This window comes from Phyllobates terribilis, unplaced genomic scaffold (genome assembly GCF_046119375.1).
Source record: "Phyllobates terribilis strain yellow unplaced genomic scaffold, ASM4611937v1 Scaffold_462__1_contigs__length_1437853, whole genome shotgun sequence".
In the NCBI taxonomy this organism is placed as follows: domain Eukaryota; kingdom Metazoa; phylum Chordata; class Amphibia; order Anura; family Dendrobatidae; genus Phyllobates; species Phyllobates terribilis.
The window spans coordinates 726,050-798,138 of record NW_027363222.1 but is presented as its reverse complement, the minus strand read 5'-3'; the positions used below and the strand labels follow the sequence as shown (position 1 = coordinate 798,138).

General features: G+C 48.2%; 1 protein-coding gene across 1 annotated transcript; it reads right to left on the bottom strand.

The window, feature by feature from the left end:
- Positions 1-36,162: 36,162 nt before the first annotated feature.
- LOC141229231 (protein kinase C-like 1) lies at positions 36,163-64,000 on the bottom strand. The gene is made up of 3 exons (XM_073667427.1): positions 63,910-64,000; positions 36,386-36,639; positions 36,163-36,229 (listed from the first exon to the last, which is right to left on the bottom strand). Exons 1-3 carry the CDS (start codon positions 63,913-63,915, stop codon positions 36,163-36,165), a joined length of 327 nt encoding a protein of 108 aa, XP_073523528.1. The 5' UTR covers positions 63,916-64,000.
- Positions 64,001-72,089: the final 8,089 nt, after the last annotated feature.

Sequence of the window (72,089 nt, the reverse complement as noted above, 5' to 3'; positions counted from 1 at the left end):
GATCTTCTGTTCCAGCGTCCTGGATCTTCTGCTCCTGAGCTGCTGTGGTTCCTGCTCCTGAGCCTGCTGCTGATCCTGCAGAGAAGACTTTGGTAAGTCTGTTCTCCCCTCATCCACCCCAATCCCCCCTCTTTTTACCCCCCCTTACCTTTTTTTTCTGCGTCCTGCAGCGGTCTCCAGCTCTGGTCCGAGTCTCCAGCTCCACTCCCGGTCACCAGCGCCGGGCTCCTGGTCACCAGCGCCGGGCTCCCGGTCTCCTGCTCTGGGTCTTCTGTTCCAGTCCTGCTGACCCTTTGGTAAGCCCATCTCTGATCTCCCCTCATTCACCCCAATCCCCCTCTTCCCACTCCCCTGTCTTTTTACCCCTCTTCCCACTCCCCTGTCTTTTAACCCCCCTTCCCACCCCAGTGTCCCTGTTAATTCTTGGGCTCCTGGTCTCCTGCACCGGGCTCCTGGTCTCCTGCACCGGGCTCCTGGTCTGGGTCTTCTGTTCCAGTCCTGCTGACCCTTTGGTAAGTCCATCTCTGATCTCCCCTCATCCACCCCAATCCCCCTCTTCCCACTCTCCTGTCTTTTTACCCCTCTTCCCACTCCCCTGTCTTTTTACCCCCCTTCCCATCCCAATCCGCCTCACCCCAGTGTCCCTGTTAATTCTTTTGCTTCTGATCTCCAGCTCCAGTACCAGTCTCCTGCTCCGTGCTCCTGGTCTCCTGCTCCGGGCTCCCGTCTTCCTGCTCCGGGCTCCCGTCTTCCTGCTCCGGGCCCCCGGTCACCAGCGCCGGGCTCCCGGTCACCAGCGCCGGGCTCCTGCTACGGGCTCCCGGTCCTGAAAGAACAGAGAGGACTTTGGTAAGTAATCTGATCTCCCCTCATCCAACCCAATTACCCTCTTCCCACTCCCCACACATTTGTGCGCACATCCAGCAGCCGCCGAGTATTGATCGGTGGCATAGTTCACCAATCCACTCTCGTGCTCGCTGTTTGCACCACATACAGCATTTCCTTTTTCCACACACTCTAAATAAAGTACTGACACACACACACTCTCAAAGAATTGACACACACGCACCACATACATAACAAACAATGTCCTGCTCATCCCAAACTCATTATTCAGCGGAGGAGGATTGCGCTATTCTTGCCTCCGACACTGACAGTGAGGGTGAGGATCCCACATTTCTTTGTTTTTCCGACTCCTCGTCGTCTTCCTCCTTCTCTTCTTCCTCCTCTTCCTCAGGTTCTGCTGGCCCGCCCCGCCGTCGTCGCAGGAGAGATGTTCCTGCGCCCCCCACTACTGAGCCTATATGGACTTCGCCCCCCGAAAATTATGAGCAGCTGATTCCTGATTTCGTAGCGGAATCAGGAATCAAGTTTGACACCACCGGCCTCACAGAAATAGACTTTTTCAAAGTCTTTTTCTCTGAGGATTTTATAAACCTCATGGTGGGCCAAACTAATTTATACGCTCATCAATTTTTAGAACAAAACCCCTCTTCATCATTTTCTAACTGGTCTCGTGTAGACACAGTAGAAATGATGAAGTTTTGGGGCCTGGTCCTTTTTATGGGGATCTTGAAGAAGCCCGAGCTTCGGCAATACTGGAGTGTTGACGTTTTGTATAACACTCCAGTGTTCCGAATGGTCATGCCCCGGACACGTTTTCAGGCCATCTACAAGTTCTTGCATTACCAAGATAATGCAAGGTGTCCTGCACGCGATGACCCGAACTTTGATAGTCTTTTCAAAGTTCGGCCGGTCATTGAACACTTCAACAACAAGTTTGGTGAAGCGTACGTGCCCCAAAGGGACATTTGTGTGGATGAGTCCTTAATTTCTTTTAAGGGGCGGCTTGGATTCCGGCAGTACCTGCCCAGTAAGAGGGCAAGGTATGGGATCAAGCTGTATAAACTTTGTGAGAGTACCTCAGGATACACTCACAAGTTTAGAGTTTATGAAGGGAAGGACTCCCGGATTGAACCCCCTGAATGCCCCCCTGTTCTGGGAGTGAGTGGGAAAATTGTGTGGGATTTGGTGCACCCACTGCTTGATAAAGGTTATCACCTCTACGTGGATACCTTTTATACAAGTATCCCGCTCTTCCAGTCCCTCTCTGCGCGACGTACCGCAGCCTGCGGTACTGTCCACAAAATTCAGAAAGGCCTCCCAAAGACGCTAATTGGGCAGCTGCTCAAAAGGGGTGAGAGCAGAGCCCAATGTAGCGACCACCTGTTGATGGTCAAGTACAAGGACAAAAGGGATGTCCTTTTCTTGACCACCATACATGGTGATGGCAGCACACTCAGCACTGTACGAGGTTCCACTACACAGGTCGTCAAACCAGACTGTGTAGTGGGGTACAACAAGTACATGGGGGGAGTTGATCTCTCTGATCAAGTCCTCCAGCCATACAGTGCTTTGAGAAAGTCCAGAGTGTGGTACAAGAAGCTGGCCGTGCACATTGTACAGATGGCAATGCACAATGCTTTCCTTCTGTCACAATGTGCAGGCCAGACTTCTGCGTTGTACCTTCAGTTTCAGGAAACAGTTATCAAGGCCCTGATATTTGGCAGCGGTGACAGAGAGGGCCCCAGTACTTCTGGAATTGAAGGACCAAGAATTGTACCAGGCCAGCATTTCCCAGGGCAGATCCCTCACAGCGGAAAAAAAGGAAAGTCATAAAAGAGGTGCCGAGTGTGTTATAAAAGTGGAATACGCAAGGACACCATTTATCAATGTGACACCTGCCCTGACAAACCTGGCCTGTGTATGAAAGACTGCTTCAAAAGGTACCATACTTCGATGGACTATTGAATTAATTTCTGAAGTATGACAACCTGACGAACACTGCACCGCTGACGTAGTTTTCGTCAGGTTGTCATACATCAGTTGTGTAGTGTTCATCAGATTGTCCTACACAACTGATGTATAACACTACATTACAAAATTCAAAAATCAACTAACACTACCAAAAAGGGGGCACTTGTTAGGCATTTCACTGTTTAGGCACATCAAGGGCTCTGAGAACATGACATGACGCCCGCAGACCATTCCATCAAAGTCTGCGTTCAAAAGCGTCACTCCTTCCCTTCTGAGCCCTTACATGCGCCCAAACAGTAGTTTTTTCCAACACATGGGGTATATGAGTACTCAGGAGAAATTGCACAACAACTTATGGGGTGCAATTTCTCCTAGTACCCTTGTGAAAATATTTTTTTTTGCATTTTTGAGGAAAAAATGTTTTTTTTTTTTATTTTCACAAGTCAACATTATGATTTTCTGAGAGGCACCTGGGGGTTCAATGGGCTCACCACACATCTATATAAGTTCCCTGGGGGGTCTAGTTTCCAAAATGGGGTCACTTGTGGGGGAGCTCCAATGATTGGGCACACAGGGACTCTTCAAATGCAACATGGTATCCGCTAACAAATTGTCGGCTCAAATTGTTAGCGGATACCATGTTGCATTTGAAGAGTCCCTGTGTGCCCAAACATTGGAGCTCCCCCACAAGTGACCCCATTTTGGAAACTAGACCCCCCAAGGCACCTATCTAGATGCATAATGAGCACTTGGAACCCCCAGGTGCTTCACAAATTGATTCGTAAAATTGAATAAGTGAAATAAAAACACTTTTTCATTTTTATGGATCAATTTGTGAAGCACCTGGGGGTTCCAAGTGCTCATTATGCATCTCAATAGGTGCCTTGGGGGGTCTAGTTTCCAAAATGGGGTCACTTGTGGGGGAGCTCCAATATTTGGGCACACAGCGGCTCTCCAAATGCAACATGGTGTCGCTAACAATTTGAGCCAATTTTGCGTTAAATTTGTTAGCGGACACCATGTTGCATTTAGAGAGCCGCTGTGTGCCCAAATATTGGAGCTCCCCCACAAGTGACCCCATTTTGGAAACTAGACCACCCAAGGCACCTATCTAGATGCATAGTGAGCACTTGGAACCCCCAGGTGCTTCACAAATTGATTCATAAAAATGAAAAAGTGTTTTTTTTTTCACTTTTTCATTGTTACAAATCAATTTGTGAAGCACCTGGGGGTTCCAAGTGCTCACTATGCATCTAGATAGGTGCCTTGGGGGGTCTAGTTTCCAAAATGGGGTCACTTGTGGGGGAGCTCCAAAGTTTGGGCACACATGGGCTCTCCAAACACAACATGGCGTCCGCTAATTATTCAAGCAAATTTTACAATCAAAAAGTCAAATGGCGCTCCTTCCCTTCAGAGCCCTGCCGTGCGCCCAAACAGTGTTTTTTCCCCAAATATTGGGTATCTGCGTGCCCAGGGGAAATTGCACAAAAATTTTGGGGTCCATTTTTTCTTGTTACCCCTGTGAAAATAAAAAAAATTGGGTCTAAAGTAACATTTTTGTGAAAAAAGTTAAATGTTCATTTTTTTCTTCAACATTCAAAAAATTCCTGTGAAGCACCTGAAGGGTTAATAAAGTTCTTGAATGTGGTTTTGAGCACCTTGAGGGGTGCAGTTTTTAGAATGGTGTCACTTTTGGGTATTTTCTGTCATAAAGACCCCTCAAAGTGACTTCAAATGTGATGTGGTCCCTAAAAAAATGGTTTTGTAAATTTTGTTGGAAAAATGAGAAATCGCTGGTCAACTTTTAACCCTTATAGCTCCCTAACAAAAAAAAATTTTGGTTCCAAAATTGTGCTGATGTAAAGTAGACATGTGGGAAATGTTATTTATTAACTCTTTTGTGGGACATATCTCTCTGATTTCAGGGCTTAAAAATTCAAATTTTGAAAATTGCAAAATTTTCAAAATTTTTGCCAAATTTCCGTTTTTTTCACAAATAAACGCAAGTGATATCGAATAAATTTTTCCACAATCATGAAGTACAATATGTCACGAAAAAACAATCTCAGAATCAGGGGGATCCGTTGAAGCGTTCCAGAGTAATTACCTCATAAAGTGACAGTGGTCAGAATTGTAAAAATTGGCCCGGTCATTAACGTGCAAACCACCCGCGGGGCTTAAGGGGTTAAAGTATGCCGACTATAATTGCCTGTTCAGAAGTTATCAAAATCTAGATTGTAAAAATAAACTGTTTCATTCTTGTCATTCCACTTTCCATTACTTCCTGAAAAGAACCAGAAGGGTTAATGAACTATATGAAAGCAATTTTAAATACGTTGAGGGGTGCAGTGTTTAACTCCTTTACAACCCAAGGTGGTTTGCACGTTAATGATCAGGCCAATTTTTACAATTCTGACCACTGTCACTTTATGAGGTAATTACTCTGAAACGCTTCAACGGATCCCCCTGATTCTGAGATTGTTTTTTCGTGACATATTGTACTTCATGATTGTGGTAAAATTTCTTCGATATCACTTGCGTTTATTTGTGAAAAAAACGGAAATTTGGCGAAAATTTTGAAAATTTAGCAATTTTCAAAATTTTAAATTTTTATGCCCTTAAATCAGAGAGATATGTCACACAAAAGAGTTAATAAATAACATTTCCCACATGTCTACTTTACATCAGCACAATTTTGGAACCAAAATTTTTTTTCTTAGGGAGCTATAAGGGTTAAAGGTTGACCAGCGATTTCTCATTTTTCCAACAAAATTTACAAAACCATTTTTTTAGGGACCACATCACATTTGAAGTCACTTTGAGGGGTCTTTATGACAGAAAATACCCAAAAGTGACACCATTCTAAAAACTGCACCCCTCAAGGTGCTCAAAACCACATTCAAGAACTTTATTAACCCTTCAGGTGCTTCACAGGAATTTTTGGAATGTGGAAGAAAAAAATGAACATTTAACTTTTTTCACAAAAATGTTACTTTAGACCCAATTTTTTTTATTTTCGCAGGGGTAACAGGAAAAAATGAACCCCAAATTTTTTTGTGCAATTTCTCTTGAGCGCGCTGATACCCCATATGTGAGGGAAAACCACTGTTTGGGCGCACTGCAGGGTTCGGAAGGGAAGGAGCGCCATTAGACTTTTTGAATGTAAAATTTGTTTGAATAATTAGCAGACACCATGTTGCGTTTGGAGAGCTCCTGATGTGCCTAAACAGTGGAAACCCCCCACAAGTGAAACCATTTTGGAAACTAGACCCCTTAGGGAACTTATCTAGATGTGTGGTGAGCACCTTGCTCCCCTAGGTGCTTCACAGAAGTTTATAATATTGAGCCGTAAAAATAAAATTTTCACATTTTACCCACAAAAAATGTTTTTCATCCCCTAATTTTGCATTATCATAAGGGTAACAGGAGAAATTGCACCATTAAATTTGCTGTGCAATTTCTCCTGAGTACGCCGATACCCCATATGTGGGGGAAAACCACTATTTGGGTACACTGCAGGGTTTGGAAGGGAAGGAGCGCCATTTGACTTTTTGAATGTAAAATTTGCTTGAATAATTAGCGGACGCCATGCTGCATTTGGGGAGCCCCTGATGTGCCTAAACAGTGGAAACCCCCCACAAGTGACACCATTTTGGAAACTAGACCCCTTAGGGAACTTATCTAGATGTGTGGTGAGCACATTGGGAGACATAATAAACAAATCAGTAGCAGGTGAAGAATTGGTTTTATTTATTTTTTACGCCGTTCCTTGTGCAGTATAAGTGATGAGATTACTTTATTCTTCGGGTCGGTGCGATTACAGAGATACCAGATTCATATCGGGTTTTTATGATTGACAGCTGTAACACACTAAAAGACGCTTTTTTTGTAAAATCTAGTTTTTGCGTCGCCATATTTTGAGAGCTATCATTTTTCCATATTTCGGCCGACAGTCATGTGACAGCTTGTTTTTTGCGGGACGAGTTGACATTTTTATTCGTACCATTTTTGGGTACGTGACATTTTTTGATCGCTTTCTATTCCGTTTTTTGGGAGGTAAAATTAACAAAAACCAACAATTCAGGAATTGTTTTTTGAGGTTTTTTTTTAATGCCATTCTGCGTGTGGTAAAAGTGATAAGGCAGCATTATTCTTCGGGTCAGTACGTTTACAGCGATACTACACTTACTGTATATTTTTTTATGTTTTGGCGCTTTTACACAATAAAACAATTTTATAGAAAAAATATTTTTTTTTGCATTGCTTTATTCTGAGAGCTATAACTTTTTTATTTTTCGGTTTATGGAGCTCTATGGCGGCTTGTTTTTTGCGTAACAAGATGATGTTTTCAGCGGTAGCATTTTTATTTCCATTTTGCTTTTCGATCGCATTTTTTTCCACTTTTTGTTTGGCGATATGAGGAAAAAGCATAGTTTTTTGCTCCGTTTTTTATTTATTTTTATTACGGTGTGCACAGAAGGAGTTAATTAGTGTGACAGTTTTATAGCTCGGGTTGTTTTGGATGCGGCGATACCAAATATGTGTACTTTTTTTGTTTTTGCATATACGGATTTATTGGTTTAAGATTTTATTTATTTATTTTTATTTATTTTGATTTTTTTTAGTAGTTTGAAAACATTTTTTTTACTTTTTTTTTACATTTTTACTTAGTCCCTGTATGGGACATAAATTTTTATTTTTCTGATCACTGATCTCATATAATGTAATAGACATATATTACATTACATGAGATCTTTGCTGACTGTTTCACAGTCAGTGTCTCCTGCCAGGCTTCAGCTGCAGGCTGAGCCTCGCAGGACACCGTATATGGCAGATCTGGAGGCGGTCATGTGACCTCCAGCTGCTATAGCAACGCCAGGTCCTGGAAGGTATCAGGGGTCGTCGGAGAGGTAAGTAGACGACCCCCTCTCCTCCTGCTGTCTTCTATATGCCGCGATCACTATAGATCGCGGCATATAGAAGACTGCAAAGGGTTAACATCACTGATGTTCCCTGTCAGAGCTATCGCTCTGCACCGCACCCGCAGAGCTTGCAGGACCCTCGGGGTCCTGAGCGCTGCGGGACCACCCACCGTTTTTAAGCGTCCGCGCTGCACAGAGTCCAGGCAGCGCGGACGTTTATCTACAGTGGGCGGTCGGGAAGCGGTTAAATAAAAAAAATTTTTTTTTTCACAAAGTAGAATAGAGAGTTACCTTTTTATTATCATCTAGGACTGTGTTCATACTTTCTATCCCTAGCGTATCAATAGGTCCATCAAAGATAACCCATTTTCTTTCCGGGGTCTCAGATAATGCAAACTCTCGGGAAGTATTAGCGACTATCCCATCGGTCCACTGCAAATGAAGAGAGGCATCAATAAAATTACTCTTCCCATAAAATCAAATAACGGAATGCCTGGGATTATGATATTGATGATACACAAGTATTGACTACACGTGGCCCCTATTGAAGTGAACGTGCCGACACCGGGAGAGACCGCAAGTAAGTGATTTGCATATATGCAGTCACATGCCAACTAGAAGTGCCTGACCTCACTCAAAGCAAGTGTATTGAGTGAGGCCAGACACAGTCTAGTCAGAATGTGGCTGGAAGTATGCAAACTTATGCTAATTTCTGGCATAAATAATACAATTTGTTGCTTCCATGTCTGATGGGGAAAATAAAACAGTTTCCAATTTTTGTGCAAACAGGGAGTAAGTCATAATAAAATGATTGCCCGGCAATGTATGGCTGGGGTCTATGTCTCTGAAGGAACCCCTTCTACCATGTCCATAAGCCATAAAAGGGGAGATTTTCCCATTTTCAGAAAAGATATTAGTATTATAAACAATAATTCCAATCATAGACGAACCTCATGTGACACTGGATCAAACTGCCCGAACAGCTGCCCCATGGTGATGGCTTTAGGGTTCACTGTCCGGTAAATCACTTTTTCTTCTTCGCACCCTCGCTCACTCATAAGAGACAGCGTATCAGCGAGGACGTGGAGGACCTTCGTTTTTCCAGAGAACGGCTCTCCAACCCACATAAAACTGTACGGGATAAACAAAATGCAGCATGGTCCATTGTATAAAATGGAAACAGCGAAGAATAAATCCCCCGTCCCATGGACTTCTGTAGTTCCAGCTTACCCGTGTCTGACAATCATCATCTCATACGTCTGGATCATGTTCTCCAGGAAGACCTTCTCGGGCTGGATGTTGTGTCCAGCACAGCTCTCCTGTGCGCATTCCAGTAAATCCTGAGCAAAAGGAAGGTAAAATATTTCATCAGTCTGTTTACAGTGGATCCAATTAGAGGTGGGAGAATACATTTTCAGGACCCAGATCAGTATTCTGTGGCCGCTGGACGGGACCCCTGAGAGCCGCCTCTTAGCTGCCGGCATCCCCGGCTCCTCTTCTGATTATATGGCCTGGTGTACATCATGCTGCAACCATAACGTCATGCCAGGCCAGCTAATGTGAAGAAGAGCCGGGGGGCAGGAAGAAATAAGGTGGCTCTCAGGGGTCTCATTCAGTGCCCACCACTGACCTGATGTCACGCACAGTGTAGGAAAGACAAAGTGCGACACAAAGGGATGAGGGGAAGGGAGCCCAGACACTAGGGAAAGGGGGAAATGGAGACCTCCTAGGCTGATCTGCAATCACCCTGTCTCCCCTACCGACTCTATATTGGTTCCTCACCAATAGCCGCACAGGAACCTATCCCTGTATTTCCTTAGCACTTGGCTCTGGATAGGGAAGGGGGGGTGAGCACTAGTCGATCCCCACTGACAACTAAAGACAGCAAGGGTAGACAGACACAGGGGAAGTAGCTTAGCTTGAGTCGACTTCAGAGAGATGGCACACACATCCTCTTAGCACCAGAGAGGAAGTAAGAACTACACTTGCTCCAAGCCTTCACAAGGGGTCATGTGAATATCACTGGCACCTCTGTGTAGCAACCAGGAAGTATTTAAACACCCAGGCCTGATTGTCAATTAGAGCAGGAGGGAGGTAGCCGCTGGGTCCTACAGTGAGACCGCTAAGAAGATGTCTGTAATGCCAAACGAAGGGATCTCCTGCAACCAACTGCAGGGCGACTGTCTGTCACATCTGACGCACCCATGACACCTGCCCATTGGATCAGTCTCCTGCAAATCGATTCATTCATCTAAAAAAAAATGTCTCCATAACCTACAACTAAACTAGCGATAAATCACTCTCAGATGTTTTAACCATTTATTTTCTACATCAGATCATCTTGCATTGGAGGTATAGGTGAGCCCCCTTACCTCTGGTGCCCCTGTGCAGCTGCCCAGGTTGCACTAATGGGACCGGACGATGAGTGACAAGGTCATGTAACCCAATTCCAAAGCAGTGGCTCAGGATCGGGTGAATTCAATGGGATTGGTCTACCATCTACTGTGTATGGGGGCCTCATGACAGATTATGTTGGGGGACATAAAAATCGGGCGGTTGGAATTTAATCACCCGATCTTTACTTTCTGGCCCTGAAATTAGCAGCTGCCATAAGATTCTGGCAGCGACTCTGTCATAGAGAAAACAGGAGCGAGCATTCCTGAATATGGGGGAGCCGGGAAAGATAACTGTCATCCAAATGATAGCTGGCCAGCTATATAGGACCTATCACTTGCCATTAATATGCAATTTTATTACCTGGTGTAAATGCCGCTGTTCTCCTGAATCCGGTGTTGTTTTTCTTTTGCTCCTGCGCCTCTCCATTCCTGAGATATAGCCTCTTTATAGAAATCTAGTTCATAATTTTTAATAGCCAATTGGGCGTGGTCATCAAGTGCTCTCTGTGGGAGTCTTCAGGAAGGCCTTGCCCAGTTGGCTTAAAGGGCTAGAGGAGAGTGACAGATGTCAGGAACGGAGAGGAGCAGGAAGAAAAGAAAAACAATGCCGGAGTCAGGAGAACAGCGGCATTTCCATATTTATGGCGAGGGACAAGTCCTCTTTAAGTCTTGGAAAACCCCTTTAAGACACTATTATATTTTAATACCTTATAGTCGGCTTTCGGAAGTTGAATGCCAGGGAACAGGTCGCTGGTAATCCCATTGAACAGAGGAATATCAGGAGACAAAAATTTGGGTTCGTTTACATCCTTAATTGACCGCAAGAGCTAAATAGAATGAAAAAGGATTAAATGATAAAATAATTCATATACAATATGACATGAAACAATATTAAAAGTGAAGAACCCCATTACAAAGGAGCCGTCAGTTCTTGTGGTATGTCTGTATTAGTAAAGAATAGTATTCTCCAAAAAATAAGGATGAAACCTCTTTTCCTAAAACTCTACATTGTATCGTCCCTCTGTTATACCTCCTGGAAATGTATGTGTAAATGATATATAATGTATATATAATCTATATAGGGGACAACCCTATACACTCTGACTGTGCCCAAACAGTGGTGACATTGTCAGACTGTGTAGGGGACTCGTTATTGACAGATTTCAATTAATTCCTACATTTCCAGGAATGATAAAAGAGGAATGGAACGCTGCTGAGTTGCACTGAAATATGCTGCAGAATTGTTTTTCCATAGGGAATACATGTGGCCTCTGTGTTGCACTGTTAATTGCCGGCTGCAGAATGAGTTAAGTGAGATACTGTCAGTGAACTCGTTTTTGCTGGCTGACGGGGAGTTTGTAAATGTTTTATCTGTCTTTTTCTGAGCTCCTCTCAGTTTATTTATGACCACAGACCTTATCAAAATTGAATGTGCAGGGAATCAAAAAGCCGGTGAAAGCCAAGCGATGCAACATTTTTAATAAAACCCAATTGTTAAAATGATTTTTAGCCTAAAATACATGCGATTAAGTTAAAAATCAAAACTGTCCCATAAGATGAACAAGCTACGTGTTTAACAACTATAGTTTTGACACTTTTGCACAGATGAGATCTAACAAGCCAGGAACAGTAATGTGCAGAAATTATTTGCAAGTCTCTGTCTGCTACTATCGAATCATACATCTTTAATTTTTGTGATCCAAATGCTTCTCGGTAAGATGGTAATGCTATCCTATACGAGATGTAAAGCGACCAACAGTTCAGAACTTACAAGAATCTCTTCATTTTCATGGGGGAATTTCAGCTTCAGATTGCCAGCAGCGATCAGCACAGCCTTTACTGCACGCATCCCATAATCATAATGGAACTGGGACGAGAGCGGCTCCGAGCACAGCCGGTAAGTCATTACCATCTTCACCGAGAGAGGTTTAGCGTGCGGAAAACCGTAAGAATAAAGGCCGATCTCCGCAATCAGAGCATAGTTGGGGACCATCATTGCTACAGTCCGGAAAAGAACCTGAAATGCGCAAACCAGATGGGTCAGTCAACAAATGAAACTAAATTACTGTAAACCAGGCATAGAGCCGGGGAACCCATTATGTCCATTTACACTATCCTCCACCCCAGACCTAAAAGTGATGTGTCTATTCCACATCAGAAGAAATCAGTCAAAGTGTAGTTAAAGGGGTATTCCCATCTCCAAGATCCTGTCCCAATATGTAATAGGTGTAATAATAATAATGTGTGCAAATATCTCCAATTAGAAATGTAGTATAGTTCTTCTGATTAGCTATGTTGCTTACCCCCATGTGCAGGACATTGCAGTAGCTTAGGTATCCATGGTTACGACCACTCATAGTAACAGTTAGTTACTTGCTAGTGGTTGTAACCATGGATACCTAAACTACTGCTATGCCCTGCACATGGGTTAAGCGACATAGCTAATCAGAAGAACTATACTATATTTCCAATTGGAGGTATTTGCTATTAATATTATTATTACACCTATTACATATTGGGATAGAATCTTGGAGATGAGGATACTCCTTTAACACTTTCCAAATCTCTCTCCACACCTCTACTGTGTCCATTTTGGAAAATAGGAGAATGGGACATCAATATTAAGGAGCTTGCAGAAATGAGGGCATCAGGTGTTGTGATTATACATAGGAAATGTACAATCTCATATAGATTTCGGGGAGAATAATCCCTTTTATGAAATCTTATGTTTCTTTTGTAAACCTAGTATTTACTTGAAAGTTTGTGAACCCCTCAAAAATTTCTGTATTACTGCATAAATTTGACTTCAAGCTACATCAGTCTGTGAGGTCACAAAGGAACTCAAGGTAACGTCTAAGCAACTAAAGGCCTCTCCTCACATTAGCTAATGTAATTGTTCATGAGTCCACCATCAGAAGGACAATGAACAACAATGGCGAGCATGGCAGGATTGCAAGGAGAAAGGCAATGCGATTTAAAATGCCACTGCTAAAACTCACCTGGGCACATCAATAGGTAACTGGAATAATGCTTTGTGGAAGGATGAGGCCAAGATAGAGATTTTAAGTGAGAAGCTATATGTTTGCAGAAAGAAAATACTGCATTACAGCATAAGAACCTCCTATCATCTATGAAACACAAAGATGGGAATCGTAACATGCTTTGGGCCTGTTTTGCTGCACTTGGCCAAGGACGGCTGCCATCACTGATGGAACAATGAATTCTAAAATCTATCAGCAAATGCTAAAGGAAAATATCAGGATATCAGTTCATGTACTGAATCTCAAGAAAACGTGGGTCATGCAGCAAGACAATGGCCCAAAGACACAAGTCGTTCTACAAAAGAATGGTTGAATAAACAAAGTTTTGGAATGGCCGAGTCATAGTCCTGAGCTGAATCCTATAGAAATGTTGTGGAAGGGCCCGATGCAAGGCACTGGGACTCTTTACCAGCTCAGAACGTCCCGCGTAGCCAGGATTCATGGTAATGGCTACGAAGCAATTTGGGTTAAGCTTCAGTTCTGTTCCTTCGAAGATGAACATGTCCATCTTCATCTGGATGGCTCTCTGGATGCGGAGAATCTGTTGGGCCACCACGGACAACACCTCCAGCTCAATACGGTTAAACTCATCAAAACACGCCCATGCTCCCGATGAGGCCAGCCCTTGGAAAAACGAAAAAAAAGTATATACAGTACAGACCAAAAGTTTGGACACACCTCATTTAAAGATTTTCTGTATTTTCATGACTATGAAAATTGTACATTCACACTGAAGGCATCAAACTATGAATTAACACATGTGGAATTATATACTTAACAAAAAAGTGTGAAACAACTGAAAATATGTCTTATATTCTAGGTTCTTCAAAGTAGCCACCTTTTGCTTTGATGACTGCTTTGCACACTCTTGGCATTCTCTTGATGAGCTTCAAGAGGTAGTCACCGGAAATGGTCTTCCAACAATCTTGAAGGAGTTCCCAGAGATGCTTAGCACTTGTTGGCCCTTTTGCCTTCACTCTGCGGTCCAGCTCACCCCAAACCATCTCGATTGGGTTCAGGTCTGGTGACTGTGGAGGCCAGGTCATCTGGCGTAGCACCCCATCACACTCCCTCTTGGTCAAATAGCCCTTACACAGCATGGAGGTGTGTTTGGGGTCATTGTCCTTTTGAAAAATAAATGATGGTCCAACTAAACGCAAACCGGATGGAATAGCATGCCACTGCAAGATGCTGTGGTAGCCATGCTGGTTCAGTATGCCTTCAATTTTGAATAAATCCCAAACAGTGTCACCAGCAAAGCACCCCCACACCATCACACCTCCTCCTCCATGCTTCACGGTGGGAACCAGGCATGTAGAGTCCATCCGTTCACCTTTTCTGCGTCGCACAAAGACACGGTGGTTGGAACCAAAGATCTCAAATTTGGACTCATCATACCAAAGCACAGATTTCCACTGGTCTAATGTCCATTCCTTGTATTCTTTAGCCCAAACAAGTCTCTTCTGCTTGTTGCCTGTCCTTAGCTGTGGTTTCCTAGCAGCTATTTTACCATGAAGGCCTGCTGCACAAAGTCTCCTCTTAACAGTTGTTGAAGAGATGTGTCTGCTGCTAGAACTCTGTGTGGCATTGACCTGGTCTCTAATCTGAGCTGCTGTTAACCTGCGACTTTTAAGAACCAAGAATATAAGACATATTTTCAGTTGTTTCACACTTTTTTGTTAAGTATATAATTCCACATGTGTTAATTCATAGTTTGATGCCTTCAGTGCGAATGTACAATTTTCATAGTCATGAAAATACAGAAAAAAATTTAAATGAGAAGGTGTGTCCAAACTTTTGGTCTGTACTATATAATCAAAACATGTCAGCAGAACATCGGTTGGAGTCAGTTTATTATCTGCAATGGAGCAGCTTAACATTGTATGTACCTTTGACATTGCTATGTAGTCCAAACCATCAGAGCAGTTAAAGACCACACACTGCACGGCCAGCGCCTTGGCCAAATCTTTGGTGGTCTCAGTTTTTCCTGTGCCGGCCGGACCTTCTGGAGCTCCACCAAGATTTAGATAAAAAGCACCGATCTACCAATGAAACATGAAAGAACTGGTATGAAATATCAATAAACTTTCTAAGAAGTTTCATGCATCATACAAAAGTCAAAAAGATTTCTGAGCATAACCCATCACATCATACCAGAGTCCGCTAGCATCTGTCAGTGAGCGGAGTGATGACCAGGCGTGGGGAGTTGCCCAGGTACTCATAGGCGGACTTCACATTGCAGTTGATGATTCGCACTCTCACATTCTCATTCTCCCAGTAATAGCGGAGTTGGGCAAGCCACTGGAAGTCTGTTTCATGAGAAACTCCTGAGCAATGTAGGAAAAGATAGTCAACCTCTAAGACACTGCAGAATCACGAGGGAGAGTTTCTAAAGGGAAGGCAAATGCACATACATTATAGGACAAAACTCCTAGTCACCGAATTCTGCTTTTTCATTTAGTCCCATTGCCCACGGTGTATAACATCCGGACTCTCAGCCCCCAGTTTATAAAATCCGGCCTCTCGCCTCCCCCGGGGTATAACATCCGCCCCTCGCCCCTAGTTTAGTATAACATCCGTCCCCTCGCCACCCCCGCCAGTGTATAAAATACATCCCCTCAACCCCACTGTATAACATCCAGCCCTCGGACATGTATAACATCTAGCCCCTCGTACCCCTAGGGTATAACATCTGGCCCCTCGGCCTTGTATAACATTAAGACTCTCGCCCCCCACCAGTGTATAACATCAATCCCCACGCCCCCCGGTGTATAACATCCGCCCTCCCATGCTGTGTGCTGTTACTAACATATGACAGAACAGCTGGTGGTGCAGAGCTCTCTGATACCAGCGCGGTCTTGTAATAGGAGCCACCGGGGTAACAAGTCTGGATATTACATTTCTTCCCTCCTAAATCTTCCCCCATCACATGTGAGTGATATTATTAAGGAGTAGAAGGAACTGCAGCAACTCAGGAGACCCCGGAACATTACAGAGCGGGGTCACTGAGTGCTGAGGAGCAGAGGGCAGAACGCTTTCCTGACTCCATTGGTAACAACATCACCACAAAAACTGCGCCCCCGCCAGGAGCTTTATGGCCGAGCAGCTGCATGCAGCCTTACATCACCAAGCACGATGCCGAGCGTCGGATGGAGTGGTGTGAAGCCGCCACCACAGGACTCTGGAGGAGACCTGTTCTGTGCAGTGACGGATCACACTTCTCTATCTGGCATCTGATGGACGAGTCTGGATTTGGTGAATGCCAGGAGAACGTTACCCTATTAACTGCATTGTGCCCGCTGTACAGTTTGCTGGTGGAGGTATGGCTTTGTTTTTAGGGGTTGGTCTAGACCCCTTAGTTCCAGTGAAAAGATATCTTAATGCTTCAGCACAAGATGTTTTAAACAATTGTAGCTTCCAACCCTAAGGGAATAGAAGAGCAGAACTGTTTCACACACGTTCTCAACCTCAACCCCACTAAACACCTTTAGGATGATTAATTAGAACAAATACTGCACAATGGCAGCATAAATATGTCACCGCAACATAGGGAAGAACAATGTCAGTCACACATCAATTACATTGCCATATGTCTGCTCAGGCTTAGAATGGCTGACCATTCAGAGAATTACATAATACCTACAAAGAAACCGAACAAAAGGTCATTAAAGGAATTGACATAAAAACCCTTTATTAGTACATCCATGGTTATGGAAGGACACCGCACAGAGGAGGGCACACACACCATTGATAGAAAATATTACACACCGCACCTAGGCCATCCAAAACACTGACTATAAAGAATATCAATTGTGGCAATGAGTCATATACGGGGGACGCCGACACCTACAGATGCCAAAACATTCCTATATAGTGACCACCATCTCAATATGCAGAAATGACTACTGCCCCATAGACGTCATTGTAAGTACACCCCAAGATTGCTTTACTGTGACAAGATCAATTGTGTCCTATGAAAACTCAAAGAAAAGAGGGGGGAATATAACATAGATATGGAAAGAACATAGGAATGGGGTGAAATGTATGAAGGTGCTCTGCATATTGAGCTGTGATATCTGTAGAGGGACGGACTCCATATTAACATCCTGTATATGGATTTAGAATAGGGGGCCATAAAAGCCCCTGTAGGTGTAATGTGGAGGGGCACAATACCTTTCTCCATGTAGTGTATGATAAATAGAACATGGTATTGGAAAGTTTGGTGCCAGCCATGATGTTTGCACAAACCTGTTTGGATCATTTCCATGCCCACGTCACGAGCGTGCCCCTCTATGGTGACGAGAGCCCCCAATGTGCTGCGAGTCTGCTGGGACAATTTGCCTCCTCGCACAAGCTCCACAATATCATTTAGCTGGAGGTGCAGATTATCATAGGAGTTTTTCAGGCCCTACAAGAAGGATGTAACGGTGAAATCATCTGCAGAAACATTCATAGAACATACATATTGCAAGGGGGCTGAAATCTATACAGATTATAAGCTGCAGACTAGATTGAGAACTCCACAATATGCAGGCACTTTATAATGTACACAACAATTTTACAACATATCTTTATAGAAGTTGGAGATCTGGATTGAACCCAGAGCTCCAAATACCCAGATGTACCTCTATAAAACCCTGCCACAAACAGCATGGAAAACTCAATGCAGATGGATTCATTTTATGCTGGTATTATGGGAAATCCCATACAATGTCTTCCCTTATTGGTAGATATGACGAGAGTAGAGATGAGCGAATGGATTTGCAGGACTCTGGTCCAACAGTCGGGTCAGTATTCCACGGCCGCAGGACCGGAGCTCCATGAACCGGCATCTCCGGCTCCTCTTTTGATGTCGATGTCATAGTTGTGGTGTGAGGCACAAATGACATCACGCCTGGCCGGCTAATCAAAAGAGGAGCCAGGGATGCCGGCATGTAAGAGGCGGTTAGCAAGGCTCCCATCCAACAGCCACAGACTACTAACCTGCTCTCTTAGACCAAGGTCCTGCAAATTTAGTTGCTCATCTCTAGACAAGATGCATGAATCAATGCAAAATCCCAACAATACTATGGAGCCTTTTGGGTACCTTCAAGATATTGAGCCACTGTACAACTGCAACCCCCAGGAGAAGACCCCTGGGCAAGAACAGTACATGGGCTCTTTGCAGTCTAATAACGTACTGTGAAAGAAGCTGCTTGCATCTTTTGATGTGAATGTGGGTCCCCTTACCTCTGTTGCACCAATGGTATATCCGCCCCTGGAAACTCCTATAAGCTGCGTCCCTGGGTATGACAATCTATTAGCAGGAGAACACATGAAGTCTGTCTATGAATGTATATATATGTATTTCTCCCAGAAAATTATTACAATTACACGTTTTGTTGTTCACATGTTTATTTAATTTGTGTGTATTGGAACAACACAATAAGAAGATATTGGTCAACAATTTTGGTTCTCAAGTCCTCAGACAGTTCTCTTTTCCTCTTTCTGTTCTCCCTACTTAGTGTGGCACGTAACAACGCAAAGATTGAGTCAACTTTTCCCCTTTGTATCGGGTTTCAGGTGTGACTTTCATATTGCCCACACCTTTTACTTGTCACAGGTGAGTTTGAACGAGCATCACATGCTTGAAACAAAATTGTTTACCCACAATTTTGGAAAGATGCCAACAATTTTGTCCGGCCCATTTTTGGGGTTTTGTGTGAAATTATATCCAATTTGCCTTTCTTTCTCTGTTTTTTTTTGTGTTGTTCCAATACACACAAAGGAAATAAACATGTGTATAACAAAAAATACACATGCAATTGCAATAATTTTATGGAAAAATACTTCAAGGGTGCCAACACTTCCGGCCATGACTTTATAGTGAAGCAACCTTGATCAGTAAAGGAGCTTATGCCGTACCTCTGGGCCACTGCCGATAGCTTCATGCCCTTCACTGGTCCAGAACATCTGAGACACACAGAGCACGACCTGTCCCGGCCATTCCCTCACCCAGTCTTTTCTTGCAGTCTCAGGGTATGCCTTTTAAAAAACAGTTAAATTACGTTGACAGAAGCATTTAAGAGAGGGACAACCTTACTAGTATTATCTAGCAAATTCATTTCTACCGATTGCAGGTAGAAGATCTGCTACCTGGCTCTATTGCAAGAGATACATCATCCACAAATCATTCACTGCTGCCAAATAATCTTATACAAATATAAAAGTACTAGATTAGTTCCAATTAATGCTTTTGGTCTGTAGGTAGATCCGTACCATTCGTGACCGAGCAATAACATCATGCACGCTCCTTAACATGACATCTTCCCCTTGGATGAGCCACTTCTCCACGGCCCCCCGAGCCTCGGAGGTGGAGATGGTCTGGATGAGCTCTACGCGTTCCCCCTCGGTGCTGTACATGGCTTTGATGTCCAGGTTAGGAAGGAACTCCAGCTTTGCGATGCCTTCAAAGCCCTTCTTTAGATGTGGTTGGACCCGCAGAGGATCTTTAGTCTCAGAGAGAATTTCTAGCATTTCGTCGTTGGACAGGAAGAAAAAGCTAAAGCGAAAATGCACAATATGATAAAAATGTCATTAAAGTATTGGGTCAGGCGCCATTTGTATTAGTGTCTATGTGAGAAAATAGAAAAGCAAAGCTTTCAAGTAAAGATTCAGTCCCCATACACATTGGATTAAAATAGTTTAAACCTGACGATTGCAGCAGGACCGGCCTACCCACTGATGTGTATGGGGGTCTCCTGACTCTCCCCCGATAGAGGATGTCAGGGCCAGAAGGATCGGGCAGATGGGATTTCAATACCCGGTCTTTTGGTTCTCCGGGGAGATAACCCGCTGCCGGAGGTGTCCAGTACCGACTTTCTCCTCTCTCCCCATTAAAAACACATGACTGTTCAGCAGAATATGTGGGAGTCAGGAGAAATAGCCAAATTACCATTCAGACGACGGGTATCTCATATCTCATGCGTATGGCTAGCTTAAAGGGGCTATCCAGCTTTGGGAACTTTTTTATTTAACTGAAATGGGTATTCCCATCTCCAGGATTCTACCCCAATATGTAGTAGGTGTAATAATAATAATATTAGCAAAAACCTCCAATTAGAAGTGTAGTATAGTTCTTCTGATTTGCTTTGTCGCTTACCCCATGTGCAGGGCATTGCAGTAGCTTAGGTTATGACCACTAGCAAATAACTGTCACTATATGAGTGGTCGTAACCATGGATACCGAAGCTGGGGAAAGCGACATAGCGAATCAGAAGAACTATACTACATTTCTAATTGGAGGTATTTGCTAATATTATTATTATTACTACGCCTACTACATATTGGGATAGGATCTTGGAGATGGGAATACCTATTTAATTGCGAGTATTTGCGACAATTCAGTTTCATTAAAAATGTTGCACCGTTAGGCTTTTTGTTTCCTGTACATTCAGCTTTGATGTGATCTGTGGTCATAAATCGGCTAAGAGGAGCTGAAAAAAGACAGATTAAAAATAAGTCCAATAGCCAGCGCAACACAGAGCCAATAGAAGGCAAACAGTGCAAAATTATTAATGAAATCCAATTACAAAAATGATTTCAATGGTTTAAATAAGAAAAAAAAATTTCTTTAAGGAGTATATAGAATCATTGCAACAAGTGAAAGGACTATACCGTGGGAAAAAAGCCTCTTCTTCTCCAGATAGGCATTCAGACCTTTCATGATTTTATCCAGAAGCACATTGCTGTCCTGAAGTTTTTCCAGAAGTCCGGTCAGAGAAGTGGCGCTTAAAGACTAAAACAAAGTAGATAGCCCATAAGTAAGATTCCATTATATAGTTATAGAGACTGAAAAAAGGTCACATTCATTGACTATTGTGCCAATAGTTCATATTAAAAAAAAAGTTAGAACCTATTTGGATAGAAAATAGAAGATGCGGGAAGCTGGAGTCCAGGCAGTGCGGAGCCCCATAACCCGGGATCCTTGTGATGGAAGCATCAGGACACGGACTCTTGGAAAACATCAATCCTGGATGCAAGATGACCGTGCTTTCTTGTATCAGTCCACCATGAAGCATCCATTTACCTTCGGGTCTTTAACGCAATGTTTCATGATCTCTCTCCAGTTTCTGTCCACAGTCTGGAATAAGCGTCCTTCTTCAGGCATTTGCTGCATGATGTCCTCAGAAGAGAAGATGGGGTCTAGATAAAGCCACTGGGCCTGCACCTTCAGCCATTCGTCAATGGTTTCCTGGATCCTTATCAGTCGTTCCTCCCATTGCTTAAAGGAGGAGAGCAAAAAGTTAATTACACATAAAATGAAAATGAGAGAAAAAAATGCTATCATTTTAGAAGATAAATTATCAATGGATATGAATTCTGAATTGTTGGACATTTGTAGGGAAAGTTTGGTGAGACTCCTTGATACCATCCCCTTTACATGTAAGCTGGAGCCGCATGTAACTTTAGCCTCGGAGATCCTAATGAAACCTTAGCTTCTGCTAATAAGCAAGTGAATATTTTATACCTTGATTTCTTTCTCATAGGGCTTGATGAAAGGCGATCCCCTCATTGTCTGAGTCTTCACAATTTGGTCATCCAGAGTGGTTTGGAATTCATCCACTGCTGATAGAATAGAAACGCCAGATTCTCGATAGGGACTGGTATTAAAGGATATGGAGTCCCACATTTCTTCCATGGTATGCATCGCCTTCTCCAAAGAAAACTCCTAATAAGAAAACACAGAAACTTTTCACTAGTAGCAGATTCCTCTTTGTTCCGACAAGGATGGGGGAGAAGCATATATTCAAGGATGGGGGGGAGCACATACAAGGATGGGGGAGCAGCATATATACAAGGATGGGGGAGCAACATATATACAAGGATGGGGGAGCAACATATATACAAGGATGGGGGAGCAACATATATACAAGGATGGGGGAGCAGGATATATACAAGGATGGGGGAGCAGGATATATACAAGGATGGGGGGCAGCATATATACAAGGATGGGGGGCAGCATATATACAAGGATAGGGAGCAGCATATATACAAGGATAGGGAGCAGCATATATACAAGGATGGGGAAGCAGCATATATACAAGGATGGGGGAGCAGCATATATACAAGGATGGGGGAGCAGCATATATACAAGGATGGGGGAGCAGCATATATACAAGGATGGGGGAGCAACATATATACAAGGATGGGGGAGCAACATATATACAAGGATGGGGGAGCAACATATATACAAGGATGGGGGAGCAGGATATATACAAGGATGGGGGCAGCATATATAAAAGGATGGGGGGCAGCATATATACAAGGATGGGGGGCAACATATATACAAGGATGGGGGGCAGCATATATACAAGGATGGGGGAGCAGCATATATACAAGGATAGGGAGCAGCAGATATACAAGGATGGGGAAGCAGCATATATACAAGGATAGGGAGCAGCATATATACAAGGATGGGGGAGCAGCATATATACAAGGATGGGGGAGCAGCATATATACAAGGATGGGGAAGCAGGATATATACAAGGATGGGGAGCAGCATATATACAAGGATAGGGAAGCAGCATATATACAAGGATAGGGAAGCAGGATATATACAAGGATGGGGAAGCAGGATATATACAAGGATGTGGATGCAGGATATATACAAGGATGGGGGGCAGCATATATACAAGGATGAGGAAGCAGGATATATACAAGGATGGGGGAGCAGCATATATACAAGGATAGGGAAGCAGAATATATACAAGGATAGGCAAGCAGCATATATACAAGGATGGGGAAGCAGGATATATACAAGGATGGGGTAGCAGCATATACACAAGGATGAGGGAGCAGCATATATACAAGTGTAGCGCCCTAAGGGTTCGGCCGCTACAGGGGTATTGCACCTCTGCCAGAGGTGTGATATTCCACTCCCGGGTAAGGATGGAGTATGGACCAGGGCTCAGTTAGCAGCATGCATCACACACACCCCATTTCCGAGGGACAGCTCAACGGTGCTCCCATTAGTACAGTAATGCAGGCACGACAGACCATGTCCCTGGCTGGAGTGGAGGGGGGGGGGGGGACCCAGTGATGTAGGAGCAGGAGGGGACGGTTCCTGAGCATAGGTAGGAGCTCATTGGTTGCTGGTCACCTGAGCTCACACACTAGGGAAGGGTATATAAGGTGGGCACCATCTTAGTTCTGGGTGGTTGAGTTCAGTGAGAGAAGGAGTTCAGCCAGAGAGGGCTGACAGGAGGCTGTGGCTCAGTCTGGGCCCAGCTCCACGAGGCAGGCCTAGGGTGAAGGCCGGAGCCAGAAGGAAGGAACAGAAACAGAAAGGAACAGCAAAGAAAAGAGAAGTACCCAAAGTGTAGAAGGGCTCAAACAAGAAGGCAGAAGGGACCCTAAGAGCCCATGAGAATACCGGGTGAAGGGTCAGGCAGATTAAGGGTACCGGATCCCAAGTTGGTGGAGGAGAAACTACCCTCAGCCAAAGACTGGAGGTCGTGATCATTTATTGGTGCGACACCTCACCAAACCTGCTAGGAAGGCACCATATAGGACAGCGGGGAACGGGGCCCACGTTTACCCGCGCAGATCCGCGGTAGCTGGACAAAAGTTGGTCACTGGTGGGGCAGGCCAGAGAAAGGATGGAAGGGGGTTCTGTGCCATGTTCCTGAACTACCTGGGGGTTGACCGAGCCCCTCACCTGGTGGACGCAGCACGGCTCGGGCGGTCATTGCTGACAGAAGTGACTGGGAATATACGAACTGTGAGTGAAAGACCCTGGACTGCAACACGTTGTCTTTGTGCTTTTTGCTTCGCCAGCACTAACGGTACTGGGACTCCCTGCACCATCACCCGCACCATTCACTACACTGCCCTGGGGCTGCACTCTTCCCGTGGGGAGTTACACTACCTCAGCTGCATACACCATCAGCCTCAGCGGTCTGCCTTGCAGCGGTGGTTCCTAATAGCCGCAATCCACGGGTGGCGTAGTCGGACATTACCTAAAGCACATAGTAGACTACCAATGGTCTGACCACCCTGAGCCACGGGACCGGGTCGCCACCACTACTCCCAGCATTGCCCTGAAGCCCGGTTCCGAGTACCCCACGGCCCAGGGGGCGAGTCACAAGGATAGGGAGCAGCATATATACAAGTATGGGGGAGCAGCATATATACAAGGATTTGGGGGAGCACATACAAGGATGGGGGAGAAGCATATATACAAGGATGGGGAAGCAGGATATATACAAGGATGGGGGAGCAGTATATATACAAGGATGGGGGAGCAGCATATATACAAGGATTTGGGGGAGCAGCATATATACAAGGATTTGGGGGAGCACATACAAGGATGGGGGAGAAGCATATATACAAGGATGGGGAAGCAGGATATATACAAGGATGGGGGAGCAGTATATATACAAGGATGGGGGAGCAGCATATAAACAAGGATGGGGGGTAGCAGGATATATACAAGGATGGGGGGTAGCATACATACAAGAATGGGTGAGCAGTAGTGTTGAGCATTCCGATACTGAAATATCGGGTATCGGCCGATATTCGCGGTATCGGAATTCCGATACTTAATTCCGATACTTTTACAATATCGAATACCGGAATCGGAAGTTCCCATAATGCCTGCGCTCTGCAGTGTCTCTGAAGGATGACAAGCTGGATGGCAGCGCTCAGCTGCGATCCAGCCTGTCATCAGAATGCCATCCCAGCGTGAGAGAATTCTCCTGATTGTTTAAAAGCCGGCGGTTTTTAAACAATCACACAGCCCCATACTGCTTCCCCGCAGCCTCCCACCCCGATCCTCCGCTCCCCTCGCAATCTCCCATCCCAATCGTAAGTTAGGACAGGGCGGGGAGCGCAGCACCAAGGAGCGGGGAGCGAAGGACCCGGGCGGGGAAGCCGGCAGTGAAAAGACTTCACCGCCGGCTTTCCCGTTCTGTGCTGCGCTTTCCCGCCGGTTATTTCAAATCAACAGCTGAGGTATCAGGTGATGCCGATCAGCTGTTCATTTGAAGTAGCCGCGGTGCCCTCAGAGGGTTCATGTGAGTTCATGCTTGACTGCATTGTATGAACTCACATGAACTTTCCCACGGCCGCACAGGTCAGACTCACCTCCCAGACCATCAGCCCGTCATGATTAGTGTGTGTGCGGTGTCTGTGCGATGTCTGCGAGTGTGTGCGGTGTCTGCGGGTGTGTGCGCGGTGTCTGTGCGATGTCTGCGAGTGTGTGCGGTGTCTGTGCGATGTCTGTGGGTGTGTTCGGTGTTTGTGCTATGTCTGCGGGTGTGTTCGGTGTTTGTGCTATGTCTGCGGGTGTGTTCGGTGTTTGTGCTATGTCTGCGGGTGTGTGCGGGGTGTCTGTGCGATGTCTGCGAGTGTGTGCGGGGTGTCTGTGCGATGTCTGCGGGTGTGCGTGGTGTCTGTGCGATGTCTGCGGGTGTGTGCGCGGTGTCTGTGCGATGTCTGCGGGTGTGTGCGCGGTGTCTATGCGATGTCTGGGGGGTGTGCGTGCAGGCAGACATAGGCCGATGTGACACTACTACTCCCATCGGCCTATGTCTGTCCCCCGTCCACTCGTGCCAGCAGGATCAGCTCGATGGGAGCAGTAGTTCCCATCAGCCTGATCCTGCTATTTAAATTGCCCTACTGTGTCCCCAATAAAATTTAAATACATGTCATTGGTGGCCAGTGGTTACCTACAATAAATTAGTTTATACATTACCTGTCCCCGCCGATCGCCACCTAAAATAAAGTAAAAAATAAAAAATTACACCTATACTCACCTAGACACCTAATTCCCCGAAGCCATCGATCTCCTGTAATAAAATCTAAAATAATAAACCACAACCTTATCCTTACCCCTCCGTAGTAGTCCACGAGTGTCCCACGATGATCTCCAGTTTAGAGCAGCCACATAGAATGTGACCGCTCTGAACCGCTGCCGCCGCTAGAATGACGGGGCCGTAAAGCAGCCCCGTCATTGCATAAGTGGGTTCGCCGGAGTTGAGGCAGCGCTGCTCCAGTCAGCTCCTTTACGGCCCTGCTGTATCGTGAGAAATTCCCGCGGTACAGCAGTGCCGTAAAGGAGGTCTCCGGAGCTGCGCTGACTGAATGCACTCCCGTGACCTCAGTCAGTGGCTCCCGCTGCCGGGAGCGGACGTGTTCCCGGCAGCGTGAGCTTACAGCAGCCATGCACTGCTGTCACCGTCTCCAGATGTGACAGCTGTGCATGGGAGATCAGCGCAGGAACGTGGACAGGTAACTATTTTTTATAGTAAACTAAGAATTAAATAAAATGGTGTGTTTTATTTCAAATAAATTATTTTTTTCTGGGTGTAGTGTGTGTTTTTCTTTTTAACACTTTGTAGGTTAGTAATGGGGGTGTCTTATAGACGCCCATCATTACTAACCTGGGCTTCATGGCAGCTGGCTCTGACATGAACCCCACCACTATTACCCCCTGCCACCGCACCAGGGCAGCGTGGAAGAGCGAGGCTAAGTGCCAGAATTGGCGCATCCTATGGATGCGCCATTTCTGGGGTGGCTGACGGCTGGTGTTTCTAGCCTGGGAGGGGGCCAATATTCATGGCACCCTTCCTGGGCTATTAATATCAGCCCCCAGGAAATTCATGAAATAATTAAAAAAAAATTGATGTGGGGCTTCGCCCTATATTTGTGTCCAGCCAGGTACAGCAGGCAGGAACGGGCTGCCCCCAACCACCAGCTGCCTATTTGTACCTGGCCGGACACAACAATATAGGGAAGCCCTTTTTTTCTTAATTATTCCATGAATTTTATGAAATAATAAAAAAAAAAAATACGTGGGGCTTCTCCCTATTTTTGTGTCCAGCCAGGTACAACTAGGCAGCTGGGGGCTGGAATCTGCAGAGCAGGGAGGCCCAAGCTTTCTGCCCCCCCCCACCGCTGCAAATTGCAGTCCGCAGCCACCCCGGAAGATGGCACGTTCATAGAAGCGCCATCTTCTGGCGCTGTACCCAACTCATCCAGGGCCCTGGTGCGGTGGCTCACTGGATAATAAAGGGGTTAGGGCCAGCTTGACATTATCAGCTGGCCCTAAGCCCGAAATTCATGGGGTCACGCCAATATTAGACATGACCGCCATGAATTTCTAGTAAAGTATTTAAAAAAAAACCACAACACCCAGAATAAAGTCCTTTAATTGAAATAAACACACAATTCTTTATTGTTCTAAATTAAACCATACTTACCATCACGCCCATTCCAGCTGAAGCCAACGATCTCCTGCAATAAATGAAAAATAATAAACCAACCTCATCCTTACCTTTCCATGGTTCCCAGGACAGCTTCAGCTCTGCTACATCGAGATGACAGGCTGGACCTGCAGAATGCTGCCATCCAGCCTGTCATCCCGCGGACACTGAGAAGCGCAGGCATGCTTGCGCTCCTCAGTGTCAGGCTGTGACGGCATCCAGATGAGCCGAGTCTCTCACGGTCACCGCATGTGCAGGGGAATTCTCCCATGCTGTCAGTGACGTGCATGAGGTGAGCTGAGTTCATTGTCGGCTCATCTGGATGCCGTCACAGCCAGACACTGAGGAGCGCAAGCATGCCTGCGCTTCTCAGTGTCCGCGGGATGACAGGCTGGATGGCAGCTTTATGCTGTGATCCAGCCTGTCATCTCGATGTAGCAGAGCTCGAGCCGTCCTGGGAACCATGGGAAGGTAAGGATGATGTTGCTTTATTATTTTATTTTTATTGCAGGAGATCGTTGGCTTCAGCTGGAATGGGTGTGACGGTAAGTATGGTTTAATTTAGAACAATAAAGAATTGTGTGTTTATTTCAATTAAAGGACTTTATTCTGGGTGTTTGTGTTTTTTTTAACTTTGACTATGGAGTTAGTAATGGGGGTGTCTTATAGACGCCTCTCCATTACTAACCTGGGCTTGATGTCAGCTGGCATTATAAGCTGACATCAACCCCAGCCCTATTACCCCACTGCCACCGCTACAGGGCAGTGGGAAGAGCGAGGCTAAGTGCCAGAATTGGCGCATCCTATGGATGCGCCATTTCTGGGGCGGCTGACGGCTGGTGTTTCTAGCCTGGGAGGGGGCCAATATTCATGGCACCCTTCCTGGGCTATTAAAATCAGCCCCCAGCTGTCTGCCGAGCCTTTGCTAGCTATTAAAATAGGGGGGACCCCACGTCATTTTTTGGGGGGGGGTCCCCCATTTTAATAGCTAGTAAAGGCTAGGTATTCAGCTGGGGGCTGATATTAGTAGCCTGGGAAGCTCCGTGGGTATTACCCCCTTCCCAGGCTTCAAACATCTGCCCCAGCAGTCTGCTTAACCTTCGCTAGAGACTAAAATTAGGGGGAACCCCACGCCAATTTTTTTTAAATAAATCCTTTATTTTAACACTAAATGACAAGTACAGTAATCAACACTATCACTGTACTTCTTATATATGTGACTGACATGTTTCTATGTATCTAATCTATGTGTGATGCTCTATTCTTTCTATTCTAAATTGTCGGGTACAGATGCTGAATTGCAGGCCGGCTTTTTTAAAGAGACAGTGCATTAAAACACTAATTTTTTTAAATAAATCCTTTACACTAAATGACAAGTACAGTATGCAATACTGTCACTGTACTTCATATATATGTGACTGACATGTTTCTATCTATCTAATCTATGTGTGAAGCTCTATTCTTTCTGTTATAAATTGTCGGGTACCGTTGTATGCCGCTGCTGAATTGCCGGCTTTTCATATTTCACTGTGAGCACTGTTCCCATCGATTTGGGCAACCACCTCCCCCAAAACATTCTACAATATTGTTAATTGTTTTCCTTCATGTAGAATTAACCTACAAGGAAAGAAAGGGTTTATTTTCATTCCGATATTTGTGTCCCATTGACTTGCATTGGTTTCCGGTACCGGAATCGGCGATATCCGATACTTTTTGGGTATCGGTCCGATCCAATCCGATCCGATATTTCCTGATATCGGAAGGTATCGCTCAACACTAGTGAGCAGCATATCTACAAGGATGAGGGAGCAGCATATATACAAGGATGAGGGAGCAGCATATATACAAGGATGAGGGAGCAGCATATATACAAGGATGGGGGAGCAGCATATATACAAGGATGGGGGAGCAGCATATATACAAGGATAGGGGAGCAACATATATACAAGGATGGGGGAGCATATATACAAGGATGGGCAAACATATACCAGGATGGAAGGGGGAGCATATTTTTTCTATCTGCAGACTCATGCCCCTGCTCCTGTTTGTGGCTGCTTTCGGTTCCCCTCGCCTGCTCTATGTAGGAGTTGTTTTTCTAAACTAAAACCTCAGTATTCTGGTTAAATGACCGTGTTGGCACTATGGGATAAATAAGTGGGTTTTGGGTTGCAGTTTGGGCTCTCGGTCTGTAAAAGGTTCGCCATCACTGACCTAGGATATTTTGGAGATATTGTCACTGCAGTATTCAGGTGTCACCATCTAGAGGTCGAAATGCAAATTACTACATGGATTCTTAAATTAAGAAATAGGGAGTCACATAGCAAGAGTGATTTGTATCATACTATCAAAAAATACTGCATATTTTTGTAAAATCATCTCATATACAGTACTGTGCAAAAGTTTTAGGCAGGTGTGGAAAATATGCCGCAGAGTAAAAAGCTTTAAAAATAGAAGTGATAATAGTTTATTTTTAAGAACAGTTATTAGGCTATGTTCACATGCTGCGTTTTTTCAACCCTTTGCATAACTAATAATCTTTTTATTTATATAGCGCCAACATATTCTGCAGCTCTTTACAATTCAGACAATTTACAGACATTCTGGGCGCTGTCCCCATCAGGGCTCACAATCTACATTCCCTATCAGTATGTCTGATACAAATGGAAGCAAGGGGACCCTCTGGGTTCTGTTATAGGACGGAAAATAATACTCCAATATTTGCAGTGGGTTTTTCTGCTGCAATTACTGAACATGTGAACATACCCTTATGACGTTTCTTTATATTTTAGTGGTTAAAATATAATTCAGAACCTTAAATTGTTTGTTCCTCCATATTCTGAGACCTGCATCTTTCCGCTCATGGAGCGGAGTGAGGTCTTGGTTATTTTTCGCTGGGAGCTGATGCTTTTAACCCCTTCACCACCTTGGGTTTTTCCATTTTTGCGTTTTCGTTTTTTGCTCCCCTTCTTCCCAGAGCCATAACTTTTTTTTTTTCCTTCTTCATGTTTAACATATTGTCTGAATAATTTAATATTTCGATAGATCGGACTTTTTTTTAGTCATGACGATATCAATTTTTTTTTAAATTTTTCCATTTTTGAATGGGGACAAAGGAGGTGCAGTTTTTTATACATTTTTATTTTTTAAATGGAACCTATCATGTGAAAAAACGCTATCAACCTGCAGATGTGGGGTTACTCTGAACTTGCTCGGCGCCCGCACTTTTAGCCCCGCTGCCAGGAGGAAGCTTTATTCCTCCCGGCACTGGTGTAACCGCACCCCCCGGCATTGATTGACAGCAGCTCAGCAGTACGACCGGACGACAGTCAGTGCTGGAGGCGCCACTCTCTATGTACAGAGCAGTGACTGTACCCGCGCCACCGCACCTATGACTGGAAGCTGACCGCTGCCAGGAGGAATACACATAATTTCCTCCCGGCAGCGGGGCTCTAAATGCCAGGGCCAGACAGGTTCAGAACGCTATTAACCTGCAGATTAACCCTGTTTTTTCACGTGACAGGTTCCCATCTTTTTATTTCTACTTTTTTTGTACCACTAGGGGATCTCAACCTGCAATTGTTCAATTGCTTACACTAAACTTACCGGCTGCCATGGTAATGTGGCGCCCCTGCGGGTCCAGTTGCCACAGAGGTACTGCATCTCACCCAGAGGTGTGGTACTCCACACTCAGGTAAGGACGGAGTACTACCCGGGACCCACACACCCACATCCAATACTCTCCACTACAGTAGGGAAGGGCGAGATTGATCCTAAGGGAGAGCAGTCCCTGGTCCCTAGCTGGAGGGTGTAACCAGGTAGAGGAGGTGGGTGGAGGAAGACGTTCAGGGGAGCACAGACAGAAAGAGTATAAAAGACAAGGGGAACCATCTAGAAGCGGACAGTACAGAGAGGAGCTCAGTTGGGAGTGGGAGCTCAGGAGGAACTCCGCTCAGGAGAGCAAGTTAGGAGAGAGAGGAGTCGGACCTAGTAAGAGAGGCCCAGGAGGAGAGTGAGAGAAGACGGGAGCAGCGAGAGAAAGGCTCCAGAGACAGAAGGGATCCCAGCGGCACGGTGAGTGCAGGAAGCCACCCGTGCGCCCGAATTCATGCTGACGTGGAGGGATCAGGCCGCAGAGGGGTACCAGCCCCACACTAGTGGAGAACAACCAGGTTCAGCTAGCCAACCGGAGGCTGCAGCATTTGCAAGGTGTTGCAGCCAAAATTCTCAATTATATCGCTGAAAAGGTGGCCACATAGGGTACAGGAGATTGCAAGTCGCCCGACAAGGCCCGAGGCCACTGGCTTGGGACACTGATTGTGAGGCGCAGGGTAGGAGGGTGAGAACCAGCGCCGTGAGACGACCAGGAAAGGTACATAGAACGGGGTCCCGTCCAAGTGCTCCTGAGGTACCTTAGAGTTTGCTGGATCACTACCCTGGAGGGGACAGGGCGACGTGGGAAGTTGCTGTTAGAACCTTGCTCTTAGGTTTTTTCTATTGCTGGTCACATGGCCTTGTTGGCCTATTTGGTCCTGCTCCGCCCTTCTGGCTTTGCTGGACTTCATTGTATTACTACTCTTTAGCTAGCCGGTGCTCAGTATCTTACTCTGTTAGTTTGCTTGGTCTTCGGACCTCTGTGTTCTATATATATTGTTTGTTCGTCTGTCTGCTACTATTTCTGTTAGGAGGTGTCCATTTTGCTCCCAGTCCCTAGTACTTGTAGGGATTCCTTCCCCACATCTATAGGTCTCCGTACAGACTAGCTGAGGACTTTAGCAGGTCTGATTGCAGGATAAGGTTCCCTGTTACATCGTAGGGATCAAGCTGAGTTCTATCGTAGGGACAGATCTCCTCTCTTTCCTTAGCTCTGGTAGCAGAACATAACAGTTGCACACTGGTGACTGTAACCTGAGGAACTTAACAACTGTGAGTAAAACCTGAAGACTGCACCCCACTGTGTCCTTGAATAATTGCTGCGCCATCACCTGCATTACACCGCACCAACAACATCTACCTTCAAAATTCATCTTATTCTGCCCTGGGGCTTAGCTCTGCCTGTGGAGAGCTGAACCAACTCTACTGCGTCACCATCAGCTCCAGTGGATCTGCACCACAGCGGCGGCCCGATATAGCCGCATACCACAGGTGGCGTCACGAACATTATCTCTAAAAAAACTTTATTCCCCTTTTACTTATCCTTTAATTTGACTACCCGGGGCCACGGACCGGGTCACTGCCACCGTGACATCCCGAGCACCAACCGGCCCAGCTACCGAGTACCCCACAGCCCCAGGGGGCGCGTCAGTAACCCATCAGCTCCCTGCAATCGCCATTCAGTGATTGACAAAGGCATTTAGATGGATAAACCTCAGCGATCGGAGCGAGCTCTGGTTGCTGCAGTTACAGGCAGTTTTTGGCTGTGTAGCACAGCCGGCATCTGCTACATATGATGTGAGCTCTACTACTCAGTCGGTTTCATACAGGCCTTAGAGACCTGGGACAAAACTACATCATGGGTTTAAGGGAACCTGTCATGTAATATAACACTATTAACCTGCAGATATGGGGTAAATCTGCAAGTAATAGCATTGTGACACTGTGCGGTGCCTGCACTGAGAGCCCGCTGCCAGGAGGAAATTAACTTTATGTCACCCAGCAGCCTCTCTCTGTCAGTCACAGGGGCGGCGCCTGCGCGGCTTCAATCACCGCTCTGTGTATAGTGAGCGGCAGCTGTAGAAAACCCAATATCCAAATGGCATTTTATGGGAATCTGAAGTTCTGTATTCTCATCCATTAGTCAGAATGAAAACGACCACCAAACAGCGTCTCCTGCCCTGGAGGACCAAACACTAGATTTCCAGGTACAGCCCAGTGATTACAGAGAATCACTTGTAATACTTAATTTCTGTCTTGGGAGGCGCTGTAGGGAAATTCAGCACCTGCTGCCGGGTACTCGCTTACTGCAGAAGGGATCAGTTTGGTCTTTATCCGCAGCACATTGGGGTTTCACCTCTGACCCATATGGAGAAACCTTACATGAGACCGTACGACCCCATCAAGACTCAGGGGCGAAACCCACATTCACTACATGGACGACCGATGGAATAAAAACAAGAACAACGATGTAGGGGGTAAACGAAAGATTTTATTTATATATGGGGTTATTATATGTTATAGCATCATGTATATGTGTAAATTATTCTTCTATCAGAATAATCCTATTTATGGGCCGCGTTGATCCAGAGGAAGGCGAAAACCCCCTGTGAGGAATAAGCCAATTGTCCTCATATCAGGGGGGAAAATTCCTTCCTGACCCCAAATATGGCGATCAGAATAAATCCCAGGATCAAGGGCTGAGACCGAAATTAAATTAATTTCTAAAAAATGTATTAAACTATTTATCTTTTCCTTATTTAAGTTCAGAGCTACGGTATATATTATACATTATCTGAAAATCTGCCTATACTTTAAAATGTTTTTATGTATTTATAATAAGCCATTAATATGGGAATTACTTATATAACGGTCAGTTTATATCTATTTAAGGCCGTGTTGATCCAGAAGAAGGTGAAAAATTCCTTCCTGATCCCAAATATGACGATCGGGATGAATCCCAGGATCAACGGCTCATAGCTAATGTGTGATACGTAAGTGTACATTTTTTATTTAAATATTTAATTATTTTCAATTTTTGGAGTAATTTATTTTTATATTTATTTTAACTAATTTTTCTTAAACCAAAAAATAAATTTTTTCAGATATTTTTTCATTATAAATATAAGAACCTACTTATTTCTTCTATTTTACTAAACCTATCTATGGGCCGTGTTGATCTAGAGGAAGGCGAAAACCACAGGTGAGAAATGGGCCAATTATTCTCATGACGGGGGAAAAATTCCTTCCTGACCCCAAATATGGCGATCAGATTAAATCCCAGGATCAAAGGCTCGTACCTCCCTGTGTGTAATGGAAGTGAGATTTTTAAAAAATATATTTACATTTTTTAATTGTTATATATTTAGACTAAAAATGTTTTTGGTTTGTGTAAAATAAACTATTTTTGAATTTTATTTTTTTAAACTTATTTTTTTGCACTACTTATGTGTGAATCTACTTATTGATATATTACTAAACCTATTTAAGGCCGTGTAGATCCAGAGGAAGGCGAAAACCCCCTATGAGGAATGGGCCAATTATCCTCATATTAGGGGGGAAAATTCCTTCCTGACCCCAAATATGGCGATCAGATTAAATCCCAGGATCAAAAGCCGAAATCTCTATCTACGTCCTATGTGTCTATGTGTGTGTGCCTATACCTGTAGTGTAGTGTAGGGTCTACACCTATCATGTACTGTGGATGTGATGGATGATGGGTGCAGTACTTACCCGGCCTGCGCTGAGGTAAGTTCAGGGATAATGGCCAATATTATACTATTGTTCCTGAACTCACCAGATGGAAACTTAGCACAGGCCGCTCCTGGGGCGCAGAAGACCTTCGGGCTGGAGGGATCTCAGATGCCAGCCATGGATTGGAGGAGGCCAAGTCAAGGGCCTGGTGCAGCGACACGATGGCAGTGGTCCGACATGAAGGTGTTAATGAGAGACATGATGTTCTAGGGCAGCCGAGGTGACAAACAGCAGCAGAGATGTGAGGTACGGGTCAGGAGGCAAGAAGTTCTGGGCAGTTGGCACGGGTTCATCCTGCAAGACATAAGAGGAAGACATTTCAATAACTTCTAGCTCCTGGATCTTCTGTTATCTTAGAGGAATGGTCATTATAATGAACCATTCCCCTATGTAACATCAGATATAATGTACACATCTAATGATCGGTGTCCTGTGTGTACAGCGGTCACTCACCAGATGGTCGTGGATTCTTTCACAGCCCAGATATTCTCATCCACCTAAGAATGACAGAGACATAGTCATTGACAGAAACAGTGGGAGAAGACAAAGATGGTCATAATGGCCACAAGGTGAGAAGAACATTTGATGGGATTTATCCTCACAGAGGATGATCTTACCGGGCCCAGCTTGATGACCCATAATTGAATCCGGCCATGGGGTTAAAGGCTTTCTTATCCTCCGGCCACTGTAGCTGATGGTTGTCCAGAACTGGCCTGAATGGTACGAATGGCGGCTTTGCTCTCCTTTTCTCTAGATCCTCCCAGCCGATGTTGGTAAAGAATGGATGCTCTCTGATGTTCCCGCACACATCCAATCGTTTCTCAGGATTTTTGCACAGCAGCTTCTTGATAAGAGCTTTCAAGTCAGCATCAAGCCAAGATGGAATTTCAGGCTCTCCTCTGGTTATCGCTGTGTAAGCCATTTTGCTGAAAGAGCCGGTGTAAAATGGGGAGCGTCCTGTTGCCATCTTGGACACCACAATCCCCAGGCTCCACCAATCCACTGCTGTGCCATATCCTTTTTTGAGAAGCACCTCAGGGGCCATGAAGTGGAAAGTGCCCGTCACTCCTGAGATGTTTTTGGAGGAGGTGACCCCATCTTGGGCAAGCCCCAGGTCAACTACACGGATGTGGCCATCGGCATCCAACATGATGTTTACTGGCTTAATATCTCTGCAATGAAATAAGAAAACATAATAAGAAATCTACCCCATGATACAGGAGATGGAAAATGGGTCACTGCAAGATCAGATGGACTAGGCAGACAGGAGCCCAGGAAAGTTGGGGGCAATTTTTTGAGCATGTAGAGGGGACAGAGAGAAGGAGGAAAGTTGTGCTTACCGGTGGACGATGTTGTGTCCGTGGAGGAACTGGAGACCACATACAATCTCTGCTGTGTAGAATCTGATGGAGAGAACAGAGTGTAGTATCAATGTCATCACTGATACCTCCTTCCCTCCTGGGCTACATGACCTGCCAGTCCTCTCCCAGCTACATCTCCACCTCTGCTTTTATTTTCACCCCTCTGCTCTCTTTTTCGTATATCTTCCTCATACTCACCTTACGCTGTCGATGTTCAGGCAGCCGCACATGTCAATCAAAGCCTCGAGGCTGCCGCCGGACAGATACTCCGTGATGAAATACGCCAGCTTCCGAGACTGCTGTGCGGTATAGAGGTGACATAAGAATGGGCAGTCTCGGGCCGCGAGGAGTATCCGCCGCTCTCTCATAAGGATGTTTTCCTTCACCTTCTTTTTCTTGATCATTTTTACAGCCATAAAGATGTTTCGGCTGGGGACTGATGTCAGGACCACCTGAAGAAAGAAATAGGGAATGCTTAGAAAATGTGTATGGGAGGTGGAGAACAGCTGGTTTATCACTGCACAAGAAACGGGTGGGCTGAGTGGTGAGAGAGTCTGATGGTAATGTGGCGCCCCTGAGGGTTCTGTCGCCACAGGGGTACTGCATCTCTTTAATGAGGTGTGGTATCTCCTCTCCGAGGTAAGGATTAGTGTTGAGCCACCCCCGTAGTCTTCGAGTTCGGTTAGTCGAACACCCGTATGTTCGCCGAACTGTTCGCCGAACTGTTCGACAAACACCTTCGAAAACCATTAAAACCAATAGCAGGCAAAAAAAAACACATAGAAACACATAGAAAACACCTTCAACGGTGTCCAAAAGCTGACAAACTGCTCAGAAGACATAACTAACACATGGAAAAGTGACAAGTACATATAGTCATGCGAAAAGAAAAGAGGTGGAGGAGTAAAAGGAGGGGGAGACACAGATATAGGCATGTCATGCCCTTCTAAAACCAAAAAAGTGCGAAGCCGACACGGCCAGTCCGTTCCTGCCCGTGCCACCTCCGTGTCGCCGGGTTTGTGCCAGAGCCGAGGTGGACCCTGACGGCCAGACCCCCTCTCCCAATACTGGTGCCTGTCCGCTGGTGGGTCGAGCCCCCCCGCGGTGGGGGGGGAGGGGGGAGTAACATCTGCAGAAGAAAGACCATCTTCCAGCCAAACTAAGATGTCGACTTCTTTTCGTGGACAATGTGATAAGATCCCTTTCTTACGGACATGCCCATCGCTACAAATTCCAGATGAGGCACAAAAACAGCAGGTGCTTCAACGGATATCAAGTGCTCCTTCAAGTGGGCTCTCCTCCACCTCAACTTCAACATCACAAATACTCCAGTCCTCAGAGGTGTCACCCCAATCGCACTTGCTTCCTCACAGCTCCCAAGTCTCCAGCTGCCCGTCTGAGTATGGGGTAACACAGATGGTTGAGTCTGCACAGCTGTTTACTCATACTATAGCCTGGGAAACGGAGGTCTGCTCCAGAGCTTCGGTTAATCCAGACGAGGAAATGATCTGCACTGATGCCCAGAATCTTTATAAGTTGGATCCAGGACCTGATGAAGAAGGTTCTGAGCATAATGTAGACCCTCGTTCCCAAACTGTAACTCCTGTTGGTGGAGACAATGATGAAGACGATGATGAGACTCAAATATCTGATTGGAGCGACAACTTGACTTTTCGGTCAGGGCAGGAAGAGGTTGGCTCTGAGGACGACGGGTGTGAGAACACACAGGGTGATGATGACGAGGTTGGAGATCCCACTTCCTGTCAACCCACAGTCAGCTAGTCGATGAGGTCAGCAGAGGAGGTGGAGGAGGATGTGACTAGCCCAGGGGATGGGGATGACTCGGTACCCGGGCCTTTGCCTGGCTTTGGGGATGTCGCGGTGGTCAGCTCCCTGGCCCGTACCCTGGGGTCACTCTTTAAAAGGGTGGATAATTGTTAATTTTATAAGAGTTCGTGACGCCACCTGTGGTATCTGGTGAGAAGCACCAGCGCTGCAGCAGTCCACTGAGGCCCGTGATAAGGCAGCTCGATGGTATAGCTCCCCACAGGTGGAGCTAGGTCTCAGGGCAGCGTATGCAGGGGGAATGCAGCACAGGCAAGACCCAGCTGGGTCAGAGCAAGAACGGGAACGGACACGGTAGTCACTTCAGTACCTTTTACTGGTGGAAATTCAGGCACATCCCGGAGCACTGTAGGGTGAAGGGTGCATATCAGGATCCTCCCCAATGAGCGGGTGTAGGGCCTCCTGTTTCTTGCCTCTGCGTAGTAAGTTTCTGACCTGCCTGGAGCTAGGCCTAACTTTGTCTCTGTCCTGCGCTGGCTGACCTTGTGGTAGGGCCTTCTCTTGGAGTTCACGCTCCCAGTATGCGGGGCCTAAGCGTCTCCTGGCTCTGTTACGTATCAGCACCTTAGCGATCCTGGGACTTGTAGTTCTCCAGGGATTCCAGTTATGCCTTACTGGGTCATAGAGATCCCGGTAAGCTCGGATCCGGTGTCCGGTAAATGCTTCGGGGTGAGCTGGTTAAGCTCCTCTGCCCCTTATGTACTAACTCGCCACTCGCCTTCGGCCTACTCGGGCCCTCACTAGGCTATACACACTAACGGCAGCTTGCCGCGCTTCACCGATCTTATGGCGCCGGCACACCTTAAGCTCTAACTGGGCTCCCTGAATCTAGCGAGCAGGAGCCTCGTGCTCCACTGCTGAACTATTAACTGAGTTCTCTAGACTAGACTGAGCTCCACTGCAGACTGACCTCTCTTAGGCTTCTCTACTGCAGGAACTCTTCAGAAGAACTGAACTGCCTAGCTCCACCTTCCCTATTTATATCCCTAACGGGCTCCCTCTGGTGGTCTGAGGTGGAAGGTGGAGATGTGTGAATGTTTATGGGGGCCTCTTGTGGAGGGTTCCATCAATGCACTCTTCTAGGATCTGTTATACCAAGAGCAGCGGGGCATCACAGATGCTATTGATGATGAGGTTAGGTTGCGCCTTCCTGGACAGAGACGTAGTACTGGAAGCACGTCAACAACTGCATCCTCAACCACAACTCTGCCTCTGACCACAAGTCGTAGTGGCTCTTCAGGTCGCATGGGCTCTAAGCCTTGCATAGCCTGGGCATTTTTTCAGATCGATAAGGATGACCCAACTCGTGTTATCTGTAATATTTGTCACCAAAAGCTAAGTAGAGGCCAAAAAATCCATAGTTTGAGTACTTCATGCATGTACCGTCACATGGATATGAAGCATAAGTTACAGTGGGAAGCTCACTGTGCTACAATGCGGCCTAGCGGGCCGGGCCAACCACTGTCTGCCCCATCTTGTGCATCCGCAGCCTCTTCATCCTCTGTGACTGGGGGGACAGCAGTCACACATGTTTTTGGACGTAGACCTGCCACCTCTTTACCCGCAACAGCCAGTGTGATTGGCAGGTCGTCAGTTCATTGGGAAGTGGAAACACCTGCTGGTGTTGAGCGCTCTCCGACATCGAGAGTACCACCTTTGGATCAAGGCAACCTAACATGTCCGCCTGCATCTTCCTCACAGACCGGCAGTTTGCCGGGGACACCCTACTCAACCCCGTCTAAGCACAACAGCCAGCCCTCGGTTCCTCAGATGTGGAAAAGTAAAAGACCATTTCCTCCTAGCCATGACAAAGCTAAGAGGTTGAATTTCACCATCTGCAAGCTGTTGGCTACAGAAATGCTGCCTTTCCGCCTGGAGGACACAGAGGATTTTCAAGACCTTATGTCCGTCGCAGTGCCCCAGTACCAGATGCCCAGTCGGCACTACTTCTCAAAGAAAGGTGTGCCTGCTCTCCACCAGCATGTCGCACACAACATCACCGCTTCTTTGAGAAACTCTGTGTGTGACAGGGTGCATTTCACCACAGACACTTGGACAAGTAGGCATGGACAGGGGCATTACATGTCGCTGACTGGGCACTGGGTAACTATGGTGACAGCAGGACAAGGGGCTGCTGTCCAAGTCTTACCATCCCCACGAGTTGTGCGTCAATCCTCTTTATCTCGAAGTTCCTCCACTGCTTCTGCCTCCTCAACCTCCTCTCGGTCCTCCACCTGCACCCAAAGCCTGTCTGGAAATGCCACCTGCTTTCTAACTGCACAGAAAGAATCCTGCACACCTCCTTACTATGCTGGCAGCAGGGCTCAATGGCATCAGTGTTCACTTTGAAATGTCTGGGAAATGTGAGTCACACAGCTGAGGAGTTGTTGTCAGCTCTGGAGACCCAGTTTCATGAATGGTTGTCTCCACTGGACCTGAAACCAGGGAAGGCCGTGTGCGACAATGCTGCAAACCTGGGTGCGGCCCTTCGCCGGGGCAATGTCACACACGTGCCTTGTATGGCTCACATGTTGAACCTGGTTGTCCATCAATTTTTAGCCCACTATCCCGGACTAGATGGCCTTCTGCAGACGGCACGGTCGCTGTGTGCTCACTTCCGCCGTTCGCATCCCGCAGCTCAACGACTTACATCTCTACAGAAGTCGTTGGGCCTGCCAGTTCACCGGCTGAAATGCGATGTGCCGACACGGTGGAATTCAACTCTGCACATGTTGCAGCGACTGTGGCAGCACCGACAAGCCCTGGTGCAATACGTTCTGACGTATAGCCTGGGCCAACGAGATCCAGAGGTGGGGCAAATCACGCTGCAGGAGTGGTCTCAGATCAGGGACCTATGAAGTTGACGCGCCCCCTGGGCCGTGGGGTACCCGGAGCCGGGCCGGTAGACGCTGGGGGTTGTAGTCACTGTGGCGGTGACCCAGGGCGGTCAATCCAAGGGTAATTTGTATATATGGGTTTTATGATGTCCGACTACGCCACCTCTGGAGTGCGGCAAAAGGGGCCGCTGCTGCGGAACAGTCCTCTGAAGCTGGTGGTTTTGCAGCAATGGTATTATTACTCCCCACAGGAAGAGTGTAGCTTCAGGGCAGTGTGGGTGGATGATGGTAGTTGTAGGGCAGGGAGTCAGTAATGAACACAGAGTCCATGTGATGCAGTCCCAAGATCTTTACTCACAGTTGTTGCAGTCCAGATTACAGGTACCAGAGCAATCTCCCCCGTTGTGCTGTGCATACTCAGTGAGGGGCTCAGTCCACCCCCAGATAGCTCTGGGGTACTTAGCAGGACCCCCTTCTGTGTGTCCTTTCTCTGGCCTTCTCCCTGCACCTCACACCCAGTGACACTTCTATCCGGTATCCTCGGGCCTTGGCGGGCGACGTGTGTTCCGTCCCCTGGGTCCTATGTGGCTACCTTCTTAGTGAGACTGGTGTGGACTTTGGCCTGCAGTAAATGAAATGCTGCAGCCTCCGGTTTCTAGTTGAGCCTTGCTGTTTCTCCGCTAGTTGAGGGACCGGTTCCCCTTATCTGGCCTGACCCCTCTACCTCCTGGTAGCAGCGGGAGTACAGGTGGCCTTCTGCACGGCCCGTACCCCTAGGGTCCCTTCGGTTCCTGGAGCCTTCCTGCTCCCACTCCTCTCCTTCAGTCCTGGGCCTCCCAGGCTAGGCCCGCCTCCGGCGCAGAGCCTCTGCTCCTGTCACTTTTCCTCCTCTGACTGGCTTGCTCTTTCTAAGATGGCTTCCTATTTATACTCTCCCTGTCATGTGCTCCCCTAAGCTGCTCCCCTAAGCACCCACTATATAGGACCCTCCCGCCAGCTAGGGACCTGGGACTGTGCTCTCCCTTAGGAGTAATCTCACCCTACACCCACTGCGGGTATGTGTTGGATGCAGGTGTTAGGGTCCCGAGCCATACTCCTTCCTTACCTGAGGGTGAGATACCACACCTCTGGGTGAGATGCAGTAACTCTGTGGCGACTGAACCCTCAGGGGCGCCACACACCCTTCTGCACAGTTTTGAAATGGCTACGAAGATGTTTAGTGCTGACGACGATGCCATTATTAGCATGACTATTCCGGTTATTTACATGCTGGAGCACACATTAAACAGAATTCAGAGTCAGGTGGTGGGACAAGAGGAGGTGGAGGAAGTAGAGGATTGGTTTGCGGAAGGGATAACATCTCCAAGGTCCAGACGGTTGGCAGCACCAAGGCAGCAGGCATGGGAGGGTGGGGGAGAGGGATTAACCAGGGCGCATGGTAGCAGCCAAACTGTTGAGGAAGGTGCAGGAGCCGAGGAAGAAGTGGAGGACGAACTGGCGATGGGCATGGAAGACTCATCAGATGAGGGAGACCTTGATCACATTTCTGTTGTGCGAGGTTGGGGGGAGAGGGCAGAGGAAGGAAGCATGATTGTTACCTCGCTACCAACACAACAAGGACTTTGTCCTCCTGGATGCGCAAGACACATGAGTGCCTTCTTGCTGCACTACCTGCAACATGACCCTCGGATTGTCAGAATTCGAAGTAATCCCGACTACTGGGTTGCCACACTCTTAGATCCCCGGTACAAAAGTAAATTTGCCGAAATAATTCCTGCCATAAAAAGGGATTTACGCATGCAGGAGTATCTGCAGACTCTGTTGCAGAATCTTACATGCGCTTTTCCACAAAACACCAGTGGTGCACGTAGTGAATCTCACAGCTCTAACTTGCCAACCGTGGGACTGTCGAGTCTTCATCACTCAAACCGTAACAGTAACACAGTATCTACTGGTAACAGCAATTTTGTGGAATAGTTTCACCACTTTTTTAGACCATCCTTTGCAAGGCCACAGGAGACAAGAAGTCTGACACATAGTCAACGCCTAGAGAGGATGGTACAGGAGTATCTCCAAGTGAACATCGAAGCCATGACTGTCACTGGACTCTTGTTCATTTTGGGATTCCAATCTGGAAAAATGGCTGGAGCTCGCCACTCACGCCTTGGATATCTTGTCATGCCCTGCAGCCAGCGTTCTCTCTGAACGTGTGTTCAGCGCTGCTGGTGGTGTGCTGACAGATAAGCGCACACGGCTGTTCACTGAGAATGTAGACAGACTCACGTTCATAAAGATGAACAAATCATGGATTCGCAAGGACTTTTCTACCCCTGTGTCATCCTGGGGAGACTAAAAGCTTGAGGATTTCGTAAAATCACCTCACCAACCATTTTAAGCAACTGTGGGGCAATTGATGCCACTTAACCCTAGAACGCATGACCATAAAAATCTACACTTTCACATACCTGGGACCTTTCAGGCCCGTGTGCAAATAACATGGAATAACTCAAACTCAAATGACAAACAACTATATACATGAAGAATACCTAGAGTTTCAAAATTCTAACTGAAGTAATCTTGCAGAAAATAGAAAACAATTAACAGGGCGGGCCTGCGAGGCCCCAGGTATGCGTTCTAGCGTTAAGTGGTGTCTGTGCCACAATTTTGGGAAAAAATGGAGACTCTTTTTTGAGTCCCCTTGCTGTGTCTTACGTGACGTTGGCATCGTCAATTCCAGGTGGGTTGGGTCGCTCCCCCCCCCCCCTTTTAACTGTGAGAAACTACATACATTATGGCTTGGGGTAACACAGATGGTTGAGTGTGAAGAGCTGTTTACTCAGAGGTCTGCTCCAAAGCTTCTGTGTCTGCTAGTCAGCGTAGAATTTTTAACTGCATCTAGCCTAGGCAATACTTTGGGCGTAGTAGCCCAGCTGCGAAGCAAGCTGCACCGCCTGTGTATCTAATAAGAATTTTTAAATGCATCTAGCCTAGGCAGACTGTGGGGACCCCCAACCAAACCCAGACGCTCAGCCCCCCTACCGCCCCCCTTTCCTTGACGATACAATAATGTAACTCTTACAACTGGATGGGTGAGGATCGGTCACAGCTTTATTAACTCTTTATACTCATTCCATTAGAAAGGCATTTTATTTCTAAAATAATTCAGCTTGTTGCAGCATGCCCTGGGTCTCCACTCTGGCAAGTTGGCCAACAAATGTAACTCTCCAACATGTCCTTTCTATTTCCAGGCCACGGAGGATCCTGCGTACTCGTATGCAGGACTCTGACCCCCACCCATCACTCTTAACGCTTGTTCCACTCCGTCCTGGAGTCCTGACAGGAATATGTCTAGTCCAATATCCATTAAGTGAACACCGTCGGGCCGTATGAGGCCTGCTTTATCTCCTTCCAGTTGTCGGTGTCGTATCACTACACCGCCTCTGTCGCTTCTAAATTTTGCCATCCGAATATTTATTACCCGCCTTGTCCGTTCGATGGCCGTGATGTCTCGCGCACCTTGCCACACCGCTATCGGCACAATCTCTGACCATACTATAGCTAGTTTTGTGAAAAATTCTCTGAAGCGCTCAGTGTCTAGTTTCATTATTGCCATTAGTTATGCGCTCTTGTGATGACCTAGGTCGTTTCCCCTGGCCTGTATAACTAAGATGACCAGACCTCTTGCCTCTCTCCCTACCTTGATTACCTCCATTAGTACCTGTGGCCATAGCAGGCCTCTAATACCTCTGCAGTTGAAATATGTGTTATGAAACTCTAATTTCCTCCCGCCTGGGTGGACTTTCGCCCTTTTTTCTGCCCAATATATATACGAGTGGCCTATCACCCACACTGTTGACTTAGCGTCACCTGTAGAAGAAACAAACCACGTTAGGATAACAAGTCCGGTCTTATGTATCTCGCCAAACACGTGGACGCCATCTCCCTATCCTCTGAACTTCCGTTTCTGACAGTCCTGCTCTTGCTGCTTCCGTGGCCGCGGCTATGCGGAATGAGTGTGTCCCATAATCTTTGGGGTGATTCCCTGCGGATGTTATGCATTTATTAAATATAGCTTGGAACTGGTATCTTGATAATGGCATTCCATCAATGTGTGATAGGAAGAAATTACTTTGTGATCTGATGGTTATATATGTTTTTACTATTGTTACCCGACTCAGTGTACCGTTTGTGGGTTGTAGAAGTACCCAAGTGCCCCTGCCTGCTGGAACCGTTTTCGATTGGCGTATGCGTAGACGTATAGCATTATTGGCTATGACTACGTCCTGGTGTAATAAGCCTCCACTGGTGGTAATTTTGGATTGAGGGACTAATTCGCTTATACATAGCGCCCCGAAGAAGGCGATCGCAAATGCAGTAGACAGTAGTGTTGCTTCAAATTGTGAGTGTCATGTTAATGGTGTTAGGGATGTGATGTGAGAAATCAGTTTTACTGACACGGGATGGGACGTCTACACTCCTGACTTGGCTGACCCCTTTTCCACCCTTTTATGGATTGTCTGATGATGAATCTCTTTGTCACATCTCCTCAATTCAGTAGTTGGAAGTGAAATGCTACTCCGGTCAGACACCGCTGCGCTGACGCCCCTGAAAAGCCCCTCATCATTAGCTGGTGGAGAAATTCTATGGTGACTTGTAATCTGGCTTGTTCACATTGGTCAACCCGTCTGCCTGCTACTAGTCGTGTCGACTCTTCCCATGCCTTACCGTATGCTTGCCACGTCGACGGGGCAACTGACGCTCTGATTAATGGCATCAACTATTCGCCACTAGATCCCATAGGGAGGGTGGGCAACTGTTGCCCGATGGGTGGGCGCTGGGGAGGAGCTCTGTGAAAATCTGCCAATTGAATTGTGATAAAGCGTTAACAGCAGCTTTAGACCCCTCAGCATCGTGGCTAGCGCGGACCCATACATTGTGTTTTAGGCACAGGAATGCTAGCCGGCGTAGTTGGCCTAGCACTGGGAGAGACGATAATGCCATCTTATTAATGCAGTGCTCTAGGCTGGTGTTTTTTGTTATGAAGCGTATATTTTTGTTAGCCAGGCGCGCGCCCCATATTTCTATTGCTACCACTATTGGGAAGAAAAATTATTTTCCGGGCTAGATGCAGCTAAAAATTATTATTAATTTCAAAGCTGGTGGAGCTTGGTATAGATGGCCTAATACAATGATTACCACACACTACTGCTATGCCCAAAATTATTTTCCAGGCAAGATGCAGCTAAAAATTATTAGTAATTTGAAAGCTGGTGGAGCTTAGTATAGATGGCCTAATAGATTGAGTACCACACACTGCTACAGGCCCAAAAGGTTTTACTTGGGTAGGTGCAGTAAAAAATGAGTATTACATACACAGGTGGTGTAGCTTGCAACACAGATAGGCTACTCCACTGCCTAACACACTGCAATAGGCCCAAAGGATTTGTTTAGCTAGATATAGCCAAATGCTGTCAAAAACACTTTCACAGCACTGGCACAGACCTGCCTGGCAAAAAGTGATAGGAACTGATGTAATCTAACCCTCAAAAGGGCTGCAATTACAAACTAGTCCCTACTCCCTAAACCTTTCTGTCTATTTAAGAGAAAATTTGCTTGCAATTCAGTTACACAATATAGCGCTAACAGCAGCAGCAGTGAGAAAATGGTGGCGACGGGGAAAATGGCTGGGTCTTACAGGGCAAGGACATGTGACATACACAGCCAATGACACATGCCCTTGCTTGTGTGAAAAAAAGCAGTTCGCTCCGTGTGTGCGCTGCTGATAGATTGCACCTCCCCACTGTAAATGCGGGAAAGAGAAAAAAAAAATGGAGATCTTCATTATTCCTGCAGAGATCCATCCCCTGCCCCTCCCCCCACCCCGCTGTACACTCAAACTGTGTATTAACATTATCAGCATTACTGAGAAAAAATCCAGTTATGATTTGGGTGCACGAACAGTTATCGAACGTAACCTCGAACAGCCGGATTTTTTTCAAATCGTTCGGGTTCGTCGAACGGCTCGAACACCGCCCAAAACCACTCGAATTTGAGATTGGCGAACAGTTCGATTCGAACACCGCTCATCTCTAATGGTCACATGCCGACTAGACATGCGTGGCCTCATTCTATACAAATTACTTGAGTGAGGCTGGTCACGTTTAGTTGGAATGTGGCCAGAAATATGAAAATCTCATACTTGGACTCACATGACCTTTCAGGATTCTCCTGTACTGGAGGAAAGGTGAAAGTGTGCAGTGCATGCGCTGCGAGTATTCAGAAGTCTGCAGTCACCTAGAGTTCTTCCGACTTTATTCACAAACCTGGACAACCCTTTTAATTATACAATTAAGTACTGTAGCATGCCCAATCCTAACAGCGTGTAATATACTCAATGTCAGGATTCAGCTCTGCTAGCTGGGTCCAGCAGACACCACATGACCACTCGTATGTGATTTTCATACTTACGGTTATGTGACAACTAGCCTGTAGGCTGTAGTTTTTGACTGAAATTGAGAGAATTAGGAAGAGTAGGTAGTCACGTGACTGTCAAAAAGCAAATCGTAGATGAGCGGTCACATGACTACTATTCAAACTGCATGAGCGGTGTGTGTGGGGGGCGCCAAACTGAATTCCTGCTCCGGGTGCCGGAAAACAGATCTGCCTCTGTGCTAAGCTTGCAGATATGGTCAGAAGGTTCTGTAAGACATTGCTCTATAGATCAGATATTCTTCCAAAAACAAACCGCCTGGAAGCCTCCTTGTCAGATTTATGCTTAAGAACTAATTATATTTTACTTTAAATATTTCTAATAAAGAAAATAATCAATACAGTAATTATAATCCATAATATTCCAATATGTTATATTACTTGTGATACGTCTGATATAGTCTAGCTTTAGTAAATCATGTTTTGTTTCTGTAAAGGAAATCAAGGCTGAGCCTGCAGATATTGTTAGAAAGTTCTGTACCATGTTATTCTATGGATAAAATGTACTCACAGAAACCAGGTGTCTGGAGGTCTCCTGCAACAGACTTATCCTTGAGAACTAAGAATTGTAATGTTTAATCTGAACATGCATGGAAACTTTGTTACTGTGAGCCAGAACTTTGGTTTAGATACTGCACTCTCTGTAACAGAGTAGGTCCCTCTCTCATTCATAGGGGTCCTGTATACACAATTTATGTCTCATCTCCATCTCTGAACTGTAACTATTATTCAAAATACATTTTTCTCTCATTCTAATCACCTGTGAATATGGATGTTTTGCTTGGAATACAGATTTCCATGTCATTTCATTATATTGTCTGGGCGTGCGTGGAAACTCCATGTGACGCGCCCCCTGGGCCAGTGTTGTTTGGGGGATACCCGGAGCCGGATCAGATGGGGGTTGTAGTCTCCGAGTGACGGTGACCCGGTCCGTGCCCAGGGTGTCAAGCTCAGTGTGTGGCAGTCCTACAGATGTTGCTGGATGTTCTTTCGTGTCGACTACGCCACCCGTTGATTTGCGGTCAATACGGCCGCTGCTGCAGCAGGGTCCGCTGAGGCTGGTGGTGTGTGTGCAGCTTCTGGTGGTATAACCCCCAACGGGAGGGGTATAGCCTCAGGGGGTCAGTTGTAGAGGGTGGTGGTTGTGGTGGTGCAGTGAGGATGGTATTAAGACTCAGAGTCGGGCTGTGCAGTTCAGGGTGTTTACTTACTGCTGTTGTTCTGGTCACTCCGGCCTTGAGTGACCGCCCGAGCCGTGCTGCGTCCACCAGGTCCTGGACTCGGCCAACCCCCAGGTAATTCTGGAGCGTGATCCTGAGCTCCCTTTCTGACGTTCCTTTTCTCTGGCCTTCCCCACCAGGGATCCACCTATGTCCAGCTCCCTCGGGTCTCTTGGTGGGTACACCTCCTCTGGGTTCCCTGACCCTATACTTGGTCTGCCTTTCGGGTGGATATAGTGGGGGGTCGTGGCAGATCCTGCCCACAACCTCCGGTCTCTGGCTGAGGATTAGTGCCCTCCACCAGCTTGGGATCTGGTACCCTTGTGCCAACCCTTCACCCTGTTGCTTGTATTTGGGCTCTTGGGGTTCCCTCTTCTTCCCCTCTGGGTCCTTCTGACTCCTCTCTCTCTTCCTTCTTTCAGGACTGCTTGACCCTCTACAACAGACTGACTAGTAGCTGTCTGCCTGTCTGACCCTGATCTAAGATGGTTCCCACCTTATATACTCCCTCTATGTGTGAGCTCAGGTGACCAGCACCCAATGAGCTCCTAGCTTTACCCAGACTGCTCCCCCTATCTGCCCCTACACTACTGGGATGTTCCACCCCCCTCCCACTCCAGCCAGGGACAGACACTATCGTACCTGCACATAAACTGGTGGGAGTACCGTTGATCTGTCCCCCGGAAATGGGATGTATGTAGTGTATGCAGCCTACTGAGCTCAGTTCCACACTCCATCCTTACCCGAGAGTGGAATACCACACCTCTGGCTTGAGGTGCAATACCCCTGTAGCAGCCGAATCCTCAGGGTGCTACATTCCCCCCTGGTAAATCACAGCACGTCCTCGGGCTGTAAGAGAATAAACATCCAAAACATACAAATTTTTTTCCATAAAACATAAACATATAAAACAGTATATATATCAGCATAAACTTTTCATAAATAACATTCTTGTTCCTCCGGCCACGGTGCAACTTGTGACCGGGTAAAGTGCGACAGTCTCTTCAAGAAAAACAACAGTTTCCTATAAAACCGGTAGGGGGCGCCTTAGAAAGCGCAACTATATACAGGGGAAAGTATGGCCGCTCTCAGTCCTCGGCCAGGTATAAGGAAGGAATGACCGCTCTCAGTCCTCGGTCAGTTGGATTAAGGGAAATACGGGTAACAGTTTAAACTTGTCCCAACGGGGACATATTTAAAGCAGCAACAGTTCACTGTACCCCGGCGGGTAACTATTTACAGTCTCTTTACCGTACTTTAACGACAGCGTCCTCCTGCTCCTTCTTTATCTTCAGACCCGTCCGGGTCCTCTTGCTCCTCCTCACACCGTAGCTCCTCCTCCGTCAGCCGGTGTACATGGAGGGCGTAGGGTCCTTTGGCACACTTGTGCCGGGTGAACGTGACCTCGTCCCCTACGTACAGGTCACGACCTCTGTGTCCCTCCGGCAGATGGCTCTCTACGTCTCTGCGGGTTACAAAGACGTCGCCGGGGGTATGATGGTCTCTTATGAAGCCCCACCCATGCTGCAGGTTGAATTTAATCACAGTCCCGGTGGTACGGGGACCATGAGCTGCACGGGGGTTCCTCCTGGTCCGGCTCTTCTGCCCTGCGCTCTGTTCTTGCAGCCGCTGCTCTCGGATCCGCCTCTCTTTCCGTTCTCGCTCGAAGTCTGCCAACTGCTGGCGGCAGCACTCCACTCGCTCTGCTGCAGCTGCCCGCGTTTCTTGAGTGAACCCCATGAGGTCTCCTCCGGTGGGGTTCCACTCGAATTGTGCTTCTTCTAGCGGGAGCGGGGTTCTCCTGACGGGCTTCGGAGCCGGAATCAGAGGCTCGCACAGGGGCCTTGCTCTTCGGAGTTCCAGTTGGTAGTACTCCTGGGGCCATACAAAGGGCTGCCCATCCGGGCACGTGTGCTTGGCAAATAGATCTTCGCCCAGGTGCGGCACTCGAGATGTTGAGGGCGCGTTGATGGTAGCGGCGCCCGGGTTGACCAGGCCTTGCGACCAGGCTTGGGGCACCCTAAAGGTAAAGGGCACTGTAAGGACGGCGGCGCCCGGGGGTACTCGGCCCTGCGACCAGGCCGGTGGCTCCGCGGAGGTAGGGGGCGCTGTTGGAATTGCAGCGCCCGGAGGTACTAGACCTTGCGACCAGGCCGTTGGTATTTCCTGTTTGGTCGCGCTCAGGGTCGAGGCGTGTGACGTCACAGGGGTCGCGGCCGCGGCTTCTGCTTGAGGCCTAGTCCGGCACGGTGACGATGCAGCGACGGGCACGGCAGGGGGAATTTCGGGCTCTGCGACGGGGAGCTGGGACAGGTACACGGTTTCTCGGCTCGGGGTAGAGACGTCCCCTTTACCTGCCTCCGTCCGTTCAGCTCCCTCCTCGGCGCCGTCTCCGGCCTTCACTCCTCCTGCACCATCCTCAGAGGCGGTCTGTCTCCTCGTCTCGGGTGGCGTGCTCCGCTGACGGGTTCCGGTCTGCTGGGCCATCTCACGGCTCCACTCCGTCAGCGTGTCTTGCTGCACCTGGGCCATCCTCCGTGCGAGGCCCTCCAGCGCGGTCTGTGCACACTCCCGGTCTCGGGGGAGCTGTGCCAGGATCTCCACTAAGCCTAGTGGGGTTGTTGCTTGCAGCAGGCTCCTGACCACTGGGTCGGTGCTGCCTGTCTCTCCCTCCATCTCCGGGTACGCTTTCTCCGGAGTCCTCTCCAGACTTCTTGTCTCCGGGTGCGCTCTCTCCAGACTCCTCCAGGCTGCACCCATCTTCGTTCTTTTGTTCAGTCTCCGCCCACATTGAGGGTGGTCCCGGGGCAACTTTGTGATTGTCAGTTCCAGGGGCAGTTCTCTTACGCTGATGGACACTTCCAGCATCACAGTCTCTGTTGGTGGGCGCGGTTTCCGCTTTTGGCGCCATTCTTCGACCTGGCCCACGATGGGAGGTGGCCTCTTGCCACCCTCTGGCACGCCCATAATGGCGTCCGCTCTTCCAAGGCGGGAAATCTTTGGAAATGGCGGGAAAAAGCTGCAAATGGCGGACAACCGGCGGGAAACGACCTGTGATGGGGTCCGTTGGCGGGGACCCTCCGGAACCGGCGGGAGACTTCTTTTTAAGGTAACGGTGAACTTTTCTTCAGGCACGCAGTACCCGGTTGTTGCGGGCACGTTATCCTGCCGACTACGCCAAAGTTGACGCGCCCCCTGGGCCAGTATTGTTTGGGGGATACCCGGAGCCGGATCAGATGGGGGTTGTAGTCTCCGAGTGGCGGTGACCCGGTCCGTGCCCAGGGTGTCAAGCTCAGTGTGTGGCAGTCCTACAGATGTTGCTGGATGTTCTTTCGTGTCGACTACGCCACCCGTTGATTTGCGGTCAATACGGCCGCTGCTGCAGCAGGGTCCGCTGAGGCTGGTGGTGTGTGTGCAGCTTCTGGTGGTATAACCCCCAACGGGAGGGGTATAGCCTCAGGGGGTCAGTTGTAGAGGGTGGTGGTTGTGGTGGTGCAGTGAGGATGGTATTAAGACTCAGAGTCGGGCTGTGCAGTTCAGGGTGTTTACTTACTGCTGTTGTTCTGGTCACTCCGGCCTTGAGTGACCGCCCGAGCCGTGCTGCGTCCACCAGGTCCTGGACTCGGCCAACCCCCAGGTAATTCTGGAGCGTGATCCTGAGCTCCCTTTCTGACGTTCCTTTTCTCTGGCCTTCCCCACCAGGGATCCACCTATGTCCGGCTCCCTCGGGTCTCTTGGTGGGTACACCTCCTCTGGGTTCCCTGACCCTATACTTGGTCTGCCTTTCGGGTGGATATAGTGGGGGGTCGTGGCAGATCCTGCCCACAACCTCCGGTCTCTGGCTGAGGATTAGTGCCCTCCACCAGCTTGGGATCCGGTACCCTTGTGCCAACCCTTCACCCTGTTGCTTGTATTTGGGCTCTTGGGGTTCCCTCTTCTTCCCCTCTGGGTCCTTCTGACTCCTCTCTCTCTTCCTTCTTTCAGGACTGCTTGACCCTCTACAACAGACTGACTAGTAGCTGTCTGCCTGTCTGACCCTGATGTAAGATGGTTCCCACCTTATATACTCCCTCTATGTGTGAGCTCAGGTGACCAGCACCCAATGAGCTCCTAGCTTTACCCAGACTGCTCCCCCTATCTGCCCCTACACTACTGGGATGTTCCACCCCCCTCCCACTCCAGCCAGGGACAGACACTATCGTACCTGCACATAAACTGGTGGGAGTACCGTTGATCTGTCCCCCGGAAATGGGATGTATGTAGTGTATGCAGCCTACTGAGCTCAGTTCCACACTCCATCCTTACCCGGGAGTGGAATACCACACCTCTGGCTTGAGGTGCAATACCCCTGTAGCAGCCGAATCCTCAGGGTGCTACACATGCATGAGAGAAATTTACATTTATATACTTCACCCTTTTGCAAGAAGGCCGACCCACTGCTCATTCCTAGAGGTTTCTGTAGAAGTTTTTTTTATATCTTAGCCTTATCTATACCTTTTTTAATTGTAAGTTTATTCTAAATTAACCTCCATTTTATTCAATTACCTATGAAGAACTGGTTTGTCCAGAAGTCTGCACCGACTTCTGCTCTCAAGCTCATCCAGTGGCCAGTATCATTATGGTATGGCATCCATTGGCCAGTATCATTATGGTATGGCATCCAGTGGCCAGTATCATTATGGTATGGCATCTATTGGCCAGTATCATTATGGTATGGCATCCATTGGCCAGTATCTTTATGGTATGGCATCCAGTGGCCAGTATCATTACGGTATGGCATCCAGTGGCCAGTATCATTACGGTATGGCATCCAGTGGCCAGTTTCATTATGGCATGGCATCCAGTGACCAGTATCATTATGGCATGGCATCCAGTGGCCAGTATCATTATGGTATGGCATCCAGTGGCCATCATCATTATTATACACACTATAATCCTCCCAATTTGCATCAAGATAACAGAACAGTAGTGTTGCGCAGACGTGCTTGGATAAGGTGTCATCTGAGCATGCTCGGGTGCTAACAGATTATCTTTTGCGTGCTCTAATAATATGTTCACACCGCCGCGGCTGCACACAAACTGGCAAGCCCAGCATGTATTGCGGCGGTCTAACAGCCGTGAGACATGCAGCCGCGGTGACGCAAACATATTTTTCAAGCACGCCGAAGATACTCTTAGCACCCGAGAATACTCGGATAACGCCTTATCGGAGCACGTTAGCTTATCACTACAGAACAGATCTGAACAGTGCTCAGGATTCTCCTCACCTAGCACCCTGCCGAGAATAATAAATGCCTGTAGCCAATTTCCAAAAGTGCCTCCTACATTGCTCACCCTCCACCTCCCTATGCTTTTTCCCTGCTCCCACATTTCAGTGATGAAACACTCAAGAGGCAGTAAAGTAGATATAGCTGCAGTTTTCCTTTTCCAAATATTTTTAACTTCCATTTTTTAAATGAGGCCCTAATGGTCCTTGAAAGCATACACACACGCTCCCAAGTCAGACTTTGTTGCAGACGGACAAGCCTATTTTTGGTAACAGTCTCTGCTGCCACTGGCCAAGTCCCAACACATCCTTCCGCATCATCAACCCTAACAGACCATGCTGCTACAGGCCCCTCACACTGTTGTCCCAACTGCAACACCCGGTGGCCTAAAAGATGTACTCAGGTTACCGTACGTGAGGTGTGAAAGCGTGTAACTGGCATGTCTCACCGGAGGTCATCACCACAACCCACTAATGGTCCATCCTAACTGACTCTGGGCACTCTGAGGACCTGATGCAAAGTATCTTCTGGATTAACGACCTCTGATGAAGCCTGCAATAATGAAAAATAATAATAATAAAGTAAACTCTTCTGCATTGCACTGAATGACCAGCAGGTGGCAATGAAGTCACAACATTAACTAGCCCCCTATTGTAGAAAACCTAAACACCATCAGGTGGCGCTGAGGCTTCATGAGAACGCGCCACCCCCAAACTTAAAAGGCTTTTCCACTATTCAGACAACTTCTCAATCACTGTTTCCCCTCAGTAAAATAATAACTATTCTACTCTGTGCCATTCCAGCAGTGTCAGCACTGGCTCTCCCGGGGTCCGCAATCCCTGCGGCCAATCAGAGGTGTCAATGTGGCACCCCAGGGGTCTGGTTGCCACAGTAATAGAATTATTATGTCTGAGAGCAAGTGGGAGGTTTCTCTGGTCAGGAGCCCTAAGCATGCAACACTGCCCGCCCAGACCTGGGAGGGGAGGAATCTGCCCTTATAAACTGGGTCTGGGGCGGGATTAGGTGAGTCAGAGCTTGGAGAGGGAAAGATACAGCAAGAGCTCTGTAGGAGTAGGATTGAGTGCCAGAGGCTGGAAGCTAGATAGCTCACCTTGGCTGAAGACACTAAACTCGGACACGGAGTCCGAGGCTGTGGGGACATCCAGGTCCAGCAGCAGAATCCAACCGGCAGGGGATTCCAGGTCCTCTGGCCTTAGAAGCCCGGAGGCACGGTCACAAGCAAGGGACCAGCACCGCCGTCGTGGAGCGGAGGCTAACAGAAGGCCCCAAGTCACCGGCCATACGGGTGAGCACCACACGGTATACTCAGGGACGTGGGCTATTTCTACCCGCATAGAGCAAGGTAGCCAGGAAAGAGTGCAGATAGACGGGGAGGCCTACAATTCCACCTGGCCAGGGGGAGATCCTGCTTGCTCACAGACTGACCAGGCCTCTACTGCTAACCAGTACTCCCGGGAGGGTCTGCTCTATACCATCAGTAAAGACCCTGAACTGCACCACACGTCGCCGCACCAACACCTTAGTACTGGGACGTTCACACCATCACTCCCATCATCCACACTAGCTGCCCTGTGGCGTAGTCGGACATTTGTTATTACACTAAGACTGCCACTGGTTTGACCACCCTGAGCCACGGACCGGGTCGCCGCCACACTGAGACTACCACAACTAGCATCCCACCAGAGGCCCGGCTCCGGGTTCCCCATGCGGCCCAGGGGGCGAGTCAACTTTGGCGTAGTCGGCAGGATTTCGTGCCCGCAACCACCGGGTACTGCGTGCCTGAAAAAGACTTTTGTACTTACCTGTGGTGAAGTTTCCCGCCGACCGGAGTAGTTTCCCGCCATCGGACGCCATCTTGGGTCGTTTCCCGCCATCTTCTGCAGTCTTCCCGCCATCCGCAGCCACTTCCCGCCATCGGACGCCATCTTCGGGACGCCGCACGGGAAGAAGAGGGACGTGGACGCCGAAAGCGCGCGAGAGCCGAAGCTCCACCCCACGCACTGACGCTGCGCAACGTCCTGGAAGGGAGGAAGAGCGACGCTGACGTCATCGAAGTGCGACGCCAGGTCCTCTACCCCGACGATTGACTGCGGAGCCGCGGCCTACGGAAGAAGAGCATCGCAAGGTAGGCCACGGTCCACTAGGGGGGTAGAAGGATGTTGGATACCGAGGGGAGCTCCACCGCCACACCGGCCGCCAGCGCAACCGCTGCAGCGGTCATGCCATTCACCATGCCCTATATCCCGGGGGCAACATGGCTACCCCAGTACTCAGGGGAGTCACATACCCTAAGTGACTTTAGGGAAAGATTGGATAGCCTCTTCCAGGTATACCCCCTCACGGAAGAGCAAAAAGTAAGCATCCTGGAGGCCCAGTTAATCGGGGCAGCCCAAAGGGAGGTAAAGTCCTGGTCACCTGGGAAGAAGAGGACTGTCAGAGAAATACTAGCCCGGCTGAAAGACACATTTGATACCCGAACCTCAGCCAAAATAAAGCTCAGATTTTACGGGTGCAAACAACGGGCACATGAAAGTATAAGACTATGCTCTAAACCTACAAGAGGCCCTGAGAGCCATTAAGCAGGCAGACCCTGACAGCGTGGGAAATGAAGACAAGCTGTTGACCGAACAATTTATTGAGGGTCTACTGTGCAATGCCCACCGAACCCAGTTGCGGGCAATGGCCTTACAGGACCCTGACCTAGACTTTGTACAGTTCAAGGACAGAGCCATCCGGGTGCTCGGAGAACCGGCACCAGGTGGCGCTGTGACCCACAGGTGCCCTGCTATCACTTATCACCAGGACGCGGCGCCCTTGTCTGCAGGGCCTGTGGGAGCTGATGCGCAGGCTTTGAACAATAACCCGACTACAGACCTGCACCATCAGGTCCAAGAGCTGACTAAGAGCGTTGCCGCGCTAACCAGAACTGTGCAGTCTTTACAGGTCTCTTCTCCAGGAAAGATCCAGCTGGCATCTGGACCGGAGGACGTCCCGTGGCGCCGACTGAGGAGGACCCCATCGGCCAGAGGGAGACCCAGCGACAGGTACAACGAGGACGGACGACCCATCTGTCGCCACTGCAATCAACCCGGACATATGGCAATGTACGGTCATTTAAACGGGCACAACCTGGGGTAGAAGGCCAACCCCCAGGCCTAAGATCATCAGGCCCATCGAACTGGCGTGACAAGTACGTAGGGGGATGTCCGGTCTTGCCTGTGGTACTGGACGGCATTCCTATGAGTGCCCTACTGGACACCGGGTCACGGGTCACCACCATCTCGTACGTGCTCTTCAAGCAGTACTGGAATGACTCGGACATAACCGGCTACCCAGATGACGACCTGAGCATTATCGCCAGCAATGGTCAGCCCATGCCACAGATAGGATTTAAAGAAGTGAACATCAAGGTCGGTAAAGTTGAACTGCCGGCACAAGGACTGATCATTGTGGACATTGACCGTCGCTAGAGTCACCCAAAAATAACCCTAGGTACTAACGTAATTGAAAACTGTCTTGCAGAGGGGATTCTTATTTTGCAGCAGGTTGCCAAGAACGCCAGTTCCAGCCAGCAGCGTGTGCTCCAAAAAGAGATCCGGGCACTGATGAAGCAGCAACAAGTGGAACTATCTGGTGGTGAGATAGGTAGCGTGAGAATGTGTGACCCGTTCCCTATTGCCATGCCCCCAAAAAGTGAGATGATGATTTGGTGCCGGGCAGCTATTGGTCTAAGAGGTAGAGACTACCAAGCAATGGTAGAAACCGTCTACTCAGACAGTAGGCCCACCATTTTGACAGCACGGGGGGTGGTCGATGTACGTCATGGGAGGGTGCCCGTCCGCATCATAAATATCGGGGAGAGAGAAGTATACCTGCCCCGGTATGCCACGCTAGCCAAATTGTTCACCATAAACCAGAACTCTGTACAGGCCGTGGAACCCTTGCCTCCATCTCAACCAGAGGAAGGTAACGGCTCAAAGAAACCAATGGAGGACTGGTGTCAGCAACTGCATTTGGGTACTGACTCCACTCCCTCACACCAAAAACAGGGAGTCTACCGGGTGGTTCAGGAGTACGAGAGAGTGTTTAGCAAACACCCGCTAGACTTTGGGCGAGTAAAGGGGGTAGAACATCACATCCCCACGGCAGACCATCCTCCCATAAAGGAGAGTTACCGACCCGTACCCCCTGCACACTATCAGCACGCCAAGGGGATGTTAAAGGACATGAAGGAGGCTGGGGTAATTAGGGACAGCTGTAGCCCCTGGGCAGCTCCACTAGTCTTAGTGAAAAAGAAAGACAACACCATGAGAATGTGTGTAGACTACAGGAAGGTCAACCATATCACACACAAAGATGCGTACCCGTTACCAAGGATAGAAGAGTCCTTAGCTGCATTAAAATCTGCTAACTTCTTCTCTACTTTGGACCTCACTAGCGGGTACTGGCAGGTTCCTGTGGCAGAGGCGGACCGGGAGAAGACCGCATTCACCACCCCAATGGGTCTCAGCAAATTTAACTGTATGCCGTTCGGGCTCTGCAACGCACCAGGAACCTTCCAATGGTTGATGGAATGCTGTCTGGGACACCGGAACTTTGAGACGGTCCTATTAAACCTGGACGATGCCATCGTTTATTCCAAGACTTACGAGGACCACCTGAAACACCTGGTAGAAGTGTTTGATGCCCTGGCAAGCTACGGCCTAAAGGTGAAACCCTCCAAGTGTCACCTCCTGAAACCAAAGGTGCAATACCTGGGACACGTGGTGAGTGCTGACGGAGTGGCTCCCGACCCCGATAAGATCACCGTGATTAAAGACTGGCCAAGACCCTCCAGCATAAAGGAAGTGCGGCAGTTCCTCGGGTTGGTAGGCTACTACCGAAGATTCATTCCCGGTTTCACCAAAATGGCAGCCCCTATGCAGGACCTCCTGATAGGTCAATCTCGGAAAGCCAAAAACCAGAAGCCGCCCTTCAGGTGGGAAAAGCTGGAAGAGGAGTCCTTCTGCCAGCTGAAGATGGCCCTCACGGGGGATGAAATCCTGGCGTACCCTGATTACAACCAGCCCTTTATCCTCCACACGGACGCAAGCAACATCGGGCTAGGAGCCGTACTGTCCCAGATCCAGCAGGGGAAAGAACGGGTAATCGCTTACGCCAGCCGAAAGCTACGGCCCACGGAGAGGAACCCTGATAATTATAGCTGATTCAAGCTGGAGTTCCTGGCAGTGGTGTGGGCAGTGACCGAACGTTTCAAGCATTACCTTGCCTCTTCCAAGTTCACCGTGTACACGGATAACCCGTTGACACACCTGGACACTGCAAGGCTCGGTGCCCTGGAGCAGAGATGGATGGCCCGCCTGTCCAACTATGAATTCACCATCAAATACCGGGCGGGACGCTCAAATGCCAACGCGGATGCCCTGTCTAGAATGCCAAACTTACCGGATGTAGGGGAAGATCCAGAAGAAGTCGAGCTCCCTGCGTTCCACCGTCTTGGGATTACCCTGTATTCCCACCGTGTGAAGGGCAGGCGCTCTGTGACATTCAATCCCTTGCCCCACTACAGCTGGGCGGAAACGCAAGACAGTGATCCCGCAGTCCGTCTGGTGAAGGAAATGCTGACACAGGCCGATGCCCGTCTTGACCCAGACACTCCGGAGGAGACCAAGCAACTGTGGAAGGAGAAAAGTAAGCTGTTCCTCTACAGGGAGAAGCTGTGCCGAAGAATGGTTAATTCTCGAACACATGAGTTGACCTGGCAGGTAGTGGTCCCAAGACGAGACGCGGCTATGGTTCTGGAGGCATACCACAACGGAGCAGGACATTTTGGATGGAAGAAGCTGGAGTACTTGTTGCGTGAACGGTTCTACTGGGTAGGCATGAGAGGAGTCATCGAGAGGTGGTGCAGAGACTGTGGCCCGTGCAACCTAAGAAGAAAGGACCGTGCCAGCCAGAAGACTCCCCTGCAGCCCATCATCACCAGACAGCCACTGGAACTGGTAGCCCTGGACCATGTGAAACTGGCTCCAAGCAGATCTGGGTATGTCTACGCCCTCACAATCGTAGATCACTACTCCCGGTTCCTGGTGGTGGTTCCCGTCAAGGACTTAACGGCTCAAACAGCAGCTAGAGCCTTCCAGCAGCATTTCAGCCGTCCACACGGGTACCCGGAGCAAGTGTTGACAGACCAAGGACCAGCCTTGGAAGCAGAGGTCTTCCAGGAGTTCTGCAACCTGTATGGCTGCAAGGAGATAAGAACAACGCCCTATCACCCGCAGACCAACGGACTCTGCGAAAAGATGAACCAGGTGGTGATAGATCTGCTAAAAACATTGCCCCTGGAAGAACGCAGCCTGTGGCCTGAGAAACTGCCCGATCTGGTGGACCTGTACAACCACATCCCAGTAGGTTCCACCAACTGTACCCCGGCTTACCTAATGAGAGCAAGACCTGGTAAGCTACCTATTGACATGGATATGGGAGTCCTGACGCCTGAGGACACCTCGCCAGAGGCAGACTGGGATACAGAACGGCAGCAGCAGTATCGGAAAGTACAGGAGAGCGTCGAGCGAAGTCTCTGTCAATCAAGAGAAAGGCAGGAGAGGACTTATAACCAACATGCTCCCGCTGTTCCCCTGGTACCTGGAGAGCAGGTCTTGAAAAGAAAAAGGCGGCTCCATAAGTTGGACGACCAGTGGAAAAAGGACCCGAACACCGTACTGCCCTCAAGCCACAATAATCCAAAGGTGTACGTCATCAGCAAGGATGGAGGAGAGACCACAGCCACTGTCTCCAGAGACCACCTGAAAAAGTGCCCCGAGAAGTTGCAAAACACGGATGAAGATCAGGAAGACCCTCAACCCGTAGAGGAAAAGGAGGAAATGATCAGCACCGTACTCTGAGACTTTCCCCGGTCCTGGACACAAGTAAACAACGCTATCGTGGTGCCCGTCCTCACCTTTCTCCAGCCAGCCCCTCAAGTTCCTACAGAAGACCAGGTAGAGCTGGAAGAGCAGCCAGCCCAGGAGGCAGAAGAGTCCACACCAGCAGCGCAGGAGGATCAACCCTCTGCTAGTAGTGAGCCTGCCATGCCCCTAGTGAGCCAAAGAGTGCGCAGACAGCTGCCCAGCTTACCCATAACACATCCTACACCCTGTAGTGCAGGACCAGTTAGTGAGCTCCGTAGGTCCACTAGAGTCACTAGAGGTCAGATGCCCGCTCGCTGGAAAATATAAAGTAATGCACTGTAAATTTACCTGTTTCTTGAAAATGTTTATGGTTTTTGTTGTTGCCTGTTATTAATTATGTTTCTCAGTTACCCTGCAGATTTATTTGGACTAACAGGTTATGGACGCTGGATAACCGAAACAATCTTGTAGATAGTTGCACACTGTGGCCGCAGAAGAGAAAACCTGTCTGGCGTGGCCTCCTTGCGGCCCAAAGTAGCTAGCTTCAGCCTTGCAGCCACGCCCAAGGCCAACGCAAGGGGTTTGCTTTGGACAGGTCCCCTACTTCGCTTAAAGCTTCACCTTGGGTGACATGGACACCCTCTTGTTTCACAAACTTCACCTTGGGTGATATGGACACCCGGTTGCGGACACGCCGTGACCTTTAAAGAACTAAAGCTTCTTGTAAATATGTTATTGTATTATCGTTTATACCCTTGTATTTATGTTTCTTTAAAAATGTGTTTAGTCCCGGAGTACTAAAATTTACTAGAGGGGAATGTGGCACCCCAGGGGTCTGGTTGCCACAGTAATAGAAATATTATGTCTGAGAGCAAGTGGGAGGTTTCTCTGGTCAGGAGCCCTAAGCATGCAACACTGCCCGCCCAGACCTGGGAGGGGAGGAATCTGCCCTTATAAACTGGGTCTGGGGCGGGATTAGGTGAGTCAGAGCTTGGAGAGGGAAAGATACAGCAAGAGCTCTGTAGGAGCAGGAGTGAGTGCCAGAGGCTGGAAGCTAGATAGCTCGCCTTGGCTGAAGACACTAAGGGACCAGCACCGCCGTCGTGGAGCGGAGGCTAACAGAAGGCCCCAAGTCACCGGCCATACGGGTGAGCACCACACAGTATACTCAGGGACGTGGGCTACTTCTACCCGCATAGAGCAAGGTAGCCAGGAAAGAGTGCAGATAGACGGGGAGGCCTACAACTCCACCTGGCCAGGGGGAGATCCTGCTTGCTCACAGACTGACCAGGCCTCTACTGCTAACCAGTACTCCCGGGAAGGTCTGCTCTATACCATCAGTAAAGACCCTGAACTGCACCACACGTCTCTGTGTTTCATCGCCGCACCAGCACCATTAGTACTGGGACGCTCACACCATCACTCCCATCATCCACACTAGCTGCCCTGAGGCAATACTTCTCCCGTGGGGAGTTATCCCATACTTGGCTGCGCTTACAACATCAGCCTCAGCGGCCTGCAGCACAGCGGCGGTCCCCACTGACCGCAATCCACGGGTGGCGTAGTCGGACATTTGTTATTACACTAAGACTGCCACTGGTTTGACCACCCTGAGCCACGGACCGGGTCGCCGCCACACTGAGACTACCACCCCCAGCATCCCACCAGAGGCCCGGCTCCGGGTTCCCCATGCGGCCCAGGGGGCGAGTCATCTTCACTCTCTCGTACTTTGGAGGAATTGACCGCTGCAGCTGCTCTCCCACTTCCTCCAGATGTCAATGTTGTCTGTAGGAGAGGAAAGTGAAGCCAGCGCTGAATGTCACGCCAAAGATGGCTGCCCTCCTATTATATAAATCTCACTATAACTCCACCAGCCTATCACATTCCTAGTTCCACATCCAACCTCCATATCAAACCCTGTAATAAACCCTTCATTACCTGGTCTTGTCAGGACCTCAATAAACCCAGCCTTTTTGAGGCCTACTTCTGTACGGCCATTAATAATGCACTGGTGTAAATAATGTGTGTGAGGTAAATGGTGTGGAAAACCGGATTGTAATCAAGCAATGATTTCTTCAATTGGACTGCAATGTCCTGAACCATACGACTTGTACCAGTCATGTGACTTATGCTGCCCCAGGACTACAGCCATATTGGCCAAAGCTGTGATATCACAGAGGCACATACCAGCATGTGGAAGCATGGCGACATAGCGATGACATCACAATGGCAGGTGCCGGAATGTGGAATCTATGACATAGCGATGACATCATAATGGCAGGTGCCGGAATGTGGAATCTATGACAACGATGACATCACAATGGGAGGTGCCGGAATGTGGAATCTATGACAACGATGACATCACAATGGGAGGTGCCGGAATGTGGAATTTATGACATAGCGATGACATCACAATGGCAGGCGCCTATATACACAGAAGCGCAGGTGAGAGGAGACACACGGGAGCTCACAAACCACAAGGAAGGCAAGAAGAATCGATTGGAGAACAGGGACAGGAGAAGCCAAGAAGAACAGAATAACCCGCTTCTTAGCCTTCACTGAGCCATGACAAGACTGAGCGGATGGAAGCGGAGGAGGAGACCCAGGACCCCGTCACATCCACCTGACTGATGAGAAAGGGGAGAAATTATGTAGATTATGTAGCAACATTACAACTATTCTTGTTACCCATAGCAACCAGTCAGAGCTCAGCTTTTATTAAAGGGGTATTCCCATCTCCAAAATCCTCTCCCAATATGTAGTAGGTGTAATAATAATAATAATATTAGATATCCATGCTTACAACCACCAGTTATCTAGTTGCTAGTGGTCGTAACCATGGATACCTAAGGTCCTGCAATGCCTGCACATGAGGAAAGAGACAGCGAAGCAGAAAAACTATTCTACATTTCTAATTGGAGGTTTTTGCTAATATTATTATTACACCTACTACATATTGGGATAGGATCTTGGAGATGGGAATACCCTTTTAATCTCTGATTGCTATGGGTAACTAGGAGAGTTTGTTGCTCAGCTTTGATGAGGGATGACAGATTTTACTAGACTAAGTGGATATCATTGGTGCAACCAGTGCAGCTGCACAGGGGGCTAATAGGTTAGGGGGTCACTCACCTTCATTTTGTTAATTCTGTGTATTGCTGTAGCAGTGCTGTGCGCGTATATTGATGCCGTGGGGCAGGGGCGTACATAGAAATCATCGGGCCCATAGCAGAAGTTTGAGTTGAGGTCTCTCCCTTCAAAAGAAATGAATAAAACAATTATATTTGTCAGTGTCACAACTTTCCAGCCTTTACATAGTAATTTTCCTCCTGCTGAAGTCCTAGATTCCCCTCTCATTGCCACCATAACGTATGATGCCAACAAAAGTGCCCCCCAAAAACAGTATGATACCCCCCATGGTGAATTCCTCTACCTTAACCTCCACATGTACAGTAGGGTCATCAAACTGTGCCCCCCCCCCTCAACTCCCAAGGCAAAGTAAGGTGACCACAACACAGTAATCCCCCAACTTTGACCCCCACACAGCCCTCCATGCAGTGTACAGCCCTCCATGCAGTGTAATGGGCCTACATACAGTATAAAGGCCCCACACTGTACAATAGTCTGCACTAGCCCTCCAAACAGTATGATGGACACCACATAGGTCAGAGTAATATTCAGCTCACCCTTGAAGGATTCCCAGCGGGTTCCATATAACGAAGCACAGGATCCAGTCTCTGCCAGATGTAGAAGCAAGGTGCATCCAAATCCAGTACAAAAAAAGTCTTTATAAGAACGATTGAAACAATGGCATTGTTGTGACACCATTTAGGTGTAGTTGGGGGTTTGGAAGATGCACAAAAGAGGAGTCTAAGAACATGCAGAGTGTTCAAAACGCGTTCGGTGTTGCACATTTTCTACACCTTCCAAACCCCCAACTACAGCTAAATGGTGTCACAACAATCCATTTGTTTTTTTTACTGGAGCTGGATATTCACTTCAATCCAAGCATGATGGACCCCACACAAACCTTAACACTGTATAATTGCTTGCATACTGTATAATGGCCCCACACAACCCTTCAAATATTATAATGGCCCCCCATAGTATAACACGCCACCATAATCCTCCATACAATAAAATACTCACTATAGTGCTCCACAGAGCATAATTCACTTCCCCATGGTCCTCCTCACAGTAATATGCACCCGCCCATAGGGTAAAACGCAACCCCACCCCCCCATAGGGTGAAGCTCAACCCCCCCCCACCCCCCATAGGGTAAAATGCAGCCCACAGTTTTCCAGTATTATGGGCACCACGTACTCACTGATTTTATTTTTAAGAAAAATACAATACTCACCGCTCCTTGTTCCCCCACTGCTTCAGTCTCTGCAGCGCATATACTCACCTCAGCAGCTACACTATCTGACACAGCATGGAGTGCGATGAAGTGTCGTCATCGTGCCCGCTGTGTCAGATGCAGGAGGGAGGGAGCATTAAATGCTGCCGTTCAGTCAATACCATGGTTAATCACTAACAGGGGCATTTAAGTGTCCTGGTAGCTACTTCACTCATGTACCTCTTCCCATCGCCCCATAGAAGTGATTGCCGAAGATTTACCATGGCAGTCAGGGGCCTTAAAGAAGGATTCAATCACTGCCATCTTAGTACTCCTATAAAGCTCGGCTTCACAAGAGAATGTCAATTAAACTACATGTATATACTGCAATAATACAAAATATAGTATAAGGGGTTAAATGATCACAAGTCCACTAAGTTAACTTAAAAATAAAGTAAAAATTGAAAAAGTTTTGAAAAATATGAACGTTTAAATTATACTTCAACCATTATGTTAAAATACCCCCCAAAACATAAAATGAAATGCTCTTCTTCACAAAAAAACACAATCAAAAGCAATGACATTTAATGCAACCCAAAAAGGTATCAAAAACGGATCAATTCACTTGTATTGAGAGAGGCTGAACACATCCAGTCGGCACGTGATAGCGTGTATGCAAATTGCAATCTTGCGGCGCCAGTACTAGAGAAATTCTGTCCGCTCGCACACTGTGCACTTTAAGGAGCCACAAGTCTGACTGCAGATGGCGCCCCAAACCTGGGCAAACCTTTTAATATACCCCAAAATTGTATCAATAAAAGCTACGCAAAATCACACAGTCACAAAGGTCCATCAACAGAAAAAAAAATGTAAAAGGTCTCAGAATATGGTGACCCAAACCAATTTCTTTAGTGTTGTTACATAGTTGTTTAACCACCGTGGGAGATAAAACAACTTGAGTTTGGTATTGCGGTTATCTCAATGACCTGGAGAATTATATTATAATCTAAAAACAAATCCTTAAAAGACAATAGTGGAATTGCTTTTATCTCATTATTTCATCCCAACAAAGATTTTTTTTCTCTCCACATTTCAGACATATGATAAATATATAGTTGTATAGTTTGTTTTTATCTTAGTGGTGAAAACATTTTATTTTATTTCATTTTGCAACAAAGAAAATAACTCGTTTCCCACTATTTCCTGTGGCCAAATATTTTCCTATTGGTAAAGCAAAATGAGGATTTAGTTTGTGTGAGTGAAGCTCATGTTTTTATTGACAAAAGTTTAGAGAACAAAGAAGATTTTGATTATTTTTTAAAATCATTATTTGGGTATGTTATATGGTTATTAAAGGGGTAAATAATTGCTATGGAGCTAATATTATGGGTTCAATAATTTAACATTTTTATATGGCGAAATGATTAAATGCTACTTCCGCGTCTTAAATTTTTATACCTTTGAAATCGGATCGGGGCCCGCCTCTGCCCACCGGGACAGGCGATCGGGGCCCGCCTCTGCCCACCGGGACAGGCGATCGGGGCCCGCCTCTGCCCACCGGGACAGGCGATCGGGGCCCGCCTCTGCCCACCGGGACAGGCGATCGGGGCCCGCCTCTGCCCACCGGGACAGGCGATCGGGGCCCGCCTCTGCCCACCGGGACAGAACTACCCCGATGCCGTGAGCGGTAACTACGTCAGGTGGGAGCTTCTAGAACTACCCCTCATGAGCGGTTCTATTAGTACTCCTAGTTTGCTGTTCTTGAGCTACCCATTGTGGGCGGTTCTATTAGTTCTCCTAGTGTGCGCTGCTAGAACTACCCCTCGTGTGCAGTACTAGAACTACCCCTGGTGCCGGTGTGTGCTTCTAGAACTACCCCTGGTGGGCGGTTCTAGAACTACCCCTGGTGCCATGATCAGTTCTAGAACTTCTTCTAGTGCGCGGTTCTAATACTGCTCCTGGTGGACGCTTCTAAAACTACCTCTGGTGGGCAGTTCTAGTACTACCCATGGTGGGTGGTTCTGAAACTACTGGTGCTGATGGGCGCTTGTAGAACTACCCCTCGTGTGCGTTTGCATAACAACCTTTGGTGTGCAGTTCTAGAACTACCCCTGTTGACGGTGGAGGCTTCTAGAACTACCCCTGGTGGACGCTTCCAGTACTACCGATTGTGGGTGGTTCTATACGTACTCCTAGTGAGCAGTTCTAGAACTACCCCTGGTGCCGGTGGGCGCTTCTAGAACTACTCCTAGTTTGCAGTTCTAGAACTACCCCCTGGTGCCGGTGCGCGGTTGTAGAACTACCCCTGGCAGGCGCTCCTAGAACTACCCCCCGTGGCGCTTCTAGAACTACCCCTCGTGGGCGCTACTAGAACTACCCCTCGTGGGCGCTACTAGAACTACCCCTCGTGGGTGATACTAGAACTACCCCTCGTGGGTGATACTAGAACTACCCCTCGTGTGCAGTACTAGAACTACCCCTGGTGCCGGTGTGTGCTTCTAGAACTACCCCTGGTGGGCGGTTCTAGAACTACCCCTGGTGCCATGATCAGTTCTAGAACTTCTTCTAGTGTGCGGTTCTAATACTGCTCCTGGTGGACGCTTCTAGAACTACCCATGGTGGGCGGTTCTATTAGTACTCCTAGTATGCAGTTCTTGAACTACCCATTGTGGGCGCTTCTAATACTACCTCTGGTGGGCAGTTCTAGTACTACCCATGGTGGGTGGTTCTGAAACTACTGGTGCTGGTGGGCGCTTGTAGAACTACCCCTCGTGTGCACTTGTAGAACAACCCTTGGTGTGCAGTTCTAGCACTACTCCGATGGGCGGTTCTAGAACTACCCCTGTTGACTGTGGAGACTTCTAGAACTACACTTTGTGGGTGGTTCTAGAAGTACTCCTAGTGAGCAGTTCTAGAACTACTCCTGGTGGGTGCTTCTAGAACTACCCCTGGTGGGCGCTCCTAGAACTACCCCTGGTGCCGGTGCACGGTTGTAGAACTACCCCTGGCGGGAGCTCCTAGAACTACCCCTGGCGGGCGCTTCCAGAACTACCCCTGGCGGGCGCTTCTAGAAGTATCTGTGACACCCCAGGGGTCTGGTTGCCACAGTAATAGAGATATTATGTCTGAGAGCAAGTGGGAGGTTTCTCTGGTCAGGAGCCCTAAGCATGCAACATGGTCCGCCCAGACCTGGGAGGGGAGGAATCTTCCCTTATAAACTGGGTCTGGGGTGGGATTAGTGAGTGAAGACAGAGACAGAGCCTGCAGAACAAGCAGAGGAGTCAGAGCCTGGAGAGGGGAAGTAAGAACCAGGAGCTCTGTAGGAGCAGCAGCTGAAGGCCAGGGGCTGTGAGCAGAGATATAGCTCGCCCTGGCTGAAGTTACTAAAACCGGACACAGGAGTCCGAGGCTGTGGGGACTGATATATACCCAGCAGCAGAAACCAGCCGGCAGGGGATTCCAGGTCCTCTGGCCATAGAAGCCCGGAGGCTCAGTCACAAAGAAGGGACCAGCGCCGCCATCCAGGAGCGGAGGCTAACAGAAGGCCCCAAGTCACCAGCCATACGGGTGAGCACCACACGGTATACTCAGGGACGTGGGCTACTTGAAACCGCTGACAGCAAGGTAGCCAGGAAGAGTGCAGATAAACGGGGAGGCCTACAACTCCACCTGGCCAGGGGAACTCCTGCTTGCTCGCAGACTGACCAGGCCCCTTATACTAGCCAGTACTCCCGGGAGGGTCTGCCTTGTACCATCAGTAAAGACCCTGAACTGCACCTCACGTCTCTGTGATTCCTTGCCGCACCAGCACCATTAGCACTGGGACCCTCACACCATCACTCCCATCATCTCTCACATTAGCTGCCCTGAGGCAATACTTCTCCCGTGGGGAGTTATCCCATACTCGGCTGCGCAAACAACATCAGCCTCAGCGGTCGGCAGCGCAGCGGAGGTCCCCACTGACCGCAATCCACGGGTGGCGTAGTCGGACATTTGCTATACATTAAGACTGCCACTGGTTTGACCACCCTGGGCACGGACCGGGTCACAGCCACACGGACACTACAACCCCCAGCATTCTACAACAGGCCCGGTTCCGGGTTCCCATGCACAACCCAGGCCCAGGGGGCGCGTCAACTTTGGCGTAGTCGGCAGGATTTCGTGCCCGCAACCACTGGATACTGCGTGACTGAAAAAGAGACTTTTATACTTACCTGTGGTTAAGTTTCCCGCCGTCCGGAGTAGTTTCCCGCCATCCGGAGCCGATTCCCGCCATCAGACGCCATCTTGGACCGTTTCCCGCCGTCTTCTGCCTTCTTCCCGCCATCCGCAGCTGCTTCCCGCCTTCGGACGCCATCTTCGGGACGCCGCACGGGAAGAAGAGGGGCGTGGATGCCGAAGCTCCGCCCCACGCTCTGACGCTGCGCAAGGTCCTGGAAGGGAGGAAGAGCGACGCTGACGTCATCGGAGCGCGACGCCAGGTCCTCAACCCCGACGATTGACTGCGGAGCCGCGGCCTACGGAAGAAGAGCATCGCAAGGTAGGCCACGGTCCACTAGGGGGGAGGAGGATGCCGGATACCGAGGGGAGCTCCACTGCCACAGCCACCGCCAGCGCAACCGCTGCAGCAGTCATGCCATTCACCATGCCCTATATCCCGGGGGCAACCTGGCTACCCCAGTACTCAGGGGAGTCACATACTCTAAATGACTTTAGCGAAAGACTGGATAGCCTCTTCCAGGTGTACCCCCTCACAGAAGAGCAAAAAGTGAGCATCCTGGTGGCCCAATTAATCGAGCAGCCCAAAGGGAGGTAAAGTCCTGGCCACCTGGGAAGAAGAGGACTGTCAGAGAAATACTAGCCCGGCTGAAAGACACATTTGATACCCGCACTTCAGCCGAAATAAAGCTCAGATTTTACGGGTGTAAACAGCGGGCACATGAGAGTATAAGAGACTATGCTCTAAACCTACAAGAGGCCCTGAGAGCCATTAAGCAGGCAGACCCTGACAGCGTGGGAAATGAAGATAAGCTGTTGACTGAACAATTTATTGAGGGTCTACTGTGCAATGCCCACCGAACCCAGTTGCGGGCAATGGCCTTACAGGACCCTGACCTGGACTTTGCACAGTTCAAGGACAGAGCCATCCGGGTGCTCGGAGAACCGGCACCAGGTGGCGCTGTGACCCACAGGCGCCCTGCTATCACTTACCACCAGGAGACGGCGCCCTTGTCTGCAGGGCCTGTGGGAGCTGATGCGCAGGCTTTGAACAATAACCCGACTACAGACCTGCACCATCAGGTCCAAGAGCTGACTAAGAGCGTTGCCGCGCTAACCAGAACTGTGCAGTCTTTACAGGTCTCTTCTCCAGGAAAGATCCAGCTGGCATCCGGACTGGAGGACGTCCCGTGGCGCCGACTGAGGAGGACCCCACCGGCCAGAGGAAGACCCAGCGACAGATACAACGAGGACGGACGACCCATCTGCCGCCGCTGCAATCAACCCGGACATGTGGCAAGGTACTGTCATTTAAACGGGCACAACCTGGGGTAGAGGGCCAACCCCCAGGCATAAGACCATCAGGCCCATCAAACTGGCGTGATAAATATGTAGGGGGACGTCCAATCTTGCCTGTGGTACTGGATGGCATTCCTATGAGTGCCCTACTAGACACTGGGTCACAGGTGACCACCATCCCGTACGTGCTCTTTAAACAGTACTGGAATGACTCGGACATAACCCGCTACCCAGATGACGACCTGAGTATCATCGCCAGCAATGGTCAGCCCGTGCCGCAGGTGGGATTCAAAGAGGTGACCATTAAGATCGGTAAAGTCGAACTGGCGGCACAAGGACTGATTATAGTGGACATAGACCGTCATGAGAGTCACCCTAGAATAACCTTGGGAAGTAATGTGATTGAAAATTGTCTTGCAGAGGTGATTCTCATTTTACAGCAGGTTGCCAAGAACGCCAGTTCCGGCCAGCAGCGTGTGCTCCAAAAAGAGATCCGGGCACTAATGAAGCGGCAACAGGTGGAACTATCTGGTGGTGAGATAGGTAGCGTGAGAATGTGCGACCCGTTCCCTATTGCCATGCCCCCAAAAAGTGAGATGATGATTTGGTGCCGGGCAGCTATTGGTCTAAGAGGTAGAGACTACCAAGCAATGGTAGAACCCGTCTACTCAGACAGTAGGCCCACCATTTTGACAGCACGGGGGGGTGGTCGATGTACGCCATGGGAGGGTGCCCGTCCGCATCATAAATATCGGGGAGAAAGAAGTACACCTGCCCCGGTATGCCACGCTAGCCAAATTGTTCACCATCAACCAGAACTCTGTACAGGCCGTGGAACCCTTGCCTCCATCTCAACCAGAGGAAGGTAACGGCTCAAAGAAACCAATGGAGGACTGGTGTCAGCAACTGCATTTGGGTACTGACTCAGACTCCCTGTTTTTGGTGTGAGGGAGTGATCGGGTGGTTCGAGTGTACGAGAGAGTGTTTAGTAAACACCCGCTAGACTTCGGGCGAGTAAAGGGGGTAGAACACCACATCCCCACGGGAGACCATCCTCTCATAAAGGAGAGATACCGACCCGTACCCCCGGCACACTACCAACACGCCAAGGGGATGCTTAGAGACATGAAGGAGGCTGGGGTAATCAGGGACAGCTGTAGCCCCTGGGCAGCTCCACTAGTCTTAGTGAAAAAGAAAGACAACACCATGAGAATGTGTGTAGACTACAGGAAGGTCAACCGTATCACACACAAAGATGCGTACCCGTTACCAAGGATAGAAGAGTCCTTAGCTGCATTAAAATCTGCTAACTTCTTCTCTACTTTGGATCTCACTAGCGGGTACTGGCAGGTTCCTGTAGCAGAGGCGGACCGGGAGAAGACCGCATTCACCACCCCGATGGGTCTCAGCGAATTTAACTGTATGCCGTTCGGGCTCTGCAACGCACCAGGAACT

Bases quoted from the DNA above. Each gene is read 5' to 3' on its own strand.
- LOC141229231 (XM_073667427.1), bottom strand. The intron at 36,230-36,385 runs GTGAGTATGAGG...TCTCTCCATCAG, and splicing joins CTGAACATCGACAGCGTAAG to ATTCTACACAGCAGAGATTG.